General features: G+C 34.8%; 1 pseudogene; it reads right to left on the bottom strand.

Annotated features, from left to right (window-relative positions):
- Positions 1-33260: 33260 nt before the first annotated feature.
- LOC140607762 (zinc finger and BTB domain-containing protein 39-like) lies at positions 33261-46020 on the bottom strand (annotated as a pseudogene).
- Between the last annotated feature and the right edge of the window lie 26069 nt (positions 46021-72089).

Genomic DNA, 72089 nt, shown 5'->3' with positions numbered 1-72089 from the left:
GGAGACCCTAAAATTTATCACTCAGACTCAGCAATCTTAAGAATATAATGAATCACCCTAAATAAATATGCCAGGATCATAAATGTAGACTGAAATTGACCAAGTCAAATCAGAAGCCCTTAGATAGATCATTATTTAAATTTCACTGATTTTAAAGCAGAAAATTTCCTTTAAGACTTTAAGGTATTGGGTTAACTGTACAAAGTAACATGAATAAAAATGGGGCAGTAGACCAAAAGCCACAGAATACGGGGCAGTAACATTAAGTGGTAGCAGGAAAAATGTTAAAAACAAAAAGACAATGACACTCATGTCATAGGGGTAGTGCATGCCAGTGGCACAGGAACAGAAATCATCAAGCTCAAATGAGAAGCATAAAAATCATGCTTATTTAAATTCCTGTATTCCGTGAACTTCCATTCTCATTATGCTATGTCCCCACCCCCACAAGATGTTTAATTTTCATTTTCCCTTCAGATTTTAAACAATTAAATCCATGCACTTGATTAAGGATGAGGAAATTTAAACATATTTGAAGATCTTTGAGTCTATGAATACAAAGATCACCAAAGAAGGTAATGAGACTAGTGCTGAATGTCATGTAAATTTTTAAATCAAGATATCCTGAAATGGAATATAATAAATATTAACAAACATTTTCTAGCATTCCTAGAAATTTCCACAAGTTTTATGTTCTTATGGAGTATGTGCATTATAACATGGCAAATACGCAGAATGTATTGATGAAATCATTAAAACAATAATCCCCCCCAAAAAAACTGCCAAGGTTTATATTAAATTTTTGTACTGCTTTTAAGCAAGTATGAAGTATCTGGCTTTCACATATAAATACCAATATGAGTCTATCAGACAGAGTTTGGTTGAGGAAACAAATCACTCTACATAATTTAAACCAAGAGGGACATTGGTACAGATAATCCAATGGCTTCATACCTTTGGAAGGGCCAAGGAGCAGGGTCCTGCTAAGCTCCCAGGAGTAATATAAGAGCCATGCAGAACTGAACCAAGCAGGGAAGCAATGAGCTCTGAAGGCACAAATGAAATTATTCATTCAAGAATAGTCATCTCCTCACTCTCATCCAAGGTTGTGATGTAGTCTCAGAAAGCTGGAATAATGACAAAACTTGCTGTTAACCAGGTTGCAAAGCTAGTGGGCTGGAGAATGAACAGGGGAATGCATGTTCTAGAAAGATCTGGGCCTGGCTTTCTTGGTGGCAAGATGTTGATGTGCTTATTAAATTTATTTACGTACCTATTCAGATAAGTTACAGTTGATCATGGACATATCATCCTTGTTATATGTGGCTGGATTTTATTTAATCAACATTTATTATGACTTTTTTGGGTCTATGTTCATGAAGGACGTGTGCGCATGTGTGTGTGTGTGTGTGTGTGTGTGTGTGTAATGTGGTGCCAGATTTTAATATTTGGCTAGCTCTGCCTTCCTGTTATAAGTTAAGAACACCTTCCTTGGCTGTTTTCTGAAAGTATGTGTGCATGTTACAGTGGTGTTATTTATTTTTTAAGAGATTGATAGATTTTTTTCCCAGGGAAATAATGCATCTCAATATTTATTTGTGGAAAAGGTTTGTAATACAAAACACTTTTTTTTTAATTTTAAAGAATGGTGTTTAGATTTTCATTCTCTTCCACTTTCAGTTTTGGTAAGGCAAATTATTTTGTAATTGTTTCTATTTTTTTTAAAGATTGTATTTATTTATTCATGAGAGACACAGAGAGAGAGGCAGAGACATAGGCAGAGGGAGAAGCAGGCTCCATGCAGGGAGCCTGATGTGAGACTCGATCCCAGAACTCCAGGATCATGTCCTGAGTCAAAGGTAGATGCTCAACTGCTGAGCCACCCACGCATCCCTGTAATTGTTTCTATTTAATCTAAGTTATCATTTTTTTTTCACATAAAGTTCATGTTGTTAGGATCTCTAGTATTAATTTCTCTTTTTCCTGTGTTTTTTGAATTCGTATTACTCAGGGTTAGTTTATCAATTTTATTAATATTTTTGAAGAACAAACTTTTGGCTTTGTTAACTTTTTGAAATAGTTATCCTTTTTCTATATGATTGCTTTTTTGTCTCTTATCATTTCCCTCTTTTAACTTTCTGGGGCTTTAATATGCTTTTTTTCTCCTAGTTTATAATTTTAAGGCTTAGACAAATGATGTTATACTATTCCTATTTCTAAGATAGGCATTTAAAGCTACAAATTTCCATCTAAGCACTGCATTATCTTCATCCCACACATGTTGATATGTTGTAGTTTTATTAATATTCAGTTTGAAATATCTTATAACTTTTTCTTTCAAGTCCTTTCCTGACTTACAGGCTATTTAGGAGCATTATGTTTAATTTTCAAATATTTGGTAATTTTCTAGGTGTATGCTTTTTCTTCCTTGACAGTTTAATGTAACTATAATAAGAGAATGTATTTAGTATACTTTTAACCTTTTGAAATTTACCATGGGTGTTTTATGGCCCAGAATTTCTGTTCTAATTTGGTAAATGTTCCTTGGGCACTTGAAATAATTAAAATTAATAATGTGTATTCTTGAGTTGCTGGGTGTGTTCAGTAGATATCAATTATTGGATTTGATTATTATCCAAATATTTAATATCTCTAATGATTTCCTGTTTATGGTTTTCTCAGTTACAGAGGAAGGAGAATTCAAACACTGGCAGGGTTTATAGAGAATTCTGTACTATTTTTTCAATGTTTCTGTATATTTAAAATATGTTGTAATTAAATATTTGAGCAAAATGGAAGACTTTACCTCTTAAGCATGATTAATTTTGTTATTGTATAAGGTTACTGAGCACCACATATTTTTCTAATCGCAAAACTATTTTTAAAATAAGCAAATAAAAACCAGGAGTATATAGTAGATAAAGACAAAGCTGAAAAATCAAAGCAATGTGGTGGTAGTGTCTGGGAGATCTTGAAATCATTAGTGGAAGACTCCCACAGATGATTTAGGGATGATTTCTGAGACAATTTTGCAGAGCCTCTGTAATAGCACTGCTTAGTATAAATTCTGCAATGATAGAAATGTTCTATGTGCTACCAAATATGGTAGCCATCAGTTAGCCACATATGGCTATGTAATTTGGGTAGAACAACTCAGGAACTGAATGTTTAATTTAATTTGATTTCATTAATTGACATTTAAACTTAGCCACATGTGGTGAATGGCTACCATATTTGACAGTAGAACTCTACCGCTTTATTAGCATTCTATTTTAAAACCACAGCACAAAATAATACAGGCAATTTGGATAGTAATTATAGCTTATATGTAATATATTAAAATGCAGAGATTAAAAAAAAAGGTGAGGGGCACCTGGGTGGCTCAGTCGGTTGAGTATCTGATTCTTGATTTTGCCACAGGTCATGATCTCAGGGTCATGGGATGGAGACCAGTTCAGGCTTTATGTTCAGTGCAGAGTCTGCTTGGGATTCTTTCTCTCCCTCGCCCTCAGCTCCTCCTCCAGCTTGCACACATTTGCACTCTCTCTAAAATACACACAAATGAAAATCTTTTTTAAAAAGAGCAAATTCCTTAAAAAATGCTAAAATCATGTCAACATTGACCTATTTCCCTTAACCTTCTGAACGACACAAATAATTATACTTAAACATTTTTGAGACCAAAATTCAGGGGATCCCTGGGTAGCTCAGTAGTTAGTGCCTGCCTTTGGCCCGGGCATGATCCTGGAGTCTCAGGATCGAGTCCCACGTCGGGCTCCCTGCATGAAACCTACTTCTCCTTCTGCCTATGTCTCTACCTCTCTCTCTGTGTCTTTCATGAATAAATAAATAAATCTTTTTTTTAAAAGACTAAAACTCAGTAGAATATAATAGTATTTTAAAATAGTAAATCAAAAAAAATAAAATAAAATAGTGAATCAATATATTTCTTCTGGAGATTTTTTCATATTTAACTTTGTTTTGTAAGTCTCAACACATTAATACTTTGAAGCAGTATTTTGTCTTTGAAGGGAGAGTATTCATTTTATCTTTTTAAGATTTTATTTATTTATTTAAGAGGAGAGAGAAGGAGAGAGAGAGTGTGGGAGTCAGGAGGGGCTGAGGGAAAGGGAGAAGCAGGCTTCCCCACTGAGTGCAGAGCCTGATGTGGGGCTCAACCCCAGGACTCCAGGCTCATGATCTGAGCCAAAAGCAGACACTTAACTGACTGAGCCTCCAGGCACTCTTGAAAGGAGATTACTTAATAATGTGGACAGAATCTTTGTCAATTATTATTTAATAATAACCCCAAGAATGGGGTTCTAGAAACTAATGAAGTCTAAACTCCAGGGCCCTTTATTGCATGAGCCACTTCTAGGTTCTGTACAGAATTTTATATTTTAACTTATATATTCCTTTTCTTAAAGAGTATATACAGATATTGTAATAATTAGGTCCAGAAAACCCTAATATAGAAATTGAGGAATAATTATTTAATAGTTCACTGTTTTTTAAGAATTGAGAACAGACTTCTGAAATATCTACTATTAGGTCTCTTCATCAGGTTCAAAGCTATGCAATCAGTGTGTTTATTTTAAAGCAACAATCACATTACTTTTGTTTAATTACTAATCTTGATCACTAGAGATAAATGTCTAAATATAGAGGTGCGTTTGTTGTCTCCTTCCATAAATCTCCTCTTTTCTTCATTCTGTTTTTTTTTTTTTTTCCATTTTGCTGAAAATTTCAGGCTAGCACAAAAACACTCTGACACTTTCAGAACACTGTCAAGGTGAAAATGATTTTGTAGTTTCTTAGAAGATAATCAATAGCTTATGGAGAATTCTACATTTGTAGCTCTATAGGAAAAATTGATTTTATATATAGACTACTCAACACTGTAAATAAAGGTATCACCTTCCACAAATGAAATATCATCATTACTAAATTTGGATTTAAAAATTAAAATATGTTAGATGTTCCACTGATCTGCAGGTAATATTTTTAATGCTGAAAATTCTACAGCTATACTTTTTTTGCATGTCTGTTTTTGTGTTTTCATTTTCAGATTTACAAACATATGTGTACATGGGCATTTACCTTATAAAGAGAATTAAATCCATAGTCTCTTGATACAGTGAATAATTTTTTTTAAAGTGTACTTTGGGTGAGCAGATTAGCAAGGAAGAAACTGAAAGGTGAACACAGATCCTGCTGAAGATTTTTTGTATCCAGTCAGAAATAACATTTACATAATTTAAAAATGTATCTTCAGTTTATCTGTTAAGTTCAAGAGAATTCAGCTAAATGAGAGAAGCTCTTATTCTGGAGATGCACTGTGGCAACAGGAATTCGTTGTATTACGTATTTTCAGTTGAAGGAGGAAGAGGTACCCTGGTCATTACGACTTTCAAAATCATTTTAGCCTAATGTTTCTGAAACCAAGGAAATATTGCAAATTTTGAGCCTTTCAAGTATTGTACAGAGGAAAGCAGGTCACTCACAACAGCATTTATAATTTGACAAGGGATTACAAAAACATTTGGTGCTCTTTAACTGTTGTCACAGCCATCTATTACATTAAGAACAAGTTGATTTTAATATTAGTCAAATTAAAAAGCATTGTATCATGCTAACCTTGGGCATTCATTTACATAATTGGCTCTCTGCTTGCTGTGTATTATGTGACACCCTCATTTGATTACTGTTCATTTTTCTGAAACTCTGAAGTGGCATCTAACATAACCCGCATATTAATATTTCATTTTCATCAGGCCTTATTTTATGTAGTCAAGCTGCAGCAAATGCTACCTTTTCATTATTAAGCTTGTTATAAGTCACTTGTTCCAGAGCTTTTAAGGAGATAAAGTTCAATTCACTGTTCCACTATAAAACAATAATACTGCACTCTAAAGGCTTGGTTTAAGTAGGTAAAGACTCCTCTTGCTGGGGTTGGTCTTCAGGAAATCTTTGAAATTTGGATAAGACAAATGTTTATTGGACCTGATATTAGTCAACTTTGTGTAACAATAAAATAAAATCTTAGCAACTTATAGCAAACATGTAATTCTCTTTCTAGATCTGCAGGTTATCTGTGGCTCTGCTGGACTCAGCTTGGCTAAGTGCCAATCACAAGTCTTCTTCAGGTCTGTTCTATCTGTCTCTCATTCTAGGACACACACTGATAAACAGCAAGTGAGTGCTTGGGCATAATCTTCTTACAATGAACGGCAGGCGTATAAGAGTGTAATCTCAACTTCTGAAACACATGTAAAGCCGCTATTCAAAAATTAACTGTTCTTGACACTCACATCCATTGGCAAAAATGCTCATGGTCAAAAGAGGACATCAGCAAAATGTAGGTTTTTCATCAATAGAAAATAGAGTGAAGAGGTGCCTGGGTGGCTCAGTTGGTTAAACATCTGGCTCTTGGTTTCGGCTCAGGTTGTGACCTCCGGGTCATAAGGTCATGTCCCACATTGGACCGCATGCTCAGCATGTAGTCTACTTGGGAATCTCTTTCCTCCTTCTGCCCCTCCTACTCACGAGTGCTCTCTCTTTCTCTCTCTCTCTCTAAAATAAATATATAAACCTTAGAAAAAGATATACTTAATACTTAATGAAAAAATAATACAGTCTATCCTAATCCTTCAAGGAAAGGTCCAATTTACTAGGCAATTCATATTTGTAGACTCATTTGGTTATCAAGCAATCCTGAGAGGCAGATTTTTTTGTTTCTCCTTTGTAGGTTATGAAAGTAAGGTGCACTGACTTTAAGAAAGAACATTTACAAGTTTGAGCTGTTTAGTGAGCCAGGAATAGAATAGTGAGCTATTTAATCCAAAAGACTTTTAGGAATACAACCCAAGTAGGTTTTGTTCCATCTACCCCACTGATTATATTTCCATCTCTCACTTTATAAGCTCAACTTTTGAAGATTGAAACTCTACTATAGTCCAAAAAACTCATCTCTCTGTGTAGGCTTTCTTTTATTCATGCAACCTGACACATAACCCTACCTGTCATAGAAATCTAGCTTCTTGAATGAGGTAAGTTTAAAGAAAGCATCTAGTTAATTTAGGTCCAAGAAACTCATAGAAGTAGCCATTTTTGTTCTCCCACAAGGCCCCTGCATAACTAATTTGGGATATAGACTTGCAAGAAGAAGAGGAGATAATATCATAGTTCGTTCATGTAAAGAGATGTGGAATAAAATGAGGATTTCCTACAACATTTAAATGTCAAGATTGTCTATAAACCTTTATGTCTTGTCAAATGCCAGGTCCCAAGATTAGCACCAAAGGATTGTAACGTGCATGATTTACATGTACCCGGAGAAAATCTTTCCTCTGGGAGAATGGTTGAGGAAATATGGTAGACAAGAAGCTACAGACAGAAGAACAATTAATTCTACAAAGCTGCAGGAAAAAAAAATAACCTGCAGTTTTGCATATGTATTGAATTCTCACTGTCCAACCTAAACCCCATTTAAAAAGTATATTTATTTATTTACTTGAGAGAGCGAGGACAAACATGTGCAAGTGGAGGGAGGAGCAGAAGCAGAGAGAGAATCTGAGCGCAGAGTCCAAAGTGGGATTCCATCCCAGGACCCTGAGATCACAACCTGAGTCGAAATCAAGAGTCAGGTGCTTAATTGAATGAGCCTCCCAGACACCCCTCCTTTTTGTGTTTTAGATGATATTCTGTGATTTGTCAAAAATGCAAGTATTTTAAGTAAGTTCTGTGGTGTGTTCATTAGAAGCTGTTCCTGGCAAATAAAGCAGAAAAGGCAGTAAAGGGCAATTTTGAGGTGTTGGGAGTGCCAGAGGACTAGATCTACCTAAACTTCCACAATTGCTCTAAACAACATAGATCTGGTCTGAGAAGGAAAGCTGCTGCCATGAAGGGGCATTAGATGATGCTTCTTTCTGCCACTTGTGATTCTGCAGTCAAAAGCCAACCATGGGTCACCACCACTGCCCCTGAAACAGCCTAATGATTTTCTCTTTACTTATCCTGAATTCAGTAAAGAAATTGGTGCATATGTTTCTGATGTTGAAGAGGCAGAGGTAGAGAATACCACCATGTCTAGTTCCTCTGAGTAGTGGAGGCCAAGCAGGACTCATAAACATGGATGTACCACAACATGATGGGCAAATAAATGGGAAAAAATATGTTCTAGTGAAATAGATACAGTTGATCTGTAATTTGCAGTGTATATGGCTATTACCTAATAATGCAGCTTTTGGCATGCAGGCTACTTAAATATATCACTATGAATAACATATATGGAATATCAGTGCACCAGATGCAGTTAAATCTGTTGCATGTTAACAACCTTATGGGAGTTTGCTAAATATGTACTGAAAAGCCTTTTGTAGTAATACAAAGCATATAGCATGCTCATGGCTATAGTGATATTTTAACTCATTTTTTAAAAGTGCTGACTATGTAATGAAGACCAAAGCACCTATGTGTAAACATTAAATAGGATACCATGTTATTTAGAACAGAACTCATGTTAATTATAAACTAATGTAACAGTAGAATTTGAAATTTAGTGTGACATCAACTGTATTATGGTCCCAAATTGCCAGTAATTTCAAGCTAGAGTGGTATACTTGACTTTATATTTTTCCTTATAAAATATATATAGTCATTTCCTACATCTAATTTTCCTTATTAAACAATACTAATAAAATATCAAGTATGTGCCTCCTACATTTCTGTATTGTGGCCAAAACATTTTAAAATTTTATTTCAAAAAACTAAAATAAAATTTTATGTTTCCTTAAGAATGGAGAATTGAACCTCTATAAGCAGCATTAAAGAACTTCACCAATAATAATGTAGCCTTTTATGGCATATAATGTTCTGGGCATTTTTTCCCCACAATTTTATGGCATCAGTGAAATCATTATTATTTTTTTTTTTTGGCATCAGGGAAATTATAAATCAATGTATTTATTTATTTTTTTAGGTCAATGTATTTAAATTTTTGGTAAAATAAAGTTTTTTGTTTTTTTTTTTATAATTTTGAAACTTCAATGTAGTTGTATTTCTGAATTTAGCATAGTACTGCAAGAATGCATCAGTGATGGGCAGCCCAGGTGGCTCAGCGGTTTAGCGCCACCTTCAGCCCAGGGCGTGATCCTGGAGACCCAGGAACGAGTCCCACGTCAGGCTCCCTACACGGAGCCTGCTTCTCCCTCTGCCTGTGTCTCTGCCCCTCTCTATCTCTGTCTCTCATGAATAAATGAAATCTTTAAAAAAAAGAATGCCTCAGTGATGTTGAATAAAAAACTCAATTTACTGAATTCTTCAAAAACAGTATGATTTCATTTATGCTAGAAAAAGAAAAGAAAATATTGAGGGTAGAAAAATTCAAGATTAGTATAGTAAAAAAAAATCTTGGAAAATTGTTTCATAAATAGATGAATAGAAAGTAAATTGCCTTTTAGTATCAAAATTAAGGAATATTAAATCACACAAACATCTTCATTTTATAGTTGAGCAGGCTGTCAGGGGTGATTAGTTGCCTACCAAATATCAATTCTCTTCCCTTCTTTTAATAAAACCTTGATTTTATGCAAGGTGACAATGGACCAAAATAAAATATACCTGCCTTATTCTCCCTTGAAGATAGGTATCACAATGGCATTAAATTCTATTTAAGAACTTATATATAAGCAGGATTTGATTGTTGAGGTTTTCAGAAAAGTTTCTTTAAACAAGACTGACCATTTTAAATCATGAGGTGACATTGAAGATTGAAGCCACTTTTAAGGATGGTGATATCAAACAGGAGATTGGGTGGCTAGTAGGTGCCTACCTCGAATCTCTTTCAAAGAGAGAAATAAACCACTACTTTGTTTAATTTTTTATTTCCAGACAGCATTTCTAGCAGCCAAAAAATTTCCAATTCATGACATATACCCAGGCAGTATCATTAGTTACATAGATCTACTAGCCTTTATTGCTAAACTTTTAAATATCCTACAATAGTTTTAACACTCTAAAATATTGCCCATACTACTTCCATACAAATCAGGAATTAAACAAACAAACAAACAAACAAACAAACAAACATACCAACTATAAGAGAACAAAGAGGCCAGAAAGAAATCCATGCATGTATGGTCAATTAATTTATGACAAAGGAGTCAAGAATATACAATAGAAAAAGGACAGTCTCTTCAATAACTGGTGGAAGAAAAACTTTTTCCTTGGTGAATTATAGTTTTTAATAACTTTATGAAATATCTTTTTTTCTACACTTTAAGATACCCTTTTCTACACTGCTGCCATTTTTCCCCCCCACAAAGCAGAATCAGACAGACTAAAATAGTAGACTCTTGCTACCCAGATTTCTGCTGCATTTCTCTTCGGCAAACCTTTCCAAGCAAAGCTTTCCATCCAGTTGAAATTCCCCCCATCCACTCGCATGCCTTGGGGTGTAGAACTCAAGATGTTATTAGCTTTTTATTATCCCTACATCCTACTTATGCCTTTTTTTTAAATTTTTTTTAATTTTTATTTATTTATGATAGTCACACAGAGAGAGAGAGAGGCAGAGACATAGGCAGAGGGAGAAGCAGGCTCCATGCACCGGGAGCCTGATGTGGGATTCGATCCCGGGTCTCCAGGATCGCGCCCTGGGCCAAAGGCAGGCGCCAAACCGCTGCGCCACCCAGGGGTCCCCATCCTACTTATGCCTTAAACCCAACTTGAATTGCCCTAATTTGAGTATGCAATCAATCTGTTTGCTGTTGGAAACCCAAACAGAATACTCAAGGTTTAAAGCAATGGCTGCATATTCAAAAACCTGCTGGAGACAAGCAATTGAGTATGCAATAAGTTTAATGAAAAATTAAAAAAATGTTTTTACTTAGCATAACATCAGCCTCATCAGGGCACCTGCAATGTCTTCAGGCAATATATTTCCCATTTGTGACTCATGGTTTCTTTGTATTTCCAATTGTTACAAACACTACAGCATTTCCTCCACCAAGTTTCATTAGGACTTTATATTTTACATCTTACTATATCTTATAGAAATAAACTATTATATTTCTACATCTCTCCAAAGACTATGAGCACCTGGAAGTTACAATGTTCTTATCCATCTCCGAATTCAAAGCATAGTCATCATAGTAACCACTAAACAGAATAGTTGCTGACTTTCATTAATAATATTTTGTACACTTAATTCAACATGTACTTTAATCTGCATATGTTCCATATACCCTGAGAAAACATGGGTTTATTTATAGGGTATTTGGATGCCTTAAACTTATTTATAGGGTATTTGGATTATATATTTACAACTTAATACTAATATTAATAATTACTAATATTATTAGTTAATATTAATTGTTTCTGACAGTTTGTAATCATCTCAATTGGACGATTAATTATAAAGAAGTTTCTATGACCCACTTTAGTATCATTCTTCAGAAACAGCTTGTGCTGTGTTGTAAAACTTAATCTGTGTTAAGAAACAAAAAAAATTATGTTACACAAAGGCATCTTCATGGATGGATAGTGTGGAGGATATTCTGATTTTCAAAGGTGTTCAATACTAAAATTTTTATTAAAATCATTAGTGAAAAATGCTAACAATCATTTAGGAATGGAAAACGAAAGGCAAAATTTAATGTGTCTGATCGTACTACAATATGTTTGATTCATTAAAAATTGAAGGATTTTCAAGAGCTTGTGACTTTCATCTATGATCATGACTAAATATAAAATGAGTATACAACTCTATAAATGCAATAATTTTTCCTGCCAAATTATTTGGTTTTTGCATTCCTATAAATGTTCTTGCAACAAGATACCAAAAAAAATGGTCATCAATACTAACTGGTCAAAAAAAAAAAAAAGTGACTAAAAGAAAGTAGATCTACTAAAGACAAATGGTATAAAAATGATGCAACCAAGAAGGCATCTTATCAGTAACCAGCATATGTGTGCCACCAGTGAAGCTTTTTCTTTCACTTGATACAACAATCTCATCAGTCATAAACATAAAACCCAATTCTTGCAGTAGACAATCTTTGCTTCTCTGTGAGAGTTAGATTATGCAGTTAAACTAATGCTTTGTTAACTACACTCCCACTGCATGAGTCATAGCACCTGTATATTCAGGCTTAAGGAAATTCTTGCTTTTTAAAAAATCTTTTGCTCAGCTAACGTAGCACAGATGGTCTTATCCCTAAGCTATGAGAATTAAAAATAAAATGCATTAAAGCATTAAGTAAAATTATTTTCTACTTCTACTGTTTTCTTAAGCAGTTGAATATTAAATCTTAAAAATGTCAAGGAGATTAGAAAGCAAAATACTGTAATTCATTACATCCTAGCCCTCTTTTAGGTTATTTTCTATAATATAGGATGCTCAAAATTTAAAGCAGTCTTCTGATTCTCTGGTCAAAAAATTCCTAAATGTGTGCAATATTTTGTTAGACAAATTAACATTCTAGCATTTAGTTGAATCATTAACATGTTTAACATATTGTCAAGGAAAATGTGATTTATATCTTAAATAAAAGGAGTTATGGTCATTAAAGTATAAAATTTAATTTATTAATTCATGGCATAAAAGTATGAAGGAAACAATTCTAGAATGGTAATATGGAGTTGGAGATCTGGTTTCTCCTTTCATCTTTGAGTCTTGTTGATTTTCCATGAATATGTTCACAATTCATTTTAATTTTTTTTTTCATTTTAATTATTTCTACAACTTTGAGCACCTGCTATGATCAGGAGCTATAGTAGAACTCTGTGTTGCAAAATAGTATAAACCACAGACCTTGCAGACAGTGATGCTTATGATACATCTATATTCATAATATACTTTGAGAATTATATATATATATATTTTTTTTTTTTTTTTAATTTTTATTTATTTATGATAGTCACACAGAGAGAGAGAGAGAGAGAGGCAGAGACATAGGCAGAAGGAGAAGCAGGCTCCATGCACCGGGAGCCCGACGTGGGATTCGATCCCGGGTCTCCAGGATCGCGCCCTGGGCCAAAGGCAGGCGCCAAACCGCTGCGCCACCCAGGGATCCCGAGAATTATATATTAAGTGTAAATGAATGGTTCGGCTGTTCACTTCTTGTTTTTAAGATTTATTTATTTATTTGAAAAAGAGTATATTGGAGAGAACCTGAGCAGTTAGTAAGAATAAGCAAATAACTATTAATTCTATGATATACGGAGTAAAATGATCGAACTGACTCAATTTAAGTAGATTTTCCAAACAAAAGAAAAGAAGTAAATTGGGCTAGAAGAATAAATATGGATCTCATGTAAATAGCCTTGAATTTATATTATATAATTTATATTTAATATTTTCAGGACTAAAAGCAGTAGAGACATATTATTTTTCATGCAGAAACATACGGTATTTTAGGAATACACACATTTTTAGGAATACACACACACACATATATATAGATAGATAGATGATAGATAGACACACACATATATATAGATAGATGATAGATAGATAGATAGATAGATAGATAGATAGATAGATAGATAGACTCATACACATAGGAATGTATTCTAGGAATATATATGTAGAGAGAGTAGTTGATAAAGTAAATAACTTTCAGAATGGTTTAGCAAATATTAAAAGAATAAGCATAAACATGCATACCTAGAGAGGAGATCATGAATTCCCATTCATTTAACTGAGATGGAAACTGCAGAGAAACAGTTTTGGCAGGAATTTCTAGTTGCGTCCTGTCTTCCCTGGTAACAGAACTCTGATTTTATATGAGGCAGCAATGGAACCAGATGAAAGAAAACACCATGCAACTTCCCTTGCAGGTGAATGGGGCAATGTAATGAGGTGTGGCAAACGAAGCGTAAACAGATATTGTTGGTTAAGACTTCATAGAGAACTCTTTTGAAAGGAGTTTTTGCACTTCATTGTTTCTCCTTCCTGCTATCTGTAATGTGTTCTTGATTCTGGAAATACCAGTAGCTATCTTTGTCCCCTGAAGCAACTTTAATGATTAATGCCAAATGTCAAGATATTGACTGGAAAGATAGAATTTGGAATGATTAGTAAATGCATACCAGCTCTTGGCTGCCTACATTCAGAATAAAAAATAAACCATTGTGTGTTTATGCCAAAATTATTTTGAATTTTCTTATATGATGCTCAAACTGACACTGGTAAAGGATCTCTGGTGAAATGTCAAATGAAGTGCTAATACAGAAATGCAAGATCATTACAATGATGTCAAATATTTTAGATAAAATTTCCAAAAAAATTCCCCTTTAGAAGAAAATTGGTTCCAATGAACTTGTTGTGCCTCAACTAACTGTACATATTACATACATGCATAGTCAGAAGGTGAATAATAAAATGCAACTTCCAACAACAAAAGTAGAGGAAGAACATTCTAGGGGAAGGGGTTTTCTCAGAAGGCTTCTGAGGATCTATAGTTGCCTTTCCCTGTTGAGTGGATATTGCCTGATACAGGATCTGGACTGCAATGATTCATATGCTCTTGTAGAAATTCTCCATTAATAATTTATCATGGTGAATTATATTGGTGGATTTTCTTAAAACAAACTAATCTTGAGTTCCTGGAATAAAGCAAATTTATAAAATATTAATTAGTTGTGTTTTGTAAAGGGCCCCTAATATTGTTTCTAAGTTTGTTTATATCAAACGATATTAGAACCATCAGGTACAGGGACCAGAAACTGAAGAGAAGAGTTGACAGTAAGTAACCTAAACGATTCTACTGAGGTATGGCCTAAATATTAGGCTTAATTTCTGGTTATAATCTCTACTCATTCCAGAGTTACTTTCCGAACTACATGTGTATGATCCATATTTCATGCAGGCAAGCTGAACTTAAAGCAATTGAATTGAAATTTGGGCTGCACCCATGGCTGAAGAGAATTTATAGTACAGACTCAGCTGATTAATTGCCCCCTTAAAATAATATTCTTCAGAGGAAAGCAGCAGAATTTATAATCTCTACAACATGTCATAGTATTCACAATTTCAATGAAAGAAGAAAACATGACCCATTTCGAAAGAGAAAGGATCACCAGGGAATAAACACGAAATAACCCTGATTTTGTAATTATGAGAAAAGAGTATTAAAGTAATTAATACATCTATGCCCAAAGATGTGGATAAAATATAATGATGACAATAAAAAGAGAAGAGTTCTCAGTACAAATAAACCAAACAAACTCTGTGACAATGCACCATATAACATAAAATATTGGGCAGCCCATGTGGCTCAGCGGTTTAGTGCCGCCTTCGCGCAGGGCCTGATCCTGGAGACCCGGGATCGAGTCCCGTCGGGCTCCCTGCATGGAGCCTGCTTCTCCCTTTGCCTGTGTCTCTGCCTCTCTCTCTCTCTCTCTCTCTGTGGGTCTCTCATGAATAAATAAATAAAATCTTTAAAAAAAACCCATAAAATATTCACTAAATAGGCTTATGAGCAAAACAGTAAGCTTGAAGATTGATCAGTAGAAATGATCTATTAAAAAAAAATCACTGTGGGAAAAAAAAAATTGTCTCAGGGATTTGAGGGACAGTATCGGAGGTCAAATACATGTGTAATTATAGTCCCGATAGAAAGAAGAGTGTGGTTCAGAAAACAAAAATGCAGTTATAATGACTGTTCCGGAAAAAGCATACATTTATATAAATTTAGAAATTTAAAAGCTCAGAGAATATCAAACTGGAATGATAAAAACAAAATTTAAACCACTTATGTACATCACAGCCAAACAGCTAAAGAACAAAAATAAAGCAAAAAATTAGAAAGAAGCCAAATAAAAATGGCACATTGCATGTGATGGAACTTGGTTGAATATTCAGAAAATAGGGAGGCCAGAGGTAGTAGGAAAATACTTTTAAATTCCTCGGGGGAAAAAAAGTTAACCTAACATTCTAAAACTGTCAAAAATACACTGGAAGAATGAAAGCCAAATACATATGTGAGATGAAAGGAAACTAAAAATTGTGCATGTGTTTTTTTTTTCTTATTTTTCGCCAAAGGACATGCAATATAAGAAATGCTAAAGCAAAATTCTGACCCAACACAAAACTCAAAAAAAGAAACTGAAGCCCATTGTAAATACTAATATGAGTGAAATAAGCAAAATTTTAATATTGTATTGAGATTTATTATAGACAGTGATGTAATGTGTATTATAACTAAAACATCAAAAACTTATACAGATTAAAGTTTTTCACATTTTCGGAGGAAGGGTGAAATAGTAACTCTAAACTCTCTGATGTTCAGTGTATATACTGGAACCCTTAAAAAAAAAAACAAATGAGGTAAAAACGAATATTTTTCTGGAAGTTCCTCACATTCATGTAGAATTTCTTATGAAGTTCAAAATCGAGTTAAATCACATCATAATTTAAAATTATGGGAAAGCCTAAGAAGAGAATACACCAATATGCGCTTCTCTTTTGGAGATGATACTAGTGGTGACAATTTTTTTTTTTTTTGCATTTCCATTGATACTTAAATATGTGTGAAGCACTATTAAAATGGAACATCTTATTAAAAAAGAATAAAAATAATTTGGAAAAGGAGGAAGAAAAATGTTGTAAATAAAAGACCAAAGGGGGTGTTTAATTCGCTGAGTTACATCATAACCAATGTTATAGCAATATCCCAGAATAACTCATATGAGTTTAAATAATTCTACCAACTGCTGTAGGACACGTTTATTCTCCTGAAGGTTTTGATAAGGTGGATATTTGTTGTTTGCCAGGTTCATCTATATGTTTATTAACGATAAAATTACTTTTATATTTTTTGTGGATCATTGATAGCCTTTATCTGTTATTAAATAGATTGAAAAATCTTTATTTTCTCTGTTTATTATCCAAAGTACACTGGAAAGTGGTTTATTCTGAAAAAGGTCTGTGATTAAGTATTTCATTTTTTAATACACCTCGTCTAGCTATTCTCAACAGAGTTTGTCAAGCATCTGCCTAAGGGTGAGTGGCGTACTAACAGGGTCTCATTCCAGATGGTTATACTAGGTATTTTAATACGGAATCTTCATTTTCTGTGCCAATGCAACCAAATGATGTTTCTAATATTGGACTATTAACTATGAGAGATCTTCAATTTGATGTCTGGATCACAGATCATAATATCAATGCAATTTTCTACAACAAATTGTCCCTTCATTTTTTTCCCCAGAAGCATCTGCTGCTTTGAAAGGATTACATTAAGCTTTAGCTTGGATTTCGAGTTCAGGTTTGCTGTGTATAATTTGCGCTGCTTTGAACAGCTGGCTATCACTTTTGCTTTCCCATTTCCCTCACAGTTGAAATGATTTACCACCTGTAGATGCATCCTGTTTCTTCTGTGTTCATTTGTTAGGTTAATTAACTTTTACTCTTTTTGGTTTTTTTTTAATACAAGTCTTAATAGTTAATGCAACCATAAACAGCTCAAGGGTATGCATTATTGTACAAAAAGAAAAGACTGCATTGAGAAGTCTGTAAATTGTGTGAATTTTTCAAAAAAGCAAACTAGTTCCCTCAACTTGCAGGCTATCATATTAAAGCTCAGTTATTTCATAGAAAATTGGAGTTTGATATTAGAACATCTAGACTATCAGTAACCAAATTTTTGGTCAGAAAACAGTCTTTTGTATCTTCATAATTTTCCCACAGAAATATCTGCTTCATTACCACAAATAAAATCAGGGAGCCTAATTTTATTTCCAACATGCCCCTTGGTTGTGATACTTTCCTGATGACTATATATGTTCAATCTGCAGGCAAAAATGTTTTTTTCCCAATTTCCCTTGCCACATTTTTTTCTTTTTACATACCTCAGTTAACATGGTTCCTCTTTCCCTTCAAACCAAATTATAAACTCTAAAATGAGTCATGATAGAAACAAAGAAAAATAATTTTGTATTTTATTTTTACTTCTAGTAGATTTCACCTGAGTAATATGGGTATAAATATGGTATATTTATTTATTTATTATTTACTTATTTACTTATTATTTTAAAAAAAGATTTTATTTATTTATCCATGAAACTCACAGAGAAAGAGGCAGAGACATAGGCGGGGGGGGGGAAGCAGGCTTCCTGAAGGGAGCTCAATGTGGGACTCTATCCCATGACCCTGGGATCATGACCTGAGCCAAAGGCAGATGCTCAACCACTGAGCCACCCAGGTGCCCCTATTTATTTATTTTTTTTCAAAAATAACCCATAGCAGTTCTATTTTAGTTAACACTTACATGGAGAAGCACTCCAGGATGTGAAGTCGTGTGGGCCATAATTTGTATGCCAGGATCAATCTTTTTGGCCCCAGCTCTGTGTTGAACTATTCAATTAGCAACCAGTAAGTATCAAGGCTACTCTGATTAGTTTTGTTCAAGTACAACCAGGCAGCCTCCTGACCAAAATCTTGCTATATACCTTTAGTTTCTTTTTTTAGGAATTTCTCTGATGCCATGAAAGATGCCATCTATGATAAACCAGGTGGCAATCACACATATATACCTAGAAAAAGCAAGAATTAGTAGTACAGGGCCAATTTGACCGTTTGAGGATGGCAACTTGTGGTTAAATAGTTTCCATTTTTATCAGAGAACAGAGGATTTGAGGCAGGGGGTGTTTTTTTCTCTTGAGTGCAGAAATAGCTCCATGTACAGATGGTGACCTCTCAGCTTTCCAGTCAGTGGGAAGCCATGGAGTTTACCTTGATGCTCCCTGATCAAACATCCCTCCTGGCATTCCCTGTGATCTTGGCAGACCTTAACTTCCAGTGTGGGGTGTCTGTCCAGGTTTGTATTGGTGGCAGGTACACATTACCTAATGGAAAACCCACTGGCATGACCCACCACCCCGTCTCTCCCACTGCTGATTTGTTCATGATTTGTTCCTCTAAGGGTGCTTTGTATTTCTACTTTTTTTTTTTTTTTTAATGCTGCTGAGGGGAATTTAATTCCCAAGAATTTAGGTTATGACTTTCAGGAATGCAGACTATGGTGACACAAGGTCAAGTGTCTTTTCTTTCTTCAGCCATGGTTAAAAGAAATCACTGTGGCAAATTATTTTCCTTTCATTTCCCATCACTCCCCGAGGTATTCCTTAAAGCCAATGGCAAAACTCTAATATTCTACTACTTAATGAAAGGTTAATGAATGTATATTATTTGGAGGTTTAAAAACGTTTACAGATTTAAAGGAAGGTGTAAGAACTGCCTTGAAGCTGAGACTTCTGAAAAATATAAGCAATTTTCTTCAATCTCTTATGCACAAAATCACAGAATGAACTCTCTAGCTCATCAGAAGGAGTCAGTGAGCATATTGACTAGTCATCCTTAGCAGTGGTCACCTTAGCAATGCTTCTTGGATTGCTTTTCCCTTTTTTCTTAGTCCGCTCTTCTGGCTTCCCATTCCTGCACTCAGAAATTATTTTTCAAAGTAATCATTGGCACTGAGTTTTTGACGCAGATTAAGTTAATATGTGTCTTTTATATTTTCCTTTTCTCTTTTGGTACTTGATAAATCCAATTCTCTCTCTAAGAAAAAAAATGTGATTATGTATTGCATAACTAAGTTGAAATAATGAACAACTCTAGCTTTTCAAAAATTGGACGTGTGAAGGGCATACATTTGGCCATCCAGTTCTATATAGCTTTATAACTGTTAAGTGAAAAGTTTTATTGGACCCCAAAATAAGAATAACCTTAAACAATGCAAAACTAGTAATAGTGCAAACTAGAGATATTATTATCTAGAAAAAACAAAACAAAACAAAAACCAAGTAGCTACTTTAAAAATACCAGAAACTTCTTTTTCTGCTGTCTACCTGTGTATCCCAACTCCCTCATTTAACACATTCTTTTTTCCATTATGGAAAATATTTATCAGTGAAAACACTGATACAATTGTATGATCACATGTTCCTGCTGACTAGAGGGGATTGTGGGTGAGATGTGCAACTGCTAATATTTTCTGCATAATTTAATGTAGTGACCATGACTTGTCTCCGAGCTCTAGGAGAAAATGGTAAAAACAGAACAAAACTTTGAAAAGCATAGATCTCTAGCAAACACACACAAGCACATGCACTCACACACAATGCTTGACATATTTTCACCCCCAATTCCTTTGCCATATCTTCAACTATATAAACATTTCTGTTATTAAATGACTTTCAATTGAATGAGTGCTGATGGTAAAAGTTATTCCATCTCTCTTGAAGCAGACAGCAATTCAAGGCAAGGTAATGTGCTTCTTAGCATTCCTTTGCTCTGTAGCCCTTTTCAGATTTTCAATGATGTGTAAAATAGAAGAAAAAAAATAGAGAGGCTTGTATTTCTCTTTCACAAACCTGCTGCTCTTATTGTTTTGAATATAGAATCTATTTTTTAAAAATGGCCAAAGAAAGAAATATAAAAATTGAAGTGGAATTTTAGAATAGCTAATGGTTTTACAGTACATTTTTGGAACCTATAGGTGCAAAAGATCATTTAAGCTGAAATATAAATACACAAGTAAAAGAACTAGAGGGTCATAAATGGACAGGAATAAAAACAATTTAAAATTCTGTAACAAGGACTCTAAAAAGTAATTTATTGCAAATCTTGCTTTAGAAATTCATTAGTATTAGTATGAAAGTACTTCTCTGATTCTTGTTTTTAGTAAGCAGTGTTACAGCCCAAAACATCTATAGTGATACTTATACCAAGCATAGTCTAATCACCTAATTTTATAGAAAGAGATTACCCAAAAGGTTAATTAACTTTCTTATTTTAATATAGTTACTGACAAAAATGAGAGTACAGTATATATTTTCTGACATATTTAAGGGGATCCATATTAGGTCAATATGGACTAGTGGCATGGTATACAGCAAAAATAAAATTCATAGTTAATTTCTATATGACAGCATTAATAATAATAATAATCTACTAACTAGCAATTTCAATTACAATAATAAGTTGTATAAGAGTTTGCAACTACTAGACAACTAAATATATATATATTTGTAAATCCAAATGTTTTAGGTTTAAGATATTCATCACAGTTCTTATCATGGTCATTATGTATACTATAAACTGGAGTGAATTTTCATTAGGATTAAATTTCCAGAAACCAGAAAAAAAAATTTCCAGAAGCCTTTGCTTATATCAAATTCCATTATCCAAACTATAATTAATAATAATAATAGTATTAATAATAATAATTCTTTAAGAATTTTATATAATTATTATCACACAAAATGCACTCATGTTAAATAAATTGTTAGAGAGTACTTATTTCCCTCACAAATGTCTTACTTCTTGCTTTATTGGTATGTTATACTGATTTAAATGATTGAAATGGATTGCACAGAGATTGAGAAAAAATAAGGATAATATACACAGTTCTGTCTTGGAAAACTAGAGAAATAATAGTTTTGTCAAAACTAGGAGAGCACAGAGGAAAAAAATGTCACTTTATACTTTCATAAGATCCTGCTCAAATATTAGGAAAGTGCCTTATGATGACTTCTTATGAGACAACCAATCAACCATCTGTCCACTCACTCATCCATCTGTCCAACCATCCAAATTCACTGAGAATTGAGCATCTATATCAGCTTTTGCTGATTAATTTAATTTTGTGTAAATATTTGATGTTTATCAATCTTAATGTGATTTAAAATGAAGTATTCTAAAGAACAAATATTGTTAAAATGTCATACTACCCAAAGCAGTCTAGACATTTAATGCAATCTCTATCAAAATACCACCAGCATTTTTCACAGAACAAGAACAAACAATCATAACATATGTATGGAACTACAAAAGACCCCAAGTAGCCAAAGCCATCTTGAAGAAGAACAAAGCTGAAAGCATCACAATTCCAGACTTCAAATTATATTGCAAAGCTATAATGATCAAGACAATATGGTACTGGCACAAAAAGAGACACACAGATCAATGGAACAACATAGAAAACCAAGAAATGGACCCAAAACTCTATGATCAACTAATGTTTGACAAAGCAGGAAAGAATATCCATTGGAGATTCTATCCATTGGAGTCTCTTCAACAGAAAGTGTTGGGAAAATCAGACAGTGACATGCAAAAGAATGAAACTGGACCACTTTCTTACATACACAAAAACAAATTCAAAATGGGCAAAAGATCTAAATACAGGAATTCATCAAAGTCCTAGAGAAGAACACAGACAGCAACCTCTTTGACCTTGGCTGTAGCGACTTATTAGATAGGTCTCCTGAAGCAAGGGAAACAAAAGGAAAATGAACTATTAGAACTTCCTCAAGATAGAAAGCTTCTGCACAACAAAGGAAACACTCAACAAAACCCAAAGGCAACCTACAAAATGGGAGAAGATATTTGCAAATGACATATCTGATAAAGGGTTTCTATCCAAAATCTATAAAGAACTTATCAAACTCAACACTTCAAAAACAAATAATTCAGTTAAGAAATGGACAAAAGTCATGAATAGACCTTTTTCCAAAGAAGACTTTCAGATGGCTAAGAGACATATGAAAGGATACTCAACATCATTCATCATTAGAGAAATACAAATCAAAATTACAATGAGATACCCTCCTCACAACTGTCAGAATGGCTAAAATGAACAACCCAGGAAACAACAGATGTTGGCGAGGATATGAAGAAAGTACACCTCTTGCACTGTTGGTGGGGATGCAAACTGGTTCAGTCACTCTGGAAAACGTATGGAGTTTCCTCAAAAAGTTAAAAATAGAACTACCCTATGATCCTACAATTGCACTAATAAGTATTTACCCGAAGAACACAAAAATACTTATTTGAAGGGACATATGCATGCTGAGGTTTGTAGCAGTATTATCAACAATAGCCAAATTACAGAAAAAGCCCAAATGTTCATCAACTGATGAGTGAATAAAGAATAGGTGGCATATATATATATATATATATATATATATATACACATATATATATACACATATATATATATATAATGGAATATTAGCCATAAAAAGAAAGAAATCTTGCCATTTGCAATGACATGGTTGGAGCTAGAAAAATATTACACTTAGTGAAATAAGTCAGTCAGAGAATGATAAATACTGTATGATTTCACTCATATGTGAAATTTAAGAAACAAAGCAGATGAGCACAGGAGGGAAAAGAGAGAGAAAAACCATAAAAGAAACTTTTAACTATGTAGGACAAACTGAGGGTTGCTGGAGGGAAGGTCAGCAGGGAGACCGGTTCAATGGGTGGCCCATAACAGAGAGGACACTTGTGATAAGCACTGGGTTTTATATATAAGTGATGAATCACTACATTCTATTCCTGAAACTAATATTACACTGTATATTAGCTAGAGAGAGAAGCAGGCTCCTCCCAGGGAACCTGATGTGTCACTTGATCCCCGGACCTGGGATCACGCCCTGAGCCAAAGGCAGACACTCAATCACTGAGCCACCCAGGCATCAACTAAATGGAATTTAAATAAAATCTTGAAATAAATAAATGTGGTATTTTGATATTTCAAACAGTTCTTTTACATTTTCATGTGATTTCACCCTCATAGAAATATTGTACTAATGTAAGGAATCCAGAGGGTCCAGTTAGCATCCTTCTAGATCTCTCTTCATCTAGCTGTTCATCTGTATCCTTTATCCTATCCTTTAATAAACTGGTAAATGTAAGTGTCTGAGTTCTGTAGCCATTCTAAAAGATTAATTGAACCCATGGAGGGATGACACTAAGTGTATTTCAAAAACAATAGCAAAAATACAAAAGTGTATCATTCATTATACATATAAAGAAAATTCTCATTTGTACTTTTTTTAAAGTTTTTTTCTTTTTTAGATTTATTTACTTATTTGAGAGAGTGAGAAGGAGAGCATGTGAGCAGTGGGAGGGGCAGAAGGAGAGGAGAGAGAATCTCAAGCAGACCCCACAGAGTGCAGAGCCCCTCATGGGGTTCGATCCCACCCTCTCCCTGAGATCATGATCTGAGCCAAAATCAAGAGCCAGACACTTAACTAGCTGAAGCACCTAAGGGCCCCTAAACTGGTTTTACTTTTTACTGTTTTGGGGTTTTCAACAATTTTCTTTCTGTCCTGTTCAGGATCCAATTATTAAGCACTTGTAGACAGTGGTGGTATCTGGGTCTGTTCAAGATTATGAACTGTTTATAATACAATGTTTCAATGCAGCAATCCAAAATAAGTTGTATTCTCATTTCTTGACATAGTCTTCCTCCCTTCTAAACAATAATTTCTGTAGAAGTAGAAGTAGAAAAAGAAACTTTTATTGTATAAATATATCTATATGTATATATGTATATGTATATAATTCAAATACAATTCCTATTCAGACGTCTACAACAGTTTATCTCCTCTTTGAAGATTTTCTCATTTTCTTCAAAGAAATGGTTTTGTATTTTTCAAAGTAACCATTGTTCCAAACTTAAATGTAGGTGTGAAAATTTTAATGGCTATATGCAGTTACCGTAGACTTTCTTAGCATTTGTGAGAACAATTTATTAATAACCTATAAACCACAACTATGCTTTCAATATAAAATAATTCATCACACATGAAGTAAACAAATGGGATGAAAAACATTAGTTTTGTATACTCATTTTTTTAAAGATTTATTTATTTATTCATGAGAGACACAGACTGAGAGAGAGAGAGAGACAGGCAGAGACACAGGCAGAGAGAGAAGCAGGCTCCTTACAGGCAGCCCAATGTGGGATTCGATCCTGGATCCCAGATCATGATCTGAGCCGAAGGCAAGTGCCCAAATGCTGAGCCACCCAGGTGTCCCTTGTGTATTCATTTATTATTTAATTTTAAAATATAAAATCTAATGAGAGTAAGTTAATGGTGACCAGATACTTAAATTATTAATGTATTGAGAAAAAATAGGCATATGTATTTAATAATGTTTAGGGAAGAGTATCTAATAATAATATAATCAGAAAGAGATTTTGTACTTGTAAAGCAAGCAACCTAAAATATTACATTTGACAAAAGAGAAATATTTTAGTCATAGAGTTTTCACAAAATTTTGTTTACAATTAGATAACGTATTAATGAATGAAAATTAAGAAATTATAGTCACATCAAGCAAGTTATTGTGGGTTTTTTTTAAAGATTTTATTTATTTATTCATGAAAAACACAGAAAGAAACAGAGACACAAGCAGAGGGAGAAGAAGCAGCTCCATGCAGGGAGCCCGATGTGGGACTGGATCCCCGGACCCCAGGATCACACCCTGGGCAGAAGGCAGATGCTCAACCGCTGAGCTACCCAGGTGTCCCTCAAGCAAGTTATTGTTAAACATTCAAAACTGGAACTTTATTTAAATTCAGTAAAGTAGTTATGAAAACTCTCTGAATAATATCTTCAATTGTTTTATAACTTTTTAAATGAAAATTCCTTTAAAGTTAAAAGTTAGGTTTAGCCTATCACCAAATGTACCTGGTTGTTTTAAAAACTTTTACCTGCACTATATTATTTAAAACATAAATTGATAATACAAATGTTTTGAAAACAAATAAAGCTAGGTCATGACATAGGTCATAGAAAATGATTTTTTTGACAACTATCAAAGGGTAAAGTTTAAAACCACTATGTTCAGATCGTATATCTTTGTTCCATTGTTAGCTAAATCATCCTATCTTCATTTTTGACAAACTTATTTTTAATCACAAATTATAGCTAAAACTATGTTCTGAGAGAACATAAATTAATTGAACCTTATTTGTAATTGAAATGACAAAATGTAACAGATTAAATTGTATCCCCCAAAAGACAGATTTCATATCCCTTGAGATCTGTGAACGTTGCTTTATGTGGTAAAATATGGGATTAAATTAAGGATTTTGAGAGAAGGAAGCTCATTCTGAACTATCTAGGTGGGCCCTAAATCCACTGACAAATATCATTAGGGGAGTGAGACAGAGAAATGAGACTGGTATAGAAAGAAGAGAAGGCAACATGAGGGGAATGGCAGAGGCTGCAGAAACGCAGTCACCAAACAAGGGATGCTGACTCCAGAAACTAAGAGAGTCAACAAAGTACTTCTCTTCTTCTAAAGTCTCTGGAGCAGTGTGGGGTTAGCCAAACTTTGGTTTGAGTCTTTTGGCCTCTGGATTGTGAGAAAATAAATAGCTATTATTTTAAGTGCCAAATTTTTGATAATCTGTTACGCCAGCCCTAAGTAACTAACATCAAGAGAAAAATAGCATTTTAATTAGCTGATAATTTGAAATTAAATAGTATTGTGGGTTTTAAAAATTTATAAAAGGGTTTGAAATCACAAGATAGATCAGTGGTGGTGTGTAATCAGGGTACTTAAATTAGCCACTCTACTGACAAAATGAGAAAAAATTATTAATTAGTACAAATCAAATCATTTTGTCTCTAAGTTTTACACATAATTTAGAAGTTTTTAAATTATGCTTTTTAGGTTGATTAGAGAGTAACTTGCCAATATTTTCCTTCCCTTTCATTAACATGAAAACTAAAGCTTTAAAACTTTAAGCATTCAAGACATGATACACATATTGGATGGATATCAAGAATGAGACATTCTGCTTAGCAGTGTCTTGTGAATTTCATGTTGCAAATGTGGTCTTGAGTGTTTACGATATGCTTCCTACCTATTTGTATCAGTAACTCTAAATATTTGCCAGTATTTTGTGAATTCAGGGCAAGTATTACTATTAATACTTTAATACTTCATTAAAATTTCTTTTTACTTCTTTGGCAAACTTAAATGTGGTGGTTTAAAATAAGATGGTTAATAGGACGCTCTTGAATTTTCATTATGTTTGTAATTGCACCAATATACACATGGGTTTTTGAAGCTGGTCGAGGTCTGAATATTAAAAATGAAGAAGGATCCACTCACTGTTATACAAGGCTGTCGAACAGTCTGAACATGACTCAGTGAGACAGGTCAATCTTCTCTGATATTTATTTCTCCTTGAGTCTCTTTCACTGCATTTGTCAGGCTTGTCTCTATGGAATTAAGTCCCATTCATTTTCAATAGGTTGATATTGCTTTTCACTGATGGTCATCTAGAACTTTTTCTATCTGTGGTGTCCTATAGACTCTCCTGCATTCATTTTGTAATTTTTTTTATATCTTTTGAAGCATGAGCAAGGAAAAAGTACTAGTATTTTACATGGTCTGGCTCCTTTTTTTTTTTAACTCAATAATCTGAGATAGGAAAAGTGAATTCAGGATTTAAACACATACCTACAATATATCGTGTCTAGACATTGCTGTGTGAGTAGAGGAAATCCCAGAGCACAAAGGCTGGCTTGCCTTGTGACAGGTAACCTACAGGGTGACAGCACGTAGACTTCTATCCTGCAGCTTATTACGTTGAGCAATAAAGCAGAGAGCAATGGTGTCTGTTGCTTTTATAACTCCTGTAAGAGAGATTTTTAGTGTCACTCTGACTTCATAATATTGTTATTAACAATTTTTCAAATGCACCACTGTAATAGAAATCATGGTCCATTTTATTTTTGAAGCCTTGATCTCAATATTTCTTTCCATGTAGGTCTCCACAGCATAATGTATGTATGAATTGACTGATTTACTCATTTCTCAATGAGTGCACCATTAACATTATCATTTGTAGATAAAATAATAAAACTTTTAATATAAAAGTATCTTTAATTTTCCCAAGAAATGATTTTTCTTTCTTTTCATGCTGCTGTCTTGGCTTGGTTGCTTATAATTTCCTGCTTGGAATAATACATTAGTATTGTTAGAAAATATTCTACAATACCTCTGCTTTTGTATTACATCCGAAATTGCCTACAGAATTACCTCAAATTATCTAAAAATAAAGGTAACCCTATAATCAATTATTTAAACATAAATCTTTGTGCTTTCTCCAATGTCACCAAAATAAAATTTCAAATTATTAGAAGGGAAGTCCCACCCATTTTATCATGTGGTGCAGACTTAACTTACCTGTTCCATCCAAATGAGAAAGGAAGAAAGAAAATTACCTCTGTTCACAAGTGAGATGATTTTGTATGTGAAAAACCTTAAAAGTTCTGCAAAGTAATTGTTAGAATTAATAAACAAATTCAGCACGGTAGGAGGATACAGAGTGAACACACAAAATCAGTTTAATTTTTTATACACTAACCATGAACAAGGTAAGAAAAAAATGAAGAAAACATTTCCATTTATGATAGCATCGAAAAAAATAAAATATTTAGGAATTAACTTAACCAGGGTGGTGAAAGCAGTATATAATGTGGCTGTATTTTTTTCTTACCCAATCTGCCAATCTCTGTTTTCTGATTGACATACCTAGATCAATTATATTTAAGATAATTGTTGATTGGTGACACTTAGGTCTGCTATTTTATGTGTTTAAAATTTTTTCTGGGGTTCCTTGTTTCTCTGTTTCTCTTTTCTTGCCTTACTGAAGGTTTCTTGAATATTCTTTTAGGATTCAGTCTTGTATTATTTATAGTGTTTTGAACATATCAGTTTTTATACTCTTGTAGTGGTTGGTTTGGTTTTTACAATATTCATTCATGACTTAGTCCGGTACCAACATTTTATCAAAATTTGAAAAACAAAGTTGTTTTCAGTACCTCTAAATTAGACAAGTGTTCTTTCAGTTTTTTAGGTTATAGAAGGCAAGTCATGATAATCTTCATTTTTTCCTTGATGCTAATGCTCTGATCTGGGAAATAACTCATCAAGTTATAATGCAAATGTTTATATACTCCTCATAAAGCATTAATTATTTATTCCACAGGTTTTTTAGTCTTTGATTAGCATAAGGAATCTCTTATATGCTAATTATATACCGAATTTTGTTATACATTTACACAAAATATAAACATAGAAATATGCTTATATTTGCTACATAGTAATCCTTTTGAAATAAATATCATAATCCTTGAATATATTCTCTCATATTTTCAGAACATTACTAGTGTATTTCAAGTTATTAGTTGATAATGTGGTTATTTCAAGCCACCTTCTTAAGAATAATAGAATTTCAATTGAAACAAAAATTCTTTACTCTTGTTGCTTTCATGTAATGTAGACTCCAAATTGCAAATGACATACAGGATTGCTGATTTGTGTCTTAAAGGACATGAAGATTTTAGTTATGGAAAATTTCTGTAATACATGTTGTTACTGTGTTAGATTAAATTAAACACAATGATGAATATATATGTAAAAAAAAAAAACAGTTTACAAATTGTAAAAAGTTGACAAATAGCACAAAATCCAGAGAAACCAAAGGATGTTTACATAACCTCCTGACCATATTAATAATTCCTTCTTTTCTATGTAAGATTCAGTAACTTCTAATTCTGATAATAAAATATTCTCTAGTAATAATCATCATGATGTTGCTAAAATTACATTGATTATTTTGTACAACAGTTTTAGACATCTGTTATTTGGGGGAAAATTTACAAAATTTACAAAACCTTACAGCAATAGATAGTAAACACTTAAATATTAGGTAGTCAGTGCTTTTTAATGTAATGGAAGGAGTTGGACATTACCAACTCTTGGTTTTTGCAAGAAACTTTAGCTAGGAGAGATGGGAGGGGAGGGTGGACAAGATGGGGAGGAGGGATGGGGAAGAAAGAGTGTTAAAAAAGCATAGAAATCAAAATAGTTTCATTTTCATTCTGATGTTGAATTTATGATGAATGATCACAATGAAACGATTGCTGTGTGCCCTGCAATTCCTGACTTAATCAATGCAGAATTTAGGGATAAGGATGTGTGGGGATTCCCGGATGGGCACAGCTTCCTCCACATAGCCCCCTCCCATGCCAACAAAACCAGTGTTCATCTATAAAGTGATTTAAATGTACTTCCGAAGTTGAGGAGTCTGAGGAATAGGGCCCAGCCGGAGACCAGAAGTGGAAGAAAATGATCAGTAGCAAAACCTGACTGGGGACAGGTATTGAAGCCCACAGGCTTTTTGGAGATAAAAGGCCACTGATAAATCAGAAAAGAAGAAAGTCAAAAGAAATTTTAACCGATTTCCTGGTTCTTAGGTGTCACCTGGGCCCCATCCCTACCTTCTTTCTTTCTTTCCATCTAGCTATAAACTATAGACACTGCATGGAGTCTTAAAATTTAGAACCAAATACTAGGATATAGCAGAGATTTCTGGTGGCACGGTGGCATCAGTGAGCTGTTTGGTCAGTGACAGGAGAAGCAGGACACAGATCCCCTCTTCTCGCCATAAGCAACCTCTGTTGCTTGTCCCAGTGTTCCATGTAAATATTATCTTTTTCCCTTCAGGAACAGATTAGGAATGGTCTCATGCTCTACCGTTGCTTTCTTGAAATTCTTCATTTTTAAACAAAGGGCTCTGTACATTACATAGTTGGTCCTGAGTACAGAACAAGAAAGTGCAAGGAAGAGAAATAAGAAGACATTCCAGGATCAAAGAGCACCCTGGAATAAATATAGCAGGAAGACAGTATTGGACCAGGCTCCCGGGAAGAGGGGGCCACAAAATTAAATAAAGGAAAGGTTGAAACAAAACAGAACAGAACAAAATAAAACACAAAATTGAATACTTTCCACCAGTTTTCCCAAAGTGCCCTTTGCCACAATACAGTGTTTCAAGTGAAACAATTCAGAGAAAGGTGATCTGGAGGCAGAGACAGAAACGTGACTCCAAACAGAGGGAGGAGTCAAGTGTGAATATGGGGACATGCAGGGAAACGGGGTTTAGCCAATGAACCTTGTGAGCTGCAAATCCTGCTACATATCTGATAGCGACCACCTGGACCATCCTGATCAACCACCTGGCCTCAGGAGGATCAAGGCGCACAGTTTTGCTGTTTTTGTTTAGTGTTTCAGGGGCAAAATTTCAAGGATCTGATTTTTGGTTTACTGGCAGGAAGGGAAAATTCACAGTCTCAGGTTAAGCGTAGAGACAATCCAGCATCCATGATGCTCTCTGTTAAGGGAAAAGGTTTCTCTAGTACATCAATCTATTTACTCTCAGCTGCCTGCGGTGTTCCAGTAGGGACTACCTCTCTCAAACCTGACTATTCAAAAATCGGTCATTGCTAACATCTGGGAGGGCCCAGCAGATATGTGACTGTCGTCTTTTACACATTTTCCTTCTCTATTCTCCAATGGTCAGCCCGATAAAGGCAGTCAGGGATAACAAGTCTCAGCACTGCTTTCCTGACAAGACTGTCCTGATGGAACCTATAACAAGGTGAATGTAGATGTGGAAAGTGGCCACTTGCACAAATCCTTTCAGGTAATCCTCACCCCACCAGAAAGCCATGGACTTCAACTCGGAGGTTTTATCAGTTGCAGGCTAGGGGGAGAGGAAGCAGGTCTAACAGGGACAGAGATTTGGTTTGCCTGTATGTCTTAGTAGAGCTTTCCCAGTTTAGGAAAGATGTGAAAATGTGCAAAAATGTCTTTCATGTGACTTGATTCTCTCAACCCAGTCTCCAGTCTAGTCAATCACTGGAAGGAAGGATGACGAAAGGTCAGGAATTCAGCAAGCCCTGACTCTCTAGAACTCATAGGCATTATCTAATGGTCCTCTGGGTTTATCCTGCAAGAGGCTATGTGGAGAGAAAGTAAAAAATTTGCTTGGTTAAAGACTTAACACTTTCTCCCCTAGTTCTGGCCACTGCTTCCCAAATCTCTGGTCAGATTTGTACCCTAGAATAAGACTAATTTCTGGGGAGAAACTCTTTTTCCTGAAGTCACTTATTCAAAAGAGATGCTGGGTGATATGTATACAAAAATAAAAATAAGTATTAATTCACAAAAAGGCTTTGTGAGTTCATTAAAACCACTTGCTTATGAAACAGGCCTGGGATCCTACTGAGTCCCACCAAGGGCAGCGACAAGCCCAAGGCTAGGGATTCCCAGAGCTCAGGCAAGCAAGTGAGGTAGTGTTACTGAGGTGCCGCCCTGTGAACGTGTAGGATCTGAGGGCCCTCTCCTTCCAGTCTTCTTTGGGCGAGACCCTCTCAAAAGTCAATGAAGAGCAGAGACAACCAGCCCCCAAGACTGGATAGACCCTTTCCTCAGCCATCTAGGGAGGGTCTGAGCCAGCTGCTGTCCAATAGCACTTCCTGGTGGGGATGTAATACCAGATCAGGATAAATTCCAGCAGGTCAAAGGTGAATTGCCAAAGCTCCTGCCGGGTTAGCACAAAATAAACAGGTTTCCTGACCAGGACAAACAGAATGCATACCTTCTACACTCCACCAGTTCCCTGGCTCTCTTTAATCATGAGGGCCACACAGTGCATCGCTCTACCACCTCATGGGGTCTTCTCGTCTACAGTACAGACCAAACACACTTCTAGGTGGGTGACTGGATGTAAATTAAGGCAAGGCTGCTGTTGTCAGAGACATGCCTACCTCTCCACCAGGGCACTCAAAGTCAAGGGAGGGAGCCAGATGACATGTGACTATATCAAAGTGACTCCCTCTCCTCTTTACCCTGTAGGGAAGGCCTGACAGCTGGGCCATCACTCCATAAAATCATGTTTCTTTGGAATTGAGAAGAAAAGAGAAACCTCTCTTCCTGTCGAATCCAGGCTGCCACTTCAGTTGGCACTGCAGGATGCCTCTTCTGGCTAGCACAGATTCATCCTGAAGCTTTCTGACCCCAGTTTGGATCTAGCTGCCAGAATATGTTACTGTACAATCAGCAGATCAGAATCTTGGAACAAGCAGGCACCTTCAGCCATCTATGTTTTCCCAGCCGAGGGCTGGACCTGGGACCTGATGGGAGCTGTCCTATTGACTAGTCTTTTCTGAATGACCACATTCCTCCAAATCTCCCTCATAGCTGGTGTCCCAGCTGGAAATCTGACAATACTTCCCAGTGTGGAAGCCTCTCCCCACCTCCTCTTTCAGTGAGGATGTTGGTTAAATTCTTAGCAGCAAAAAACCTATCAGTAAACTAAAACTTGAGAGGTTGGGGACAGTGATCTAGTTGACACCAATTGCCTGACAAGATCCCGAAGCCAGCCTTGAAAGAATAAAAAAATGCAGTCCTTCACAGGCAAGAACAGGTAAGGAGGCAAACATGTTAGGGCTGCTGCTTCTCAAGAACAGTAACAGCTCATGTGCTATTTCTTCTTCTTCTTCGTCTTCGTCTTCGTCTTCGTCTTCATCTTCATCTTCATCTTCGTCTTCTTTTTCCTTAAACACAAGACAGAACAGAATTCCTCCCAAGGCTACATGGAAACTTTGGCTAAAGAGGGGACAACAGCCACCAGAAAATCAACATCCTGCCTGACACCTGGGAGCTCCCTTGCCTCAGCCGGGGCCAGGCTCTGTTCTGCCTCTTTGCAATGGATATGGTATAAGGTCTGCTTACCAGTGAAGTCAAGCAAGAGGCTGTCTTTGTGCATGCCACATCCTTGCTCACAAGGTTAAGGATGGAGTTGTAGGGGCCTCAGACTGTGCAGCTGTACATGAGTTGCCCCCGAGTGTGTCTTCAGGTAGCACTTGATGGTTGAGTGACCTCGGAAGAACACCTTACACTGGTACAGCTTCTTGCCTGCAGAACCGCCAGAGGTAGCTGAACTCATTTGTTGTGCAAACCTTTTGCCTCAAACCTTGCAGCTGTACTCACTGTTCCCAGGCTAGCCCTGCTGAGCCATCTCCTCGCTCAGGAACTCCTTCATTGGAAGCTTCCACTTCTGGACTGCTGGGTGCTAAAGCCCCAAATCAGACCCTGCCTCAAGGCCACTGTTTTATTTGTGCTGCTGACATGGGAGTGATAGGCAGCCTCTGACTTGAAGCTCTGGCTGCACGAGTGGCAGGGGGAGAGGGCATCTACCAGGCTTTGGTGCATAGCTATGTGCTTCTTTATGAGATGCTGGTCCCCAGAGCCGTTCACACAGACAGAGCAGGAGAGGACTGAAATGTTGGGGTGGAAGAGCATGTACCATTTGGAGCTGTAAATGTTTAGCTGGTAGTGGTTACAGATAAAGCAGACCGGGTGCTTTCCAAGTTTAGATGGTCAAGGATGTGGCCTTGGACCATGTGGAAACGTTTGGCCTGTGACTTCCCACAGATGGCACATTTCAACTCTGTGGAGGGTGCACCTGTAAACCAACCCAGATTCCCAGTTAGGGGATCATTGGGTTGGACAGGGATGTTGTTCTCAAATGTTCCACCCCCTTGGTGGAGGGTCAGCTGCCACCTGGTGATGAACTTAAGTTTCACACATGCCACAAGAGAAGAGGAAAATACCAATGTGGGATAGAACATGGGTCACCTGGGAGTTTTGGTCCTAGAAGTGGGTCTCCCAGAATTTGCAGTTGCCTGTCAGCAGGTGCTTGTGGTCCTGAACATGCTGTCAGATCAAATGAATGCTGTGCTCTAGAATTTTCTTGCACACCTGCCAGGACATGGCCTTATTCTCTTGGTTATCATTCTCTCCAAAAGTCAGCTCATCTCCACTGGCATCACTTAACTTATTCATCTCCTCGGCTATGCCTGTCTCCTCAGTGGGGTCTTCAAACTACAAGTAATTCTCTCCTAGTTACCTCATCGATGACCCCAACATTGATCAGATCTGTCAAGAACTGATGTGTAGACAAAGCTCAGAATCTTCTCAAAGTTGGCAGAGGTGATAAAGTCTACTACATGGGTCCTGGTGGCATCAAGCCCAATATACAGAAAAAAGTTTCTGAAATATCCATACAAGCTAGTACAGCTTTATGGGCCAGGCAGGAAAGGCTCCCCACCACAATGGTGACATCACATATGGTCTCCCAGGGGTGGCATTTACTGAGTTCCTTCAGCCAGCTGTTGGGGGTTGTTGCTGCTTTGTAGTTTGATCCTCATGCCCATCTTATCAGCTGCTATGAAGTTGCCCCCTTATCAGCATGGTTCATTGGGCTCCTTGGGCCTGAGTATCATCACTGCCTCCTCATACAAAAGCTGGGCCCCACCAGAAGAGGGTGACCTATACTGATTGTTTCTTAAGTGGTAACTTAAGTGGTCACTTTTGTCCAAAAAGTGCACTGCAAATATGATCTCTCATCTTTTCTCCCCAGCACACTCATCTTTGGCCAGGACACTTGCAGGAACTTCCTAACACGTCTTCCAGATTCCTCTCTTATTTATTTCAAATATCTCTCTCTGTGGCTGCCAAAGTGATCTTTTTAAAATTAAAATAAAATAATATGACTTGTCCACTTAAACATATCATTATCTTCTCTTAGCATTTAGAATCAAAATTATGTTTACATATTCTATAAGATCTTGTATGACCTGTGCCCTATTTATGGCCTTTACAGTGGTCTTTTCAATCATACTTTCTTTTGTTCAGTGTATACTCACATCACACTTATCATTTTCAATTCTTTCTCAGCTCAGAGAATTTCACCATGGAGGTTCCAAGGCTTGGAGTTATTCTCTCCTCAGCCTTTCACATACTATTAAAAAAATTAAAAATAAAAATAAACAACTTCAGCTTTTACTGTAAATGCCATATCCTCAGGGATTATTTCTGTGTTCATTCCATACAATACACAGCTCTTCCCAAAACATCATGTTACTCTCTATTTTAATGACATTCTTGGGACGCTTGGATGACTCAGTGGTTAAGCTCTGCTTTCGGCTCAGGGCCTGATCCTGGAGTTCAGGGATCCAGTCCCACATCAGGCTCCCTGAGGGAGCTTACTTCTCCCTCTGCCTGTGTCTCTGCCTCTCTCTCTGTGTCTCTCATGAATAAATAAATAAAATATTTAAAAAAATGAAATTCTTTATTGCTTAAAGTATTATTAAATATTAACTACATACACATACATAGGTATTATTAATAATTATGATAACTATGTTATATTAGATATTAATTGTCTCTACAATTTTTTTCTCTAATTTGAAGCAGACCAACCAGACATTTGTGGCCTCTCTCTCATTCAGACATGCTTTTTATTGTGAGTGATGAGGTGTGAACTGTAGAGAAGAAAATAAAAATACCATTATAGAAAATTGGATCTCAGATTTTGTTTTCTAGAAACTTAAATTCCTCAAGAATTTTTCAAATAGAGAGCAGAGACAGATGAGTGCCTCTCAGGAGAGAAAAGATCGAATAGGAGAATCGGTGGTGATTTATTCTAGGTCTGATAGAGAATGGTATTCCTATGACAGTAATACCCATATGCCACTACCTTGCAGACACCTGAGGCAGTGGATTCAACTCTAGATAGATGATCTCATGGTTTAGTTTGAAATATTCTAGAAAAGATTGGTGCTGTTAGCAGCAGTGTATCCTAACCTCAAGGTATTTATGAGCATGGATAGGAAACACATCAAAGATATCCATGATAGGAGAAAGATATGACAATTAACCTGCCTTTTTATCCCCACAGTTGTATTGTGTAGTTGTGAAATCCTAGAGAAAGGAGCATGGTCCAAGTAATACATTAGATTAAATTCCCTGCCCTTATTATAAGATAGGACCTCAAAAATTTTTTTTAAGATTTTATTTATTTATTCATGAGAGACAGAGAGAGAAAGAGAGGCAGAGACACAAGCAGAGGGAGAAGAAGGCTCCATGTGGGGAGCCTGATGTGGGACCTGATCCCGGGACTCCAGGATCATGCCATGGGCCGAAGGCAGGTGCCAAACCCCTGAGCCCCCCAGGAATCCCCCTCAAAGTTGGTTTTAATATGATTTCAGGTCAATAAAGAAAATAGCTTTTTGTTCTCACATCTTTTTTTTTTTTTTTTTTGCAGGATTCATGTGGAAAACTCTCATGTTCTTGTCATTGTTGTTTACCACCCATATGGTCAAGGTTTACCTCTGCTTGAATGAATCTTACTACATACCTGACAGCTAATAGACTTACTGGTAAAGAATAGGAACAAAAATACAAATTTTTGTTAATCAATGAATAAAATGTGATCCAATTTTTGCAGGAGAGGAAAAAGGAAAACTCAGTGAGATCAAATAACTTGGCCAAAATGAAACTACTATTTAATACATGAGTCTGGCCTTTGCTTATGAATCGTGAGCTCTTAGCCTCTTTGCTGAAGCTTCCTATGTGTGAGGAAGGAAACAACCGCAAACTGATAGCTCTGGCATTTATGGCATTCATAAAAACAAGGCATCATGAGAATGGATAGATGACAAGTGAAGACAAGTTCCTGGAGAGGACTGAGGGACTTAGAATATTAGAAAACACATTTGGGAAGGTTAATCAGAAGTCATTTTTTTTTCCTGAAAAATAAAACTCAAGAAAATACTGGGGAATTTAGGTAACATAAATCATGCAGCAAGTTGTAGGGGCAGCAAATTATGGTTGTAGTTTAGCTACTAATGTTGAGTTCAGCAGAGTGTCGAGGAGTATTTAGGGGCTGTAGTTACTTAGGAGTCGCAGTGAAAATTATTTAGTTTTTCAGGTTCTCTATACTACTATTCTCTGTTTTTTTCATACCTTATATATTTATGTTTCTTTCATAATTTATATCAAGAGGTATCAAGCTTATTTTATTTTTCAATCAATAATTTTGCAGGATTACACTGCAATTACAACTGTCAGTTGATGCCTATGAAATAAATGTTGCCATTTATAATACAAAACCTTCTAGAAATTCCTGTTAGATTATTTCCTGATACAAATTTTAGTAGGTTTTAATTTTACTATTGACAAACAAATACAAATTAACAATTCTTTCACACCTGTAAGCAAAAGTGCCTATAAGGATAAGCTACTGCATTATTTTCTTCAGAGATCTCTTTATCATGTATTTGAATATAGATTAGCATAAAATGATTTTCTCAAGAAAAAATGAATTTTTCTTTCCTATGTTTAATAAGTCAATAACGATTAAAATAAAGTAGGAGTAAAAAAAGTATCCCAGCTATTATAAAGCAACAGAGTAGATGACTGATAGTCTCAATAGGCAATTAGAGGATCAAAAAGATTTAAAAATGATGAATTGACAGTGCATGAGAGAATGGAAAATTCAACCTTTGCCATAGAACCAGATATTTTAGGTCATTTCTGCAGGCAGGGACTAGCTCCCACGTCACTATTCTATGTCGCACAGGTAGGAGAGCTGCTCAAGTGCTAAATGTGAAGGAAGACCGAAGTAGCACTTTCTTACAGATCCTAACAGGTGTAACCAAAAATTCTGAAATAAGTTCAGTTGAAGAAGTAGTTTTAAATGTCTCCTACAGAGTGGTGTTACTTCTGTGGTTAGTAGATAATTGGTGACAGAAGTCCTGGAAGTAAAAGAAAAAAAGAATCTACCAACCTTTGACCTTCATGTGGTCCCTTAAGTCCCATTTGAACCTCATCTAATTATCAGCCAGTGTCTCTATTAGGGAATGGCCACTCCAGGGAAGTGGGAGACCATGTCATCAGATTTAATTTAGTTCCATGGAAAACATGCCAAGTAAGTGCATATCCTCTCGAAAAGCACATTTTGATTAATGCAGGTTACTGTATTTAGTAAGAACATATAAAAGTAGGAAAAAAAGTGACCAATGTTAGGGCAATTTTGTGGTAATATAGACTAAATGGACAAACTCACAGAAGTGAAATAAACTTTAATTTTTTAGACAAAATATCTAATTTAAAGAAAATCAATACTATTTTCAATTAACTTTATCTGCTCAGGTTATATATGTAAAGCAAAAGATGTTAAATAATGAACCCAAATTCTAAATAATCTAATAAGATATTAATTTGGCATCTAACACAATAAAAACACAATATATCATATATAGTCTTCCTATTGTATTATTTTCTTCACGCACACATAGACAACACCTGTCCACACACACAAAATTAAATATGCTGTTTATAATTATCATTTTTCAATACTGATTTTTTTATTCACATATCATCACTTTCCAATGTATTTTTTCACTTCAGGTAATAGAGAACAAGTCACAAATATGCCTTGTAACCTAGATTGCAATTAGGAAATCTGAATCTTCCTCAAAATCCAAAATGCAATACTGCAATTCTTATATAAAATGGAAGTATTTACCTAAATTTGATAAAAGAAAAATCCATTTTAATGGTTTAAGTTAAATACTTATTTCATTAGTGAATTATTTAATTTTTAGCCAATTGCCCAAAATCAAATTTTAAATGAACAACTAAAGGAATACTTAAGTTGTGGTTTCCTAATCAGCATGCCATTGGCTCATCAGATAGCAATACTAATAAGATTAGTCTCTTTACTGACTTATTTTTAACTGTTTCATTAAATAAAATAATAAATGTTAAATAATGAGTGGAACAGATATTCACGGCATGTATAACCAATGAAGGGCTGACATCACAATATAAAAGATCCTTAACAAATTAAAGGACATAATTAAGCATTTCCAAAAGGAGGATATCCAAATGGTTGATAAAAGCATTAAAACTTAGGTTACTAAATAATAACTAGATAATGTAAAATAAAACCTTGATGAAATATTAATGATTACACGTAGATACTACTTATCTAAAATATGAAGATAGCTATAACTGTGACAAGTGTGATGAAGATGCCCTTCAGTAAGAACCTCTATACATCTCTGGTAGGAGTCTAAATTGTCACAAATAATTTGAAAAACATTGTGTCATTATCTGCCAAATAATGAGATTTGTGTATATGACACAGTAATTCCAAACTCAGTTGTATATATATCTTTAATTATGCATTTCTTCAGAAATCATCATTTTTTAATTGCCAAGACTGGAGAAAATCCAAATGTCCAGTGACAATATAATAGATGAATAAATTCTTGTATGTTCCTTTAATAACATATGATAAATAAACATACTTTAACTTCATGCAACAAAATGGTTAAAACCATAGTGTAGTCACATGCAAAACAGAAATTTTAGGATTCAATCTAGGCAAATTTAAAACAAACCCTAGTCCTAGTGGTCAAAAAGTTTGAAGAAAGAGGAGGAAGACTCAGTGAATAAGGACAATATCATTAAAAAGCGGGGCAGTGGTTCTAGGATGCTGGCAATGTTCTCTTTCTTGATTTGTGTGGTGATTACGTGAAAAATGTTTTGATAGATCATTAACTTTACATTACAGTTGGACACCGAGGCTCCTTCCACAGTTTTGTGCTTTTTTAAGAATGAAATACACAATAATTTAAACAGAGGGATAAGAAAGGAGAGAAGAAATAATTGGCATTTGGGAAGAATGTATATAAATTAATCCTGAATTGGGCAGGCAGATGTGAGTCTAGAGAAGCACATGAGCTATAGTATGGTGAGCTTTGCATTATGGTAAAAGATTTGGATTTTATCTGAAAAAAAATCAAAAAATCATTGAAGAGGAGCAGGATCTATTTTAGGTATTTATGTAGCTAGGAATCATGGGATAGAGATTGTTTTAAGTGTAAGCTAAAGTTGGGTAGACTAATTGGGAGACTGAGTGTACAAGTAAATAGAATTTATATTAAATAAAGGGCACTTAAGCATGCTGAATTATGAACTATTTTCTGAAAAGCAAAAAAAAACAGAGAATGGAGAGAGGCAGGTAGAATTAAGCTTCTGAAAAGCAGGGGTAAATGTCTAGAAATCTGGTGGGAAAAATAGAATCATTTTTGGAGAAGTATGTAAGCAAAAACCACAGAAATATAGATTTTACTTACACCCATATGCCAAGTTTGCAAAATCTGAGACAGCAAAATTCCAACTGATACCAACATTGAAGGTATATTTGAAACCTGTGTATTGGGATCAGGGGAAAAGATAATGGTATGATTGTGTGTGTGTGTGTGTGGGTGGGTGTGATAGACGGGTATAGAAATAATTATGAATATGTGCACATACACTGATATGAAAGCATGCATACAATTTCTAGCTCTGTCTGCTGAGACAGCCTATAAGCAGTGACATCGCAAGAGAAATGAGCAATCTTTGCACCCAGATCTTGCTTTCTAAGTAAAAGGATCAAGAACTGTTTGAATTAATGTTTGAGTCTAGGGCTGAAGAAGGGCACATACATCATGAGCCATAAAATAAAGAAGATTAAAACAACAACAGCAACAACAAACACATCGAGTGTCAACCTGAAAGAACTTCCAGTAGCCAAAGCCAGAGAAATTAGAGCAACAAAATTAAACAAGTACCATGTGATTTATGACAAAAAGAACAAAAGAGATACATTTAAATTCATTCTGATTTAAACAAATCATTAAATAAATGTTAGATAAGGGAAACGTTTTCTTTCTGAAGAATTCCAATTAATAAATGTGTAAGCAATGAAAGAAAAACCTTTCATCAGAATAGCACAGTAATGGTTGCAGTAGTCAAGATCCAGTGATTTAGTGAGACAGTAGGTGAAAATTTAAGAAACAGAATACATGCATAGCCTTAAAATATCTCACGGAAAATAATTCTAATAATTTTTTTCTGGTGGTTTTATCACAGGCCTACACATTCTAGATTAACCCCCCCTGCAGGAGGTGGAGGTTAATTCCCTTCCCTTAAGTGTGAACAGGACCTAGTGACTTGTTTCCAACAAATTTGGGTATGGCCATGGAAAAAAGTAACTTTGTTATGGCAGACACTTAAGTAATCAAGGTTAATTTCACCAGGGTTAAGACATGGATAGCAGGTACTCCCTGATGTGATGCTATGAGGTTACCTGTGGTGTTCTTCCTCAAACCCATAACCCCAATCTACCCATGATAAAACATGATCTAAACTGAAATTAAGGAGTAATCTACAAGATATTGAATACTAATTTTCAAAAGAGTCAAGGTCATGAAAACAATAAAAGAATTAAGAATTGTCACAGATTGAAGAAGACTATGGCAGCATGCGAAATAAACATAGTGCAGTGTCCTAGATTGATCCATCATTGAAACAATAGTAAGAAATGGAAAATATGGGAAAATCTATATGATGCTTGTTGTTTAATATATGTACTTTAGTTATATAAGATGTTAATATCATAGGAATCTGGGTAAAGAGTACAGAAGAACTCTGTACTATATTTCATCTATAAATCAGAAATTATTTCAAAATAAATTTTAAAAACTTTCAAAAAATAGGCTTTAGAAAAATTATATCAAAATAAAAAGTAAATAATAAAAGACTTTAAAAATACGTATGTGCTTGTGTTTATCATTGAGGTGACCTACACCTAGTTTACACTTTCATATACTCAATAATATAACAATATTCATTGAAATTCACAAAAAATTACTTTTCATAATAAAATTTTACATCCACTTTGATTTTCTTCATTGAAATAAATTCTGTTATTTTTTTCTTAAGTATAAATAGGCAAGTGGTGTTTTAATTTTCAGACTAAGATATATCTTCAGTGAAAATCTTCACTATTTATAATTAGAGGAGGATTTCTAAGATTACTATCCTGGGGCATCAGAATTTGCACTGAAGTCTGATTTTTTTTTTATTTCTATTTTTAAAGTAAACTCTACCCTCAATGTGGGGTTTGAGCTCACAACGCTGGGATCAAGAGTCCCATGCTTTACCTATTGAGACAGCCAGATGCCCTTACACCAAAGTTTTAAATGTAAATAGTAATGCAGATTACCATACAGGGGAAAACCCTATTTCTTATTTTTCATACCTGGTCTTATTTAAGGGGAGAGTCTTCACCTTCAAGAGGAAAGAAAAAGAGATGGTACTGATGATGGATGGAATGCCTTCTATTGTAATACTATATAAGACAGGTTCTAAAAGGAGACATTTCTGACTGAAAGTGGATACTATCAATTATTTTGTCACAATGTCAGGCACCAAACTAGAACTTTCTCAGACTAAGAAGTTCATCCTGAAACACAGAAACAAAAACAAATATGAGATAAAGGGGAAATTTCCCTTTGCACTTTGTGAGCCAGAACTTAATTGACTTGTTCATCCAGCGGACAGTGTAACTCAAGGTAACCCGCTGAGTTATTACATATATCCTGCTTCATTCTTGCATACATCTAGTTTATGGAAACATTAATTCATTACATATAAATATTTATGTGATATACTATGTATTTCACATATGTATGTATATATATACATATATTAAATTGTATTCAAATCTAGTTGCCTCTTTCCTCATGTATCTGCCAAATTGGAAAATATTTTTGCCTTAATTTCTGAGATTATTAACATTTCTGTACATCACAGAAGTGATTATATAAGGAATATTATAAAATAAAAAAGACAAAATACTTGGTATAAATTGAAAATAAAAGATAAAAGAGTAAAATTTTTGGGTTATAGAATAAAGTTGAACTGGAATGAGCAAATTCAACGTTAAGTACTTTAGAAGTAAAACAAAAAGTCAAAATGTGCCAAAACTACACTTACCATCTTTGTTAAACCTGACATTCCCACTAGTTTGATACTCACAAGTACATAATAAAGATATAAATTAAAATTTTTCTTGAAAAATCCACTGATACACTGTTGTTTTTGTTGTTGTTTTTCCGGGAACAATAACCAAAATCTTTCGCTGCTATAGCTACCTCTAATAGTGACACTAATTAACTTGGGTTTTATCAAAGAGCTAGTGGAAATCGGAACATTAAGTGTCAGAGTTTATCCACAAAGATTTATAGGTTGTTTCATCTTCAAGAACAAATATTGCATAGTGTAGATTTTAAGAAAAAAAAATCACTTTCATCATTCTATCCCAGCAATAAATTTATATCTATTACTTGGTGACAAAAGCTGCAGTTGTATTAGTTACACTCAGAATGAAAAAGTACTGTCAATTTCTAAATAGAAACAAGATTGCACATAGTGTTTCCTTTCCATTTTCCACCCCATACTCTTGACAATGAGTGAAGAGGAATAAGACAGCTTTAAAAGTATCAGACAGGGATTTTCTATTGAAGAAAGAACAGCAAGTCTCTACAAAAGGACTGTCGTTTTTAGCTTTGGGGCAGAAAATGTGTAAGCAAAGAAAACAACCCAATATATAAACACATGAAGTTCAACCCAAAGGCAACTCTTAGCTTAGTCCTCATTGAAGTTTATTAATTTATATATCTTGGTGAAAGAATTTCAACAGCATCTGACATTTACTAACACAGTGTATGAGGTTTCTGGTGACTTCTCCAAGTGCCATGTACACTTCTTTTTATTTTAGACCTTTATGAGTTTAGAAATGTCTGTAGCTTTGTGATCCCAAATAGAAGAATGTATGTGAGCACACACATGTACCAGAGGAGGAGCACAATAAAAAAATAATCCAGTATTTTGTTATAGAGACTGTGTTGAAAACTAAAAAACTGCTACATTCCTTTAAATAAATCTCTGGTTTTAACAGTACTTTACTCACACCTTTATAAGCCTACATGTTCTTGTTAGATATGTGGACACCTGACCAAGTCTCTGAAAAGCATTTCATGAATATATTGGATGTGTTTTTTAATAGACTTTCAATTTTTTTAAGTTTTCAATTTATTAAAAAAAGAACTTAAAGAGTAGTAAAGAGTCCCTATATATTTTGTCCTTGTTTTTTTTCTATTATTAGCCTCATTTGTTAGAATAGCACATTTTGTCAGAAATGGTTAACTAAGATTGATACCTTATTAATTAAAGTCCAAAGCTTATTTCAATTGTCTTAATTTGTAACTAATGTCCATTTTCTCTCACGATGTCAAATTTAAGATAAAACATTATACCTATTTGTCATGTTTCTTTCTTTTTTTTTTTAAAGAGAGAGCTTTTTTTTTAATTTATTTTATTTTATTTTATTTTACTTATTAATGATAGGCACACAGTGAGAGAGAGACGGGCAGAGACACAGGCAGAGGGAGAAGCAGGCTCCATGCACCAGGAGCCCGACGTGGGACTCGATCCCGGGTCTCCAGGATCGCGCCTTGGGCCAAAGGCAGGCGCCAAACCGCTGCGCCACCCAGGGATCCCTTGTCATGTTTCTTTAAGCTCTTCTTGGCTGTGAATGTTTTCTTAGATTATCTGTGTTTTTGATGACCTTGAGAGTAAAGAGAAATGGTATTTTGTAAGTACATCATTCTATTGGAATGTATCTCTTATTTTCCTCAGATTAGACTGGGGTTATGGGTTGAGAGGAGAAAGACCACAGAAATACAGTGCCATTTTCATCCATCCATTGATGTTGACCTTGATTGCATGGCTGAGTTAATGTTTGTCAGTTTTCTCCAATATAAAGTTACTATTTTTCCTCTTTCTATACTACATTCTTTGTAATTACTATGCACAGCATACACTGAAGTTTATACACCTCTTCAATCAGGGAAAGAGTATCTACATTATTTGGAATTATTCTACATAAGAAATATCCATCTTCTCCTCCATTAGCTGCTTTTATTTGATCATTTCTTTATAACAGTGTGGTCTCCTATTTATTTTATATCACTGACATTTTCACTGTCTTTTAAATGTAGCCTTTTTGTGGAATATTATATACTTGGAATCATAGGTTGTCTTTTCTTAAATTGATTCATGTTTCAATACTCATTTAAGGCTTATTCATGTCTTTTTGTTATTTGATTGCCCCTTTTTTACTGCTGAATAATGTTATTTTATATAGATGTAATATGCTTTGTTTATCCATTCACCTACCAAAACACAGTTTGAATGGTTACAGTTTGGGATGAATATGAATGAAGCTGTGATAGACATCCATGTGCAGGTTTTGTCCGGAACATGATTGCTAGATCTTCTGGTAGCACTAGATTAAGCTTTGTAAGAGACTTTAAAATGTCTCCCAAAGTGTCTATGCCATCTTTCATTCCCAGTGGCAATTAATTACAGTTTCTGGTTTTTTACATCCTCACCAGCATATTGTGTTGTCAGTTTTTGGATTTTTGACTTTTCTAATCAGTGTGTAGTGCTTTCTCATCGTTACTTTAATTCACAATTCTTTAATGACAAATGATACTATTTTTACCATGATTATTTTTCGTCTGTATATCTTCCTTGGTGAAATGGTCGTATTCACTTGCCAATTTTTTAACTGTGTTGCTTATTTCCGCTCCTCTCCCCATTATTGAGTTTTAGAGGTTTTTTTTTTTATAATTTAGTATTTTATCAGAAGTGTTTTGCAAATATTTTCTCCCAGTTGGCAGTTTGTCTTCTAATTCCCTGAACAGTTTTGTTTACAGAGCAGAAGCTTTTAATTTTAATAAAGACACAACCATTCCTTCTTCTATGTATTTTGCTTTTGTTATTGCATCTAAAACTTATCACCAAACCTATGGTCAACATGGATTTTTCCTGTACTTTCTTCTACAAATTTTATAGTTTTGCATTTTACATTTAGGTCTATGATCCACTTTTTGCTCATTTTTATAGAAGGTCTGCATCTAGATTTGTTTGTTTTCATATAGAAAAATTTCTAGTTTTTCTGGTACCATTGTTGAAAAGTCTATCCTTTTTTTATTGATTGTCTTTGTCAAAGATCAGATCACTATATCGGCTTGTATATTTCTGTTATCTATTCCCTTCTATCAATCTATTGATAGACACATATGTCTATTCTTTCACCAAAACCAAAACTATCTGGTACTGTAGCTTTATATGTGTTTTTCTCCAGGTGAAGTGACCTCAGCTGTGATTCTTGTTCTAACTACATCTCTCCAGATTTGAAGAGAAGTGACTTCTGTGTGACCTCATTTATCTGATAGGTCCAAGAAAATTAATTGAGTTTGATTTTTCCAGTTTTTCTTTCATAAAATTGCAACCGAGAACTTTCAACCTTTTATATGTTAAATCTTAACTTAAACCATTATATATATATATATATATATATATATATATATATATATATATATATATATAATTTCTAACTGAAATTTCTTATTTTTTTCCTCAGGAGTAGCAAAAACAGTAGAATATTTGCTTTTTATTTTTTTCTAAGACATTGGCTTCTAGGTTTTTAATTTAGCTTAATTTCTTGGTATCTTCTCATCAAACTTCCATTTGGTCTTTGAAATATCACTGAACCTCCTAAAAATAATTTTATTCTCTGTTTGAATGTCTTCACTCTATTTATTCTGACTGCTCCAGAAGTTTATTTACAAGCTATTTTAAAACCTAACTTTCTTCTTCCTTTTTATCTTACAGATGTGAAGTTTTTAGTTGTTCAATAAAGCAACTAAAATGCACATTCGCTATTAATTATTCAGCCCATAAATACATCAAATATAAGGCTGTTTCCTTTAATGGACATCTAAGATTAAGGTTTAAATATATTTATGAATAATGGAAAGACGGCTTTATAAAACAAGTGACCAACAATTCTCTTATATCACCTTTTAGTTGTTGTTGAAGTAGCTTCACCTTAATACATGTTTATGCATTCTTAAAACACAAGAACCTAATTTTATACATTTAATGGAAACTTTTGATTAAAACTAATACCCAAATGAATTTAAAATATATAGAACTGTAAGAGTATTTTTTACAATGAATTTTGAAAGCTTCCAGTTGATTCTTCAGCTTCTATTCACAGATAATTGTCAGTAGTGTCTCACACAGGCCACCTGGAAGCCTCTCTCAAACCACAGGAATTCTCACTGTTCCACAACTTATTCTCTATGAGTTCACTTTGCATTTGGAGCACCATGGGGGTGAGAGGTCTTGAAACAGAATGAATGAATGAACAAATACACACTAAGAAACCTAGACCTTTGTGTCTTGGCATGACTACTGCAACTTTCTTTTAAATTGATCTCTCTACATGAATACTATGAATGGTTTTGTATGTGCATGTTTGCAATTTTCTTATGCAGCAGCCCAAGGACGTACAGTACTATGAGGCTTCATGCTGATTAATTACAGAACACTTTTAGTACAACAAAACATGTCTGTCTTTAGAACTTCATAATAGCTTCTGATATATAGTGAATTAACATTCCTATTTTGCAGAGTCAAAATAAAGTGATTGTTATCAATAGATATTTTTCTCTTTTTAATATTTCCCTGTTAATAGTGCAGGCTGTGATGACACTTGAACCAAGAAGTCTGTATCTGGTCTGTGAATGTGCCATTTATTCTTGCTCTGAAGCCAATGACAATGAAGTGTCCAATATGCATGAAACTACAATTCTCATAAAATGACTTGAAAATAGATGGCTGAGAATTTATAGCTCTCCTATGACTCTTGTTTGAGGACCTATTCTAATAACCACTTATATGTAATCAGATGGACTTTATGCAACCTCATCTTGTAAATGGACCATGTGAATGTTTCCCTATTATTGCTGCCATAGCTCACAGACTGCATAAGAGTTGCTAGTCATTCTGCACCGAAACAAATTACTCCTCTAACAATAGAAATTACAATGGCCTTCACATAAGTCATGCCTCTATAATGTGGAGAATAATAAAAAAAAAACTGCTTAGGAGTCATAGAATTCACCCATTAAACTGTCTTCTCTGTTAAATTTGTCACTGAGATATTTTCTGTAGATAAAGAAATAAGGGAAATTGCTACAAAAAAAAAAAAGTATTTTGTCCCACCTCATAAGTCATAGGGTATGTCATGCTACCATACTTTTTAAAAGATATATGTGAAATATGAATATTATATATAATACCCCTGAATAAGTGATATTTTGTTTACTCAGTTTTATACTTGATTCATTTTGTTTGTGCTTTAAGTAATGATATCCAAAGTTCTTCAGCTATATGCTCACCACTTAAGAAAAAGACAGATAACTAAATCTAAAAATTTTTAAAAATCTAGAAATTGAGATTTTTTTCTTTGCTCTCAAATGCATCTACTTAAAGACACAAGATGAGTATTAGATGAAGACTACATAAGTATTTTCTTAAGTTTTAGTGGATACAAGCACCCCATTAGCATTAAAGATAAGCTAGAGAGTGAAAACTAAAACAATAAAATAAATACATATACATACACATAGATGGAATATATTTTGGAAAAGATGATAAACATGTTTTCATGTGACATGCTAAAATCATGGATTAGATAATTTAAAAATCATCTGTAAAACAACTATAGCTAGTAAAGCAAAATAGGCATAAGAGAGAAAATAACCTTAAAACATTTTTCAACATTACTCAAATTTCCTAATCCATGTTCAAATTTTCAATTGCTTCTGTGTGATATAAGTGAGATTCATCTAAATTTAATTAGCATTATGAGGGGCTCCTGGGTGGCTCAGTGGTTGAGTGTCTGCCTTTGGCTCAGATAGAGATCCAGGGGTCCTAGGATCAAGTCCCACATTGGGATCCCTGCAGGGAGCCTGCTTCTCCCTTTGCCTATGTCTCTGTCTGTCTCTCTCTGTGTCTCTCATGAATAAATACATAAAATCTTTAAAAATAATAATAATAATTAGCATTATGAAAAGTTTTCTGTCATGCCTATTAACATTTAAAATCAAGTTATTGCTCTAAAGATGAAAAATATTACCAATCTAGTTGTCTAGGGCAATATCAATACTTGAGTAACAGCGAGAAGATTTAATTTTTTTTTTTTTTTTGGTCATTTTGGCAACTGACTACTTTAGGGATTTTATATAAAACTTTTTAGATTCTTCATCTTGCAATACAGGGCATAACTTCCCATTTGGAAATAATCAATGGTGGTGAAGAAGGCTACTCTCTTTGCGTTGGATATGCCATCTAGAGTTTATAAGCCCCCATAATTATTTGGTATTTCATAAATGAGAGATTCACATAATTCATTTAACTTTTTTCTTCTTGGGCCCAGTGTTCAAGTTTGTGAGGAGAGTTCATTTCAGGAGCACAGCTGAGTTTTGGTAAATTTAGTTCAGAAAATCTTGATTTTTCTTAAAGATGCAACTTGTCCTTTTGAGGCAAAAGGGACATTTTTGCTTCTCTAATTTTTTGTAGGATTAACAGAGTATAAACTAATTTTAAAAGTGAAAAGTCAGTGCCTAATAAAAAATCAATAATAACATTAATTATAATAACAATAATAACTAGGTACTTACAAACTTGAAAATTCTGTGTAAGGTGTTTGTTTGTTTTTACATTGTGGTACAAATTCATTTGAATACTCCTACAGTGAAATTGGTATATGATAAACCCAGAATTAAAAGTGCTTGCCTTCAACCAGTATGCCATGTCTCATTTTGACATCTCAAAAAGGATTCAAAAATTACCTGGTGGGACACCTGGTTGGCTCAGCAGTTGAGCATCTGCCTTTGGCTCAGGGCGTGATCCCAGAGTCACAGAATTGAGTCCCACATCGGGCATCTTGCATGGAGCCTACCTCTCCCTCTGCCTGTGTCTCTGCCTCTCTATGTCTCTCATGAATAAATAAATAAAATCTTTAAAAAATTACCTGAAAATAACTATTTGTGAGCTATATCATTTTTATGCGTTTTTTCCGTTCTTTTTTGATGTTCATGTGTGTACACATAGGCACATATATAGATATATAAAGAATGGTTGAACTAGTACTGTTCTGTTTCAACGAATGGTGATTTATATTACATTTTCACTCCTGGCAGTAAGAACTTTATACACACACACCCCTTCTTAGAGGAATCATTAAAGTAGTTTTAAAACAAGAAAGCTAAAAAGGCCCTTAGGATAGTTGTAAATAAATACAAAACAATTTCCAATTAATAGAAACAACAGAGAAACAAAATAAAATTGGTTTTTGAGGAGTAACATCTTGTTTATAGACAAAAAGACAAGTTTTTAATTATGTTACAACTAGTAAGAGTTCAATAAGTTTACTGGTTTTAAAGAAACGGCATTTCTCTAAAAACACCACACAAATTTTTAACAAAAACAGTATCAAAACCTTCATTGTCATATACATAAAAATATATCCAATACAAAAATATTTTTGTATCCAACAAAAAATTACTTTTTTTGTAAAGAAAAGTAAAAAATATCTTATAAAACGGTATAGGGATCCCTGGGTGGCACAGCGGTTTAGCGCCTGCCTTTGGCCCAGGGCGTGATCCTGGAGACCTGGGATCGAATCCCACGTCAGGCTCCCGGTGCATGGAGCCTGTTTCTCCCTCTGCCTGTGTCTCTGCCTCTCTCTCTCTCTCTGTGACTATCAAAAATAAATAAAATTTTTTTAAAAAAATAAAACGGTATAAAAGAAACCTAAATAAATAGTAATATATAATTTTCCATGATGAGAAGACCAATTTCATAAAATATGCACTTTGTTGTCCTATGTGTTCAACAGAATTATGATTTAATATAGAAACATAGTTTCAGATTTTAAGGTTTTTATGAAACTGCTGTGATCAAAACAAACTACAATCAATCAATGCACAGGATGTAGAACAGAGAAACTGACCAAGAAAGCTGTAACATTACCCTGAGTTTGGGGATTCCTGGATGCTCAGTGGTTTAACGCCTGCCTTTGGCCCAGGGCGTGATCCTGGAGTCATGGGATTGAGTCCCATGTCGGGCTCCCTGCATGGAGCCTGCTTCTCCCTCTGTGTCTCTGCCTCTCTCTGTGTGTCTCTCATGAATAAATAAATAAATAAATCTTAAAAAAAAAAAATTCCCCTGAGTTTGACTAATCTTAGAAAAAGTTCTTCCTAACATAGGCCCTGGATCCCCTTTTTCTTTAGAGAATTTACTTTAGAAAATTTGCAATTGAAAAATGCTTTCTCTGCCCCCTTGGGGTATAAATCTTCTCCCAGCCTCTTGCCAGTTTTGTAACTCAGGAATGTCTCAAGAATCTAAAACTCATTTCTTTAGTATGTAATCATCAAGAAACCATAGCACCCTTATCTCCTATCTCCGTGAAAGTCTAAACTCTAACTTCCATAGCTCCAGTTAACAGGTGATTTGACCACATTGACCAATTCTCCCTAGTAACTTTCCACTAGCTCATCCCAGCACTTGACAGTTCTCTTTCATTTCAGCATAGCTGAGTTCCGTTTTTTTTTTTTCCCCTTCTACAATAATCTTGAATAATGACATCCTTACCTATTTAACTTGTCCAGGGCAATTATTCTTTGACAAAACATATGTATGTACATAAGGGATCTTGATATATGATACAACTAGCAGAACAAATTAGTGAAAAAAATGATCCAATGAATGGCCTTGGAACAATTAGTTGTGCATATGAAGTAAGAGTGACAACTGATTATTTTCTAATACTAATAGACAAAAATAAATTTCTGCTGTTTTTAAGATTTGAATGCAGAATTAACAAATGAGAAGGACAAGAACAGTAAAATTTCATTACTCATGAAATATATGCTTAGTAATAAGGAAAATTATTTATAATATACAATCATAATATACTATATTAGTTCATAAAACTACCTATAAATGCTTGTTTCCTTAATATCATTATTATGAAGAATATAGAGAAAAATGTACGAGATTTATATTTAGCACTATTGATTATGGACAATAATTCAATTAAGAGAAATATTCAATAGTATGTTTTCTTTTTTTTAATTTTTTTTAAATTTTTATTTATTTATGATAGTCACAGAGAGAGAAAGAGAGAGAGGCAGAGACATAGGCAGAGGGAGAAGCAGGCTCCATGCACCGGAAGCCCGATGTGGGATTCGATCCCGGGTCTCCAGGATCGCGCCCTGGGCCAAAGGCAGGCGCCAAACCGCTGCGCCACCCAGGGATCCCAGTATGTTTTCAAATACACTGAGTAGTGAGATTACTGAATCATATGGTATTTCCTTTTTTAATATTTTTTATGAAACCTCAATACTATTTTCCATAATACCCATACTTATTTATATACATATCAAAAGTGTACAAGAGCTCCATTTTCCCCAAATTTCATCAATACTTGTTATCTCTTGTCTTTTTGATCAAAGATTTCATAACAGGTGTGAGATGATATCTTGTCGATTTGATTTGCATTTCCCTGATGGTAAGTGACACTGAGCATCTTTTCACATGTCTGCTTGCCATCTGTAGGTCTTCTTTGGAAAAATGTCTATTCAGTCTTTTAACCGTTTTTATTTATTTATTTTTAAGGATTTTATTTCTTTACTTGATAGACAGAAAAAGAGAGCACAGTAGGGGGAACTGCAGAGGGAGAGGGAGCAGCAGGCTCCCCGCTAAGCAGGGAGCCAGACGTGGGGATAGATCTAAGGACCCTGGAATCATGACCTGAGCTGACAGCTCAGATGCTTACCTGACTGAGCCATCCAGGTGTCCCCTTCTTCTGACCATTATTAATGGAATTATTATTATTATTATTACCATCTGTTGATTGATTAATGAGTTCTTTATATATTTTGACTATTAAGCCCTTATTGGATATGTAGTTTGCCAATATTGTTCCTATTCCACTCATTCCATTTTCATTTTGTTTATGATTTTCTTTACTGTACAGAAACTTTTTAGTTTAATGTAGTCTCATTTACTTTACTTTTTCTGCCTGTACCTTCAGTATCATATCCAAAAATCATTGCAAAGCCCATGGTCCAATTTTCCTGGTGTTTTTCTCTAGGAATGTTGAAATTTAAGGTCTTATTTTAAGTATTTAATCCATTTGAGTTGACTTTTGTATACAGTGCAAGATAAAGACTAAATTTAATTCTTTTACATGGGAATACCCAATTTTCACACCACTCTGTATTAAAAACTGTTGCGCGTGCTGTGGCAACACGATCAAGGTCCTGAGGATAAGGGGATGAGGAAAATAAAAGAAAAGTAAAGAGATGGGGACAGGCGGGACACAGTGGATGATGTCCAAGCAGTGCCAGCTTTATTCAAGGTTTTACAACATTTTATAGCATGAGCAAAACAAAGCCAAGAAGGTGTTTATTTTTAGCAGGTTTGTGAAACTCTCCAAAGTTGCCTTTTCTCAGCATGCAAGACAGACTCACGGGTGCCAGAAGACCCTGGTAAATAGATAAGCTTGTTGCTCCAGATGTGCATACTTCAAAGGAATATTAGGTATGGTAAACAGACCAGCAAGGACAGACAGACCCTTATTTACATTTATGACCAGGCCAGAATAAGTTGTATCTATTGTGTTATGTGGGAGATCACGTACAAGCAAGCCCTGAGAACCATTGCTCAAGCCCTTTCTCAAGCGTCTACCAACTCTTCACCCTTTGGGCTCTGGAGCCTTATGAGTGAATGAGGGAAGCAAGTCCGGGCCTGGTTTGGTTCAGTTACTCCAGCTAGTTCGTGGTCGCCCACAAAAAAACACCGTCCTCTCTCCATTGCTTATTCTTGGCGCCCTCCATGGATTACTTGGTCACATATCACATATATTTCAACGTATTTCTGGGCTCTCCTCTCTATTCTGTTGCTTTGGTCTACATGTCTTTTTTTTTTTTTTTTTTTTTTTTTTGCCAGTACCATATTGTTTTGATTACTATACTTTGTAATGTAGTTTAGAATCAGGAAGTAGGATGTGTTCAGTTTTGTTCTTCTTTTTCAAGATTGCTTTAGCTATTCAGAACCTTTTGTCATTCCATATGAATTCAGAGATTAATTTTTCTAGTTTTGTGAAAAATGCCACTGAAAAAATTTTATAGGGATAGCATTAAATCTGTATATGGCTTTGGATAGTATGGACAGTCTCACAATATTAGTTTTTCCAATCAATGAACTCAGAGTATTTTCCCATTTATTTATTTATTTATTTATTTTTTAATTTCAGATGTTTCATGTCACATAGTGTCCTTTAAGAACACCCTCATAACATTTCTTGTAAGCCAAGGAACCTGTCTTTATATATCTTTCATTTCTGAAGGACTGTTTTGTCAGGTAATATTCTTGGTTGGCAGGTTTTCTTCTCTCAGCACTTTGAATACATCATCTCACTTCTTCCTTGAATGCAGGTTTTCTGATGAGAAATCCACTGATAATCTTATGAGGGTTCCCTTATATGTGTGGGTGTTTTCTTTCTATCTGTTCTCAAAATTCTCTTTGTTTTTGCCTTTTAACAATTTGATTATAATGTGTCTTGTGTTAATCGTCTGTGGGTTGATTTTGCTTGAGATAACTTGGGCTTTGTGTATCTGGATGTTCACATGTCTCCTGCATTTAAGGAGTTTTCAGTTATAATTTGTTGAGATAAATTTTCTGCCTCTTTCTCTCTTTTCTCCTTTGGCGCTTTTGTGACTCAAAAGTTTATTCACTTAATGGTATCCCATAATTCATGGTATTTTTAATCTTCCCATCCCCAACTAGCCAGCTGAAAATAACCCATGTTAGACTATGCTGATTCTTTTTTTTTTTCATGATTGTGCTTAAGATAATTACTTTGAATTCTTTGTCAGGCAATTGATAGATCTCTATTTCTTTGGGGTCCGATAATTGAGCTTTATTAGCTTCCTTTGGTGGTGTCATATTTACCTGATTCTTTGTGATTCTTTTAGCCTTGTGCTAGTATTTGTGCATTTTTTTAAAGATTTTATTTATTTATTCATGAGAGAGAGACAGAGAGAGATACACAGAGAGAGAGAGAGGCAGAGGGAGAAGCAGGCTCCATGCAAGGAGCCCGATGCAGGACTCGATTCCGGGACTCCAGGATCACGCCCCTGGGCCAAATGCAGGAGCTAAACCCCTGAGCCACCCAGGGATTCCCAAGTATTTGTGCATTTAAAGGAACAAATACCTCTTCCAGTTGTTATAGACTGTTTTCAGCAGGTAAATACTTTCTCCTCTCAGTTCCTTGAGCTAATGGGATTTCCTCCATAAACACAGTTAAGCTGGGTTGAAATCAGTTAGAGGGTCATTTCAGAATCTAAAGTGGGACTGAATTTGGAGACTTTCCTCCAAGATTGTGAGGACACTCAGACTGTGGTCTAGAAGGGCTAGAGCTGAGTTGTGGGTTCCTTCAGTGTTAATTGCCAGGACTGAGGTCTGTGGGCCTATAACCTGACACATGAGAGGATGTGACTCCTCCTAGGCCCATTGGTGTATGATACTAGTAGCAAAACCAAGGCCAAACAGAGCAATATAGCCTTGTCCACAGGGGGATGGAGTTATTTCTGGGTCTGTAGCCAGGACCATGTTGGGTAAGTTAGCCACCTGGGTACAAGTCTGCTTCTCAAAATGGGGTTCCTAGGTCTTTGACTCCGCTGGGCTTTCACAAAGTTTTACTTATATCCCAAAGTGTTCACAAGGGCCCTTCTGTCTATGGATGGCTGCCAAATTATTGTTGCTGAAGGGGAATACAAGCAGAGGAACTCCCATTCTGCCATCTTACTGACATCAGTGTTGGACAGTTTAATTCATTACTTTAAAAAGAGAATTAACTATGCTGGCAAATTTCTTCTCTACTCAAAGGACAATAAATAGAATGAATTAAAAATATCATCAATATAGAAAGTTGGCACTACCAAAAATGTAAAAAGTCATCAGTATTTAAAAAAAAATATTACAGGCTCAACAAGTGCCTTGATGTACATCTTTGTATGTGCTCACACATGTTCACACACACACATGCTCATTGAATAAATACTAACATGGAAAAAACTGTAGAATAATTTATTGTTAACTAGCATTTATCATTCTAGAGGTCTTCATTCTCTCAGAAGTATATTATCATTTATAAATGTATTTGTTTTTATTTCTTATTGATTTACTTTTAGAGATGAGAGAGGAGTGGAGAGAGAGGGAGAAAAAGAATCTTAACTAGGCTCCATGCCCAGCACAGAGCCTGACACAGGGCTCAATTTCATGACTCTAAGGTCATGACCTGTGCCAAAATCAAGAGTTAAATGCCTAACCAACTGAGTCACCCAGACGCCCCTAAATGATTTATTTTTAAACTAGTGATTTCATTGCAAATTCAAATTATAAATTTGTTGATTGGAGAGGCATAACACTTCCTTAAGAAACTGTTTATGACTGAATATTATAAACATTTGCAAATGTCAACATATTAGCAGATGATTGAAAGAAGAGATGGGGGCAGCCCGGGTGGCTCAGTGGATTAGCGCCTGCCTTTGGCCCAGGGCGTGATCCTGGAGTCCCAGTATTGAGTCCCATGTCAGGCTCTCTGCATGGAGCCTGCTCCTCCCTCTGCCTGTGTCTCTGCCTCTCTCTTTCTGTCTCTCTCTCTCTCTCTCTCTTTCTCTCTCTCAAGAATAAATAAATAATCTCTTAAAAAAAAGAAAAGAAAGAAGAGAGGGCATGAAAGGTTGAAATTACTATTAAATTTATCTTGGTGTTTGGAGTAGTTATAATGAACAGCTTTTCATTAAGGGAAATATTTATATCTTATATAACATTAGTTTAAGTGTTGTTTACTTATGGAGTGGGAGATATGGGCTTCCAGTTATAGAATGCATAAATTATGGAAATAGAAGGCACAGCATAAGGAATATAGTCTATGATATAGTAATAGTAATTTGTGGGGAATATGGTAGCTACACTTGTGAATAAATCACTAGATTGTACACCTGAGACTAATATAACATTGGGTATTAACTATATTTGAATAAAAAATAAACAAATAAATATTGTCTACTCATTAATCAGTAATGAAGTCAAAGAAAAATATTTAACTACTTTCTTTTCTCATCTGAAAATTTGTGAAATAAACTTACCTACCTCATAGGATAAGAATTGCTGTAGCATAGTACCAACTTCATCATTGCCACTACCATTTTTTAATGAATAAAATGTCAATGAAAAAACTTTTTTTTAAAATATTTTATTTATTTATTTATGAGAGACACAGAGAGAGAGGCAGAGACATGGGCAGAGCAGGAAGCAGGATCCCTGTGGGGCACCCGAAGCAAAACTCAAACCCAGGAGCCTGGGATCACACCCTGAGCCAAAGGCATATATTGTTCATTTTGGTTGATTCCAGAATGTGTTCAAGATATTGATATTATTGCCTTTAATTTTTTTATGATGTAAATAATTGAAGAAAAAATCTGTTTCTTTTGTATTAAAATCAAACACTTATTTCAGAAAACTCAGAAATTGATTTAACAATTGATTTAACAAAATTTCAAATATATAACAAATGATTACATATATTCTTCCTATAATAAAATTTACATCATAAAAACATCTCAAAAATGTTACCCTATATATGTCATAATCCCCCTTATAATATTTTTGGAGAAGAGAAGCATATTAACTACAATTTTATACTAGTTTCAAATTTTATGTTTTGAGTTTTATAAATGTAGATATAACTTGAGTATTTTTTGCAAAAGAATATTTTGACAATTTTTTTAACCAATATTAGATTCATTGCCACTTTTTGATATAGCAATATCTTTAAGGAAGTCTTATTATCTTATAGAGAAATATGAATTCATTCCTGCAAAATTTGACTAATATTACCTAAAATAATTATGTTGGCCATTGCAGTAATCTAATGGAATGATTACAAAAGAGCAATGAAGATATGACAAAAGACGTTATTATTCAAAGATTTAAAACATAGATTCTTATTAAATTGTGCACAATATTAAACAAAACTTCTCGTTATTTTTATGAGCATATCTTGTTTCATTTGAATCAGTTTTGTTTACAATAAAGGTGAATGGTACTCTCATAGCCTCTATTATCCAAGTGAATTGAAAAAATAGGGGGAAAATTAGTTAAAACCCAGTTGCCATAGTAAAATGCAATCATATCAAACTGGAGGAGAATGAAAAATACATAACTCAATACAATCTCATTATTCATTTATCTGTCGGTTTTTCCATTACTGCTGAAAACTGCTGTGTACCAAAATTTGTCATAAAGATAAAAAAAAAATCTCAGTCAACAGACTAACAAAGGAACAATTTTTTTTTAACCCTCAACTTTTGGTTTAATTACCTAGATAATGCTATCACAGAAGAGAGATAATAGAAAATTAGAATTTATGTTTTATTATAAACACTTTATTTTGTGTTCTGAGTAAACATATAGTAGTAAAAGGAATACTGGTGTAGGATTCTTTCTATTGGGTTAACAAAAGCCCTATCAAAAATTTAGAGTAAGGGAAATCTATAGATAACTAGTTGGTATTTGCAATCTTATAAATATTAGTTAATTTACTGAGAAGGAAAATGACTAAAATATTCTAATTGAAACATTGAAAAATGAAAACAGTTTTAAAAAATGTCTTTATTTTATGCTACTCAAATTGAATACTTATTTTTCTATGTTCCTGTGAAATGTATTTTGATTCTGCTATTCCTGGCATGAGTTCATTTTATTTTTATAGTACTTGTTATAGCGAAGTAAGTGAAAAGCAGAGTAAATGAATCACTGTGTCTGGTGACCAGCCCTGACTTTGCCGTGAACCAGCTAAGTGACAATTCCCAAGATACCTCAAGAAGACTGAGAGCCTTTAACACTCGTGTCTCTTATAGTCTTATCAGTCTAAAATTATAATAGTAAAAGCACATTTAGAGCAGTGGCTTTCAAGCTGTAGTGCATGGAGCCGTTGAAAAAGGGAAGTCAAGTAAATAAGACCTCTGTCCAACCCTTCTCAGGCAGAAATCAGCTTCTATATTCTTTTGCATAACAGGGTTTCCTATAAAAATTTGATAATGCTAAATATATATGTATATTTAATACATACATGTAATGTATTATTTTTATTATTATATATTATAAAATAAATGTATAGACTCATTTATAGGTATATTTGTAATATATTTATCTATAAGTTATATTGCAATAAACATATTTTTTGCTCTAAAAAGTTTATGATATAACCATGATTCAATTTGTGGAATTTGAATGATAAATTCATTCAGGCTATAGGAAACAATTTCATTCCTTCATATTACTTTCTTTTTTGTTTGTTTTTTTTGTTTTTAAAGATATCAGTGGGTTTTTGTCTTTTTTTTTTTTTTTTTTTAGTTTTTACTTTAATTCTAGTTAACAAACAGTGTTGTATTAGTTTCAGGCCTACAATATAGTGATATTGTGATTACTTTCAATATGCCATTAAATCACAGTGAACTAATTGTATTTACAAATAAGCTTTGCTACAATTGAATTTTTGGGTTGAATACAGGTTCAACCAATAAATATTTCTCTTTTTTAAAAATTATTTATGATAGTCACACACACACACACACACACAGAGAGAGAGAGAGAAAGAGAGAGGCAGAGACACAGGCAGAGGGAGAAGCAGGCTCCACGCACCGGGAGCCCGACGTGGGATTCGATCCCGGGTCTCCAGGATCGCACCTTGGGCCAAAGGCAGGCGCCAAACCGCTGCGCCACCCAGGGATCCCCCAATAAATATTTCTAACATTGTGTACAAATATCTAAGTGGAACATAAATGTGTGTCTAGTTTGTTTAGCTTTTCTTAATTTCTGTCTTTCAGATATGCAAGATGCTTACTTAAATTTTTCTATACATAATGAAATTTAGTTAAACAAATGGCAAAAGTATTATAAGGAAGGATAGGCAGTAACTGCTTATGTGTCCTCTGAGAAGAGCTGAATATTCACTTTATTTTAAGGGGTACATATTATTGATACATTTACTTATATTGGCAGTATTATGGAATAAAAAAATCCCAAAATACTTAGTGTCGATTACTAGGAATCATTTGCATTCATAGGGATTTTAAATTTGACATTTGTTTTCTCAGTCATAGATATTATATTCAACAGAATTGTCTTAACCTTGTTTTAAATGAACACCTAAAGAAATAGGGTTTCAACTAAGTATGCTCAACCTGTACTTCCAATATAAAATGATATTTATAAAATTATTCACCAAGTTTATCCTTAGCTATTCTCGTTGATATATCCTAACAAAATTCCAAGTGTAACATGAAATAGAACACTAGAAAAAATCTAATCATGTTTTAATATCAACATACAAATTACATGATTTGTAAAATAAGTGCTTTGTGAGGGCGTTTATAAGCTAAAGCTCCAAAATAAGCACTGTGTATATAAGTGTCTATAAAAATAGACACTTTCATAAATAATTAATAATTTTTAACATTTGTAATTAATTTTTGAATAAAAGGCCATAAAATGGAGAGATGGAATTGGCAAAACATTATCCGAAATTATTATAAAAAATTTCTCCATTTATAGTGGCTAAGTTATTTGTTTGGTGCATGTTACATGTAGCCTATAATTAAAGGATTTTAATACAGAAAGAGAAAAAATGCCACCTTTGAAATAAAAATGCTGAAAAATGATAAGAGTAAAAGCATGAATTCAGAATTATTTTTCTTCAGTAACAGAAGCAAAACAAATATAGTCATGGTATACAACTTGAAGACATGGAACACTGCTTATCAGCTAAAATACCAAACTTGTTATACTGTGAACAGATGCACATTCTACTCATTTGTGGTTTTTAAATACTATTCAAAACAATAGACTGTCTAATTAAGCAACCCCGTGTGTGTATATTTGACAAAATAAACGAAATCCTATGAATCTGCCTCAGAGCTGAAGGTTATTTTCAACATGCAAGCATATTTACACATTTCTTTAAGACATAGGGAAAAAAATAAATTGAGGAAAAGGCACCGCAAAATCACTAACAATCAATCTACCTAGAGAAGCAGTCTGTTGCCATGGGAAGTAATTAAAGGAGATCTTTGAGAAGGTGGAGGTAGAGAGAGTGGAGGTGGGAGTATGGAGGGGAAAGGGAGTGCGAGATGAAATCTCTTTCAACCCTATGTGGTTCAGAGGTGGTTGAAAGGTGCTGAGCTGTGAGACTCAAGAATGAGTAAGAATTAATCAAACAAAAAGCTCCCATGGGTCAACCTCTCACCGACAAAAAAGAAAAAAGAAAAAAAAAAAAAAAAAGAACTTTTTACTGATGAGGAGAGCTTCACTGGCAAGGAGAAAGGCAGAGCCACACCTGTGGGTTTTTTTTTTTTTTTTAATTCATTCACTTACTCATTTAACATGTGTTTAATGAGTTCCTACACTGTGTCAGGCATTTCTCGAGATGAATCTTAAACAGGGGACAAAACCCACAGATAATTGAACAGGACTCCAGGACAGCTGATTTTTAAAGCTGCAAATTTCGTTAGTGGTATTGTTCCTTCGCAATCAGAGAGAAGAAACACTGAGAAACCAAGTTTCCTTGTGTGTTTCCCACGATGCTGACTCACTCCACATGTTATCAAATGATGGCTGGATTTCAAAACCAGAAAGGCAAATTTATATCTACAATTCCTCTTTTAATGTAAAATATGGGGGTGGAATTTTAAGAAAAGCAAAGTACATATGAAGTGATACAAATATTTTATTGCAGACCATTTGAATGGTAAATGGTTCTCCAACCTTTTATTTTCAGGCTGTAGGTGTCCTTATGTCTAAAATGAGTCTCTTTTATCCAGTCTGACACTGGGAAACGAACTAGGGGTGGTGGAAGGGGAGGTGGAAGGGGGGTGGGGGTGACTGGGTGACGGGCACTGAGGTGGGCACTTGACGGGATGAGCACTGGGTGTTATTCTGTATGTTGGCAAATTGAACACCAATAGAAAATAAATTTATAATAAAAAATATTTTATTGCATCTGGTTTTAAAGATTACTTTCTTTGATTATGCTTAACAAGAGGGAAGGATGATTACAAAGATTCTAAAACTTGGATCCCTGGTTTGTTGGTAGGAGCACACCCAAGTATCTCCTTTCCTGTATAAAAAGGCCATTCATTTATACACATACTTACATATAAATGAAGAAACCTAAAACATGTCCTTAGATGACAATCAATGTGTAGGAATTCCTGAGAGCAAAATGCAAATGCAATCAAATTGTTGGGAAACAGCATTAAAGAATAGACAAAAAGTAAGTTTGTAATAGAAAATTCAAAATAAAGATAAGAATACTTTTCTCTAACAAAGGCTGGGGAGTAGGGAGGGAGGAAGGAGTGTGGAACCCAAGCTCAGATAACTAAAATTAGAATAACCACAGGAGAGAAAATAATTGCACAATGACATTTCTATCCAGTCTGCCATTCATGTTTTTATTTCTGTATAAGTGACTACAGTATTATTTGGAATGAGAATAAGACTCCACAAATTATAAAAGTTTGGAGATAAAATTGATTATATTTAATAAGTGAATTAACAAAACAAATGTGAAATTAAGGGATTAGAACATAATATAAATACATATATCCTGATAATATTGAAAAATCACTTTATAAAAACTGTAGATTTTTGCAGCATGTGGGAGCTGGAATGAGTTAGTGGATTTCTTTGTCTGTAATATCTCATTATTTTTAATTTGATAGATTTTATAAATTGGAAAACATAAACTTTCATGACAATTTTGACAGTAAATTTTTAAAAATGGTCCCAATACTTCATCTCTCCTTGCACCTTTGCAACTTTTCTGTATAAATGCCCCTTGCAAAACAATGCTGTACCTCTATCAGAGATACAGTCTATTTCCCTAGCCTCTTGAATCTACATAATTCTTGTGAATTATTTTGGTCAACAGAATAATAAGAAGTGTGGGCTTAAAAGCACAGTAGGACTTGCTTTGGGAACCCTGCTGCTATTGTATGAACAAGTCCAGGCTACCCTGGTGGAGGATGAAAGACTATGTGGATTGGCCAACAGAAATCTGACCTACAAATTTGTAAGAGGACACAATCACAATCAGCAGAACTGACTCTCCCACAGCTGACTACAGAGGTATGAGAAATGCTACCCAGCTCACCCAAACCCCCCTGAATGACTGTTAAAAGTTACTAGCTTCAAAGTAGTTTACTAAATAGCAGCATTAATATAAAATACACAATGGATATATGAGATGAGATGAAAATTATCTCTCTCTCTCTCTTTTTTTGAGAGATTGAGAGGGAGGATGGGAAAGGGTAGAAGAGAGGGAGGGAGAGAGAGAATTTTAGGCAGGCTCCATGCACAGCTCAGAGTACACGTGCAGGGCTTTGATTTCATGACCTGAGATCATGACTTGAGCTGAAATCATGAGTCTGTGCCCTCAAAATTCTCTCTCCTTTTAAATGATACAACTTTACTTGAAAAAAATTTACAGGGACGCCGGGTGGCTCAGCGGTTGGGCATCTGCCACCGGCTAGGTCGTGATCCTGGAGACCCGGATCGAGTCCCACATCAGGCTCCCAGCATGGAGACTACTTCTCCCTCTGCCTGTGTCTCTGCCTTTCTCTCTGTGTCTTTCATGAATAAATAAATAAAATTTATTAAAAAAAAAAGAAAAACATTTTCAGTTTGTATTTCACAAACAAAACCTAACTTTAAGATAGATAATAGAGAATACTTTCAAAATGACAGTAAGCTAAAAAGGTGATACAAAAATATATGTGATGTGTGAGGTGAGGCCTGCTAAGTTATAAGACAAACAAAAGCTCTTTTGATCAAATAAATACACAAAATAATAAAATACGGACTAAAATAATAAAATATATTATTTAAAACCTGAAAAACAAAGAAAAACAATACAGTGATGCCCCCGCTCTGGATCTATGATTTATCCACATTCTGAAATATTGTTTATATAACCATTTTACATTTTAAAATAAAATATGGATATTCTGACATTCTTTCCTGAATAATTCAGCATGTTTTTTTTAAAAAAAATAAGTAAAGTCTCTTACATCATCATAATTATAAATATATAATCATCCATAACCAAATTAACATAAATTTCCTACTACAGTCTTACATCTAGTCTACAAATGTTCCTAAAATATCTTCTACAGGTGTGAAGTTATTTGCTTGTTTTGGTTCAGAATACTGTCAGGCTTAAAGCATTGTATCTGAGTTTTGTGCTTCTTTAGTCTCTCTCTCTCTCTCTCTCTCTCTCTCTCTTTTTTTAAGATTCTATTTATTTATTCATGAGAAAGGCAGACACACAGGCAGAGGGAGAAGCAATCTCCATGCAGGGAGCCTGACATGGGATCCCGGGTCTCCAGGATCACACCCTGGGCTGAAGGTGGCGCTAAACCACTGAGCCACCCAGGCTGTCCATTCTTTAGTCTCTGAATCTAAAATAACCCTCAATCTTCCTTCCTCCCTCTTTCCTTGTCCTCTTCTTCCTTTTTCTTTCTTCCTTTCTTTCTTCCTTTCTTTCTTCCTTTTTCTTTCTTTCTTTCTTTCTTTCTTTCTTTCTTTCTTTCTTTCTTTCTTTCTTCTTTCTTTCTTTCTTTCTTTCTTTTTCTTTCTTTCTTCTTTCTTTCTTTCTTTTCTTTCTTTCTTTCTTTCTTTCTTTCTTTCTTTCTTTCTTTCTCTTTCTTTCTTTCTTCTTTCTTTCTTTCTTTCTTTCTTTCTTTCTTTCTTTTTCTTTCTCTTTCTTTCTTTCTTTCTTTCTTTCTTTTCTTTCTTTTCTTTCTTTCTTTCTTTCTTTCTTTCTTTCTTTCTTTCTTTCTTTCTTTCTTTCTCTTTCTTCTTTCCTCTCCCTCTCTCTTTTTTGGAAAATTTAGTTTTAAAAACCAAAATCCATTGTCTTTTACAATATCTTTTATTTTGAAAGAAAAGATGCATCACTTTCTACCAGTAAGGGTACCCTGAAGAAGAAAAAAAGCACCCCATATCATGCCTTATGCTAAAATACTTAATAAGGTGAATTAATTATAAATATAGATGGCCAGACTAATCAATATCTGGTAGATACAGATGCTAATCTCTTCACATTAAACCCTTCCATCTTTGCTTAACCGCTTCCCCCAAGGAAACATATCACACATTTGGTAGGTATTTAAAATAACACACAGATATTCCCTGTCTTTAGACCCTGGGCTGAAAACCATTCATTCTTCCTCTGAGATACTACTACTATAAATTTAATAGGGGCAAATTTACTTTGAAAATGGAATTATAATATTAAATGCATACAAAAGTGACTTAATTCTTAAAATTCCAGAGAATTTATCTATTCATATTCAAATTGTGCCTCATCCCTTACATTTGGATCATACACCAGATAAAAACCATACCTAGCTCTCTATAGGCTAAAAATCCCACTGACATTTGAAAAATAATTGGAGCAAAGCCTGCTAATGGATAGAGCCTGTAAACCATTATCCAAACTTTCCTAGTATCCTTTGAAACCCAAAGCAAAGGAAGAACAAATCTATCTTTGGAGGCTTACATTCAAAAGTGTTCTCATCTGCCCTGCATTAGTCTTTGTAACACTTCTGCCAATCAGAAAACCAAATAGACAATAATATTGATTTGTTCAAGGCCTCAGGGCTATCAACAGAATTGTTATCCTTCACTGCCTGGGGATACCTAACCAAATACTATTCTATCATCAACTATCCCTGAAGCCACTTTCTTCACTGTAGTTTATCTTTGCTCTGCAGTTTCAGTGTGCCTCTAGACTAGAGCAGTCAATACCCCTTGTCTTCACCTAAGAAAGACAACAACATGCATGGGTTTTTGTGTTCCCCCTATTTTCTGAAGCTTGCCCCCCAACACACTGTTTACCCCAAGTCATCAGTGATGATCTAAATGATCTAAATTTCTCTTGCATTTCAGTTTTGATGCAATATGTAGCTGATTTCCCACTTCATCTGGAGAATAAAGACGTTTGTAAAAAGGACTTCACTTACTTCCTTTTGGCTTTAACATAAAAGGAACATAAAGTTTCAAAAGATAAATTACAATTTTGCCAAAATACAGTTAGGTAGCCCATGCTATCTAAGGAGAGAAAAATCTTCTGCTAGAATAAAGACCACCTAAACATACCCTAGATCCTTTACCAACAAATTCAAAGGATTTCTAGGTTTAACTGAATGTTGCGGGTAGTGGGTATCATTTTATTTTCAGATTAAGATACTTCTTTATAAATTGACTTACACTCAAAACATGTTTTATAGTGGGGAAGCCCTCACTGGTGATTCAAACACAATAGAGCCCAAAAGGTACCCACCTGAGGAAGGAGAAGTTCTCAGATGTTCTCTCCCTTTCATGGCCTCCTTCCTTTTCTTCCTTAGGCCAAATGGCCACTGTCACCGCACTCTGAAGGGGGACTCTGTAATAATGTGTCCCACAAGGTGCTCTCCTCTCTCACTAAATTTAATAAGATTACCACCTTCTCAGGGGCCCAACCTAACCCATCTATAATGTCTCTTCACTCTTTTGAGTGACACCCAGGGTCCCACTAATCTACATTTCCCATTTGCATTTACATTACAGGTCTCAGCTAATTCCTAGTTTGTTGAATAGAACCTATCACACAAAAACACTGCCATGGATCAGAGGCACCCATTTGACTTATGGACTTGTAGGCTTGTGGATCTGTAAATTCCCAGGGTTGTTGAATGCACACACCCTTTGAGAGGTGATAATTGAGCAATTACTTGGCCCTGGTAGATCCTGAGCACATGACCCATGGCAGTGAAGTACTCTTATGACCAGAAATCTCAATTGTTGTGTCCAATTAAAAGTCTAAAGTTGCTGAATGGGGGCAGCTCAAGAACCGCCTCAAGTGAAGTGAAAATGGTACAAACTAGAGCAGGCAAATTTCAGGCCTGCAGAGGTTGACAACCCCATGAAAAGGTCTCAGTATGCTCTTCTAGCTCCCAGGAATACCAAGGAATCTCCACTGGCCCCATAAGCACGGAGCTATGGAGACCTCCTGGACCCCATGTGGTCCTGATTCATGGATGGCTCCTCCAATTTAACTTTTACTAGGATGGGATCAATCCATCCAACCCAAGAGACAACTGTCCTTTACCAAGAGTAAGCCACTCCTCTCACTTCAGCAGTGAAAGATTCCAATATGGCTACTTCTTTTATATTCTTTTATCTGGCAGTCTTCTATTATAAATAACCCTGTAAAGCACACAGTCCTTTATCAGAGTTTTGCCAGCATTTTCTAATTTACCTACTTTCATCCAGTCAGATCTCTAGTATCTAGCACAATACTTTTATCAAGTAGAAAAATAAGTTTTGAATAAATTAACTACAATAAGAAGCAAATATATACATTCCTCATCCATTTTTCCATTGAATCCCATGGGCAAGGAACTTTTTGTCAAATTTTCTACCCTTTTTGTGCTGATAAAGAATATTGGTATTTCTGACCTCTACCCATAGAAGCTACAGAGGAGTGCCCACTATTTTAAAGAGCCAGATTTATGTATTAGTCAGCTTAAATCTGTCATAGATAATATCTCATAAATTGCATGACATCTTTTTATTCAGAACTGAGATTTTTTTGGTTCTCCAAGTAATAAGCCCACCATTGTAAAGCCACTATTTAAGAAAAACATTGAGATGTGTGTGGAACATGCCATTTTAACTATTTTTCACCAATGGTTGAGTTGCACAGTCAAGTTAGCTGACCATATCACATGATCATATTCTTTAATTTATCTTTTACTATGGGCCAGATATATTGTAGAATATTGGTGCTTTTCTGTTTATTAATCCATGTGATATTCTATGAGTTTATATGTGGATATCAGCTCTTTCTGTGTTCTCTCCACTAGGAGAAGAGCAAAGGGAGCCTGGAGTCTCCGCCCACTTTGTGCAGCCACAACCCAAGAGCCAATGGCTATCACCAAATTATCAGCACATGGGGACCAGGGTAGAGTATCTGGAGGTCATGGTCGCTTTGTACAGCAATCACATGTGTCCTCACTATGTGTGAACCATGTATCCTCTAGCATTTAACACACTGTGTGCAGTGTTACTGACTATTCTCAATTTAACTCTAAGAGGGTCCAAAAATTCAAATAAATACAAAAAGCAGGAATATGACCATGCACTGAAACTGCTTTGTTTTCTGAAGTCAGAAGTTTTCTTAGGAAACATAGAGTGATAATAAATCTTTATTCATAAGTGACTGTGGATCCCTGAGAAATGATAAATTCCCAATTAGACCCTACAAAGCTCTTGTGTCTCTTTGACCTCAACTCTTACGACTGCTCCTCATTCCACTTCATCTACACTAATATGCGTTCTGTTTCTCAGACAATATAGTTATGATCAGGCCTCAGGACCTTTGTACTGGTATTCCCTTTGCCTGGATTGGTCTTGCCTAGATAATGACATGAAATCCCCTGAACTTCCTACAGATGTTTTCTCAAATGTCACCTATGCAAGCTTCCTGAACAACCAATACTATTGATCACTTTTATCCTGCTTTATTTTTTCTATTTTCACCATCTTAGCATTTGCAACCCTCTAAAATACTTTATGATCTACTTTTTATTAAAGATTATAGTAGGTTTTTAAAGTATTTGCTCTTTAAGAATAGGATTTTTTTGTTTTATTTTGCTCTTATTAATCACTGAAATATGCAAAGTACATAGAATGATATCTGGTCATTTAATAGGCACTCAATGAATAAATAGAATGAATGCAACATGGACAATCTCACTTTAAATTTCTACCCTTCTAGAAAGTATTACTTTAATTTATTAAGGAATGCTTTGGACTAAGTTATCATAAGAAATAGCAAACTGCACTATTACAGTAATCTCAGATTAAGAATTTCTTTATTGAGAGCCAAGGAGGAAAAATAGACTTTAATTTAGGTGGCTTGCTTGTTAAGCTATGGCTAGCACCCCTGCAGACACACATGTACACATGTGTGCGCACACACACACAGTCATTGTCATCTAATTCTACATTGTTTCTGGATGGTTCAATCTATGAGCTGTGATCAAACTTGGAATTTAAAGACTCAGGTTGCACAGTAAAATGCAGCAGAGGGATGACTTTGGTCCATGGTGAACTGAACATATAACTCACATATGGACCAAAATAAAGGAAAATACCAAATATATTATCCAGCATAGATAACAGTATTTTGAAGGCAGTGAAATGAAGGAAAAAGGTAGAAAAATGGCTTAAGATGAATTTAGAAATTTAGAATTGAGGGAGAACTATTTTAAAATGTGAGAGACTATCATTTTATGCCTAAGGAGAAAGAGCCATTAGAGAAATTGAAGGTAAAGATTCAAGAGAGAGATCAAATAAATGATGCCAAAAAATTCCTTAAAAAATGTGAGAAAATGAGATCTGGGCTGCAAGTGGAAGTATTAAATCCCATTGTATATTCCTTAGGGGAAAAAACTGAAGGGAAAAAAAAAAAGTTAGTGTATGCCTTAGTCTGTTCAGGCTACTATGGCAAATTACCATAAATGGGTGGCTTAACCAACAGAAGTTTGTTTCTCAGTTCTAGGGGCTGGGAAGTCCAAGATCCAGGTGCTGGCAGATTCTATCTGTGGTGAGGCTGCTTCCTGATTCATAGACAGCTGTTTTCCAATTGTGTCCTCTCATGGCAGAATGGAGTGGGGACCTCTCTGGGCATCTGTTTAATAAGGGCATTAATGCCATAACAAGGGCTCTTCCCTCAGGATCTAATCACCTCCTGAGGGTCCATAGCACCACATTGAACATTAGGCTTCAACATATGAATAGGGGGGAGAGCACAAAATTCAGTCTGCATCAGTGTGAAAGGATATATCTTGCTGTGTGTTAGCATTCAGGAAGTTGAGAGTGTAGCCTCCTGGATTACTCAGTTGGAAGCTTCTTAAGTCTATGCTGGTGGTGGTAGTAGTAGTATTGTTGGTGGTGGTGGTAGTGTGTGTGTGTGTGTGTGTGTTTGTGTAGTGGTTCTAGGGGTCTGTGAGGATTGTGAGAGCAGATATGATTGGCCTAATAAACTTGAAAAGAATGCAAAAGTTTTGAAACATTTCCCTGGAAGTAGAGATAGTAAAGACTAGGAAAAAAGCACCAAAATATATCTTTGTATATTAATGATATTGTTCTGATTAAAACATATATGAATAAATACTTTCTATGCTCTTGAATAAAATCCAACTTTATTGAACAGCATGTGAGTCTTATCATCAAAATACTGACAGTTTTTTTAAGTACTAAAATGTTTTTTTGGTGATGCAAAGGAGATCTCAAAGGAGATCTTTGGAGATGCAAAAGGAGAACTCATTGACTAGTTCAATGAGTTAATCAAAATGATATTCAAGGAACTAATATGTTCAGCTTTTCTCAACATAGGACTTATTTGCAAAAACATTTTCACTTTAAATTTCAAAATCACTCAAAGTAGTTAGAATATCCTTGTTTCTGTTATAGACAGTTATATAAAATCTCCTGGGCTTACAGAAGAGCTTGGTAATGAACTTGACTAAAAATATATTTTTAAAAAATCACTTTAGAAGATAAAGCAGCAAAAATAATGAATTTAAATTTTACATATGGTTTATATAACTTTTCATAAACTCAAATAACCTATGACAAATTATAAAGCATTGCCTACATTGAGAATTATATAAAATGCAAACAAAGAAATAATCATGTTCACAGTAATGTTCTCATTAAATTGTAGTGGCCTAATAAACAAAGGTAATAAAAAGGGATGCTCTCATATTCATATTACTACGTATTTCCTATGTTGTGCAGTACTTGGCAAAGTAATGATTATTTAAGAAAACTATTTTTTGAGCAAGTCACAGTGAAGACTTTCCTTTATCTTTTGAGACTTTAATAGAAATAAAGTCAAAATAATGACATTACTTCCTAAAACCTATGTCCATGACTCAGAAGGAAAATGAAATGTATTCTTGAAGAGGCTAAATGTTATCCAACATACTAACAGCAATAATATTGGGAGTAAACCACAGGTGTTACATAAAAACATAAAAATAATTATTGCAGTATCCTCTTGTACTTGTATCCTCTCCAGAATGTCAACCTTGAATTGCAGTCTCCGTGAATAACATTTCCAAAGAGCTAGAGGCCAATCCTGGTTGAATGTTTTGCTATTATTGATAATTAACAGTTACTGAGAGTTTAGGATGCAATTAGGTGCTGTAATAAACATCAGCTAATCTGATAGCTATCTAGTCTAAAGCGATTATATAAGTAGATTAAGTTTCGATTGAGTAAAAGAGAGCGGAACTCTGAAGGACTTGATGGTAGCAAATTAAGTCTGGGAAATTCTGTGGAAAGAAAGACTTCCTTGACTTTCAACGTGAGAAAACCTACACAGAAATGGAAGTCATTTATTTATTCCATAAATATTTAATTGACTGCCCACCAGGTACCAGTCAATGACCTAAACACTAAGGACTAAGCACTAAGGAAACATTAGTTCTTTTCGCTTGCTGAGTTTATATCCTAGTAGAAGACATAATAGGTAAATTAATTACTCCCACGTGGATCACAGAGACTGGGGATAAATGCTTGAGATAATAAACAAAATATTGAAAGGTATGAGGACTTCTGAGGC

This window comes from Canis lupus, chromosome 17, assembly GCF_048164855.1.
Source record: "Canis lupus baileyi chromosome 17, mCanLup2.hap1, whole genome shotgun sequence".
Lineage (NCBI taxonomy): Eukaryota > Metazoa > Chordata > Mammalia > Carnivora > Canidae > Canis > Canis lupus.
This window is presented reverse-complemented; position numbering and strand designations above follow the sequence as displayed.